This window comes from Pagrus pagrus, assembly GCF_965226575.1.
Source record: "Pagrus pagrus genome assembly, chromosome: 8".
NCBI lineage: Eukaryota > Metazoa > Chordata > Actinopteri > Spariformes > Sparidae > Pagrus > Pagrus pagrus.
In genome coordinates this window covers 32,448,162-32,520,250 of record NC_140192.1, presented here as the reverse complement: position 1 = coordinate 32,520,250, position 72,089 = coordinate 32,448,162, and the positions used below count along the sequence as shown (strand labels likewise).

Here is a 72,089-nt window from a genome sequence, read left to right as displayed (position 1 = left end):
CTCCTACTTAAATTTCCTCAAATAAGTAAATTAACTTCTTATCCCCACCTCAACGTTGTTTTTGAAGTTTATAAAGTACTTTTGCTCAAGAATCAACGATAAAATGAACCAGTCTAGCCTGAAACACAATGTATCCCCTCATAAATGAAAGAACGAACACGACTATGCTCAGGTGGACCTCATGGAGACTGTTAGCTCCAGTGACAAGAGAAACTCAGATGAAATGAGCCAGTCAGTCCCATCAACACCATCAAAGGGAGCTCACATCCGAAAGGTAACAAAAGCAAATGAAGATAAAGTGTCAAACTCTACTATTCTAGCTGCTATAAACACACTGGCAGCGAGATTTGACTCTCAAGACCAGGGGCCAGTTGTTCAAAGGTAATCTGATCAGATTTTGGTTATCGGATTTGATCAAATCTTGAAAATGGGTTGTTCAAAAAGGAAAGAAGGATTCTGAGATCAGATTAGATCACAGAATCCAATCCTAGTTGTAATCTAGATCAAACCTTCAGTTTGTGTTGTTCAAAACGTTTCAGTAGGATTTCCTGATCCCAACAGGGGGTAGGATTTCAAGGTGGATTTCAGGAAGAAAATGTAGTAAAACTTAAAAATTGGTCAAATAATACATTTGTATCATTTAGTGTATATACACTTTTGTTTATATTTTGCACTTGACTTGTTTAACCGTTACAGTGATAAAGTAGATAAAGTAGACATAGGCTACCATTTAAGCCTTTCAGTATAGTAAAGTAAAATAAAATAAAAATGGAAATGATCTTGTCCCCATGAAACAATCCCCCAACAGATTTCAATAACAAACAAAAATAATATATTACATTTATCTGTCTTTCTGTGGTATCTGTGCAACAACACATTCAGAGTGATGATTTAACGGTGACATGTTGCTCCTGTTTTTGGGGGCCTAAGGAAGGCAGCTGAGGTTGAGGTGATTTGTGAGAAGACACAGAGTTGTTAATCAGTTCTGTTTGTGTGCTGAAGGTTATCTTGAGGGTAAGGTACTCAACCAAGTTTAATTCTTATTCCAGATGTGTGGAGCTGCCTCAACGTAAACATGTCCATATAGGGAAAGTCCGGCCAGCTTAAGGTTGTAAGGTCAAGAAGTGACATCAGTGGAGTTAGGTAACTTATAGAAGATGAGACAGCCCAAAGGGGCCAGAGGCAGATCAACACATCTTTCGCCTATTGGATAGATGGACCATCAATCCACCAAAGTGACCAATTAGAAGAAGTAGGTAGGTGCAGGCGAAAGGGATCTAAAAAGGCCCGCACAGACAGAGAAGGTTGGGTGAATTTGGTTGATCTCCTAAGACTGAGGGTCCGAGAGGAGTTCTGATAGAGCAGAGGGCAAAGCATTTTTGGGCATCACTTTGCTGAGATTTGAGAATACCAGGGAGTGCACACTCTGGTTCGGACGCTGGCTTGAGATCTGTTTCAATAAAGATTGCTCTATCAATTCCACCCAGCCTGCCTCCGCAGAATTTTTTATCAACCTACTACACGCCGACACCTTTGGAGGACGACAGCCCATATTCATCACTGTATATTCAATTCATCACTGTATATTAATTTCAAGGAAACAATCATCAGAGATGATCAAAAGTAATTTCTAAGAACTGCATCCCTTACTACACGTCCAGTCAGTCCCTCATTCTAGCAGATCGCCAGAGGTTGGTCTGGTTCTTCAACAGGCTCAGGTGCATCATAAACATCATCACAGAGAGGGACATTGCACCTGGTAACGATGTTCATGTTGTTCATGTTGTTCATGTTGGCTCTTCTACCTGTTGTTCTTTACATAGCTGGTAGCCCACATTGTGATATGTTGTCCCATTCAGAGCACTTGTAATCCGGATTTGGTAATCTTGAAAACTGTGTATCTGGATCAGGGTGATCCAGTCCAATGTTGCTTTGAAAAACCGTTATAAGAGTAAGACGGATTACCTGATCCTGAATAGCAAAAAATGGGAATTCCAAATCCGGATAATTTTTATCCAGATTAAATGTTTTGAACAACTGGCCCCTGAAACTAAAAGAACTTGGCATGCAGATGAAACAAAACTGTGCTGTAATAGCTAGCCTAACCAAAGCGTCCGAGTTTAATGCAGTGGAGATGAAAGACTGTAAAGCAGTGTCGGTGGTGGTGGAGAAAGAGCTGGAGCGCCTACGAGCAGAAAATATAGCTACGGGAAGAAGTTGAGAGAACAAGACTGATACAAATGGAGGTGGAATCTAAGAATCAAAGAAATGCCCAAAAAAATGAACGAGGATTCAAGAATTGAAGTGATCCATCTCCTCAGTAAGATAGCACCACACTGGGAGCAGAAAATGGATGATATTGTGGAAAGCATCAAGTTGGAAAGAGAGCTGAGAATGTGATAGTGTGAATTCATGTGTGAGTGATTGTGTGATTAAAATACAGAATAAATAGATGAATACTAATAAATATGTTAGTGAAATTAGATTAAAAAGGGTAAAACAGTTCATTACAATTATTTGAATTGTTAAAAGGATGTGTTTAAGAGTTAAAAACCACTACAATTCATTTGAGGTGATAAAAACGTGTGTAAAGTGACAAAAGGTCATCACAGTGCACTTTGGATGTGTTTTCGATGATCGATTAGTTTTGCCTACAGGCCTGAAGGGGGAGCCCTGGCCGCTCGATGATTCACCTGTAATGAAGCTGGCATTCGATGATCGATTAGTTTTGCCTACAGGCCTGAAGGGGGAGCCCTTGCCGCTCGATGCTTCACTTATAATGAAGCTGGCAAAAGGTTTAACACCGTGTCTGTGTCTTCATTAACATTTCCCTCTTCAGGTACGAGAAACACGGTTAATGCATAATGGCATCGTACTGTATTTTTGTTTACATTGCATACATGCCCTGACGTGAAGTAGAGTCACGGGGAAAATGCTGTTTTATTGTTCATTCCTGGTGTAGCACTTCGTACGGTTTTAGCTTGTTAGCTAGCCACCTGTGACTCACGGAGTAGACGGTTTAGGTCTGAGAGAACACTGTGTGTGCGTGTGAAGAGAACGATGTTCGGTCATGTAGCTACAGTATACTCACCGGTATCATTCATTAATGTGGAGTATGAGTATTTGTGTGCATTATGAATACAGTGTTTTGTATTTAGTATTGTGTATTAATGAAAACGTGGATACATGTGAATGTAAATTGTAATAATAATGTTTTCTTTTTTGACTTATAATGAAGTTGGCAAAAGGTTTAACACCGTGTCTGTGTCTTCATTAACATTTCCCTCTTCAGGGACATTACATTTGGAGGCACCGCTGGGATTGAAAGTGACCAGGGCGAGTTTCCCAGACGGTGACTACCCTCTCACTATTCATCCCTACCCACATCAACGACGACGCAGAGTGTACAGTGGTTCAGCGGCAACGGTTGCAGCGTGCACGGTTCGGCGGCAGCTGTGTGTAGCGGTCCAGTGGCAGCGGTTCGGCGGTGGTTCAGAGACGACGGTGTGCGGCGGTTTGGCAGCGTCCAGCAGTGTTCCAGCGGCAGCAGCGGAGGCCTGGTAGCGGTGAGCAGTAGACCACCAACAGCAGGCAGTGCTCCGAGCAGCGTGGAGACAACAGCAGCGACGTCTGGCAACCAACGACAGTGCGAGGAACTCTGACACCGGCCCATGGACATTCAGCATCAGCCTACAGGGGACCAGCTACAGCAAGAGGACGTCAAAAAGCGTTGAAAAGGAAAAAAAAAAAGCAATAATCCAGGAGATAAGTGGTACATACACAGAAACAACAATCGACAAAAATGGATTCGTCAGCAATAGAGGACTTGAAATGTGAAGTTGTAGGAACACTGTATACGTTGACAAAAGAAGCTCTCTTAGAAATTTGCTGTGCCCTTGACATAAAGGAGTTGAGACAGCTAGATTTATCTAAGAAAACACGTTCCTTTTTCATTACACATATTGGACAGTACTTTAACAGCGATGAGTTGCAGGAATTAGAAGACGAGGGCATGGCCGAGCTGTTAATGCTGAGAGACAGAATAAAAGAAGGCAGATAACACAGCAACGGTCAGCAACTGTTCATGCAACTCAGTCAGATGATCCAATCCTGGAGAGGAAAAACAAAGAACCAAACAGAGACAATCCAGGCAAGACACAACCAGATGTATTGAATGAACTTAAAGCAATGCGCTCAGATATGGCATTATTAAAAACACTGAGTGCTGAAGTGGCACAGATTAAAGAGTCAATCCGACAGCCCTCTCCCATGCCAGTGCAAGCTCCATCTCCACCAGTCATGCAAGAGTATACCCCTGCCCCTCAGTTCCAGCAGCCATCTTCAAACCGCTGGCCTCCCCCAGGGCCAGGAGTGAGAGATCACACGGCACAATACCAACAAGGGTTTGCAAGACAGCGTTACTATCACCCATCGCCACGTGTACGACAGAGAAAATGTGTTGGCTGTCAACAAAACAGTGTAGAGTAATGTACTCACTGTTACAGATGTGGCAGTGAAGAACACTACCTTGCTGGGTGTAGAGTCAGGGAGACAAGGCCAGAGCGACATTTAAACGTCCCCACGGGACAGGGAGTAACCAGGAGTGCTAAAGGGTCCCAACAGAACTGTTTGCGCTGTGGTGTCTCTGCAACATGTCAAGAACTGAGAGTATGCTCATCCTGTAAGAAGGGTACCTACTGCTCAAAGATTTGTCAAGCACAACATTGGTCTAAACATAAGAAACATTGTAGATCTGAGGACCATCCTGAAGCACACATTAGTCACACAGTAAGAAAAGACAGGCAGCCTCAGCTAGTTGATCTTGTAGGAAAGCGCTGTGTCATTGACTGCTACATTCAAGGTTCCAAGACTCGAGCATTGTGGGACACTGGATCCCAAGTTTCTATTGTAAATGAGAAATGGAAAAACACATACTTACCTACTGAAAAACTGAGAAATGTGTCTGAATTAATTGATGGGCCTGATGATTTAAGAATAGCAGCCGCTAATGGACAGGATATGCCTTACATAGGCTGGATAGAGACCACTTTTGAACTAGCTGCAGGTGGTGCTGTTGCAGAGGAAGTTGTTGTTCCTATGCTAGTTATGAAGGGTCAACATCTTTCCCAGCCCATAATAGGCTATAATGTTATCGAAAGAATAGTGACAACAGCTATAAACCACCCAGATGAGACAAGCAGAGAACAGTTACACATGCTTCTTAAAGCTACATTCCCTAGCTTAGGAGAGACAGGTGTCCCAGTTTTCATAGATTTAGTGAGTGCTGAAACATCTTGTGACTATGTTGTAAAGACAACAAAAGAAAGAGTCAACATCCCAAAGCACACCTCAGTTCAGATTGAATGTAAAGTAACGACACAGCCTCTAAAAAGAGATGTCACACTTCTTTTTGAGCCAGATGTGAACCCTCAGTGGGGTGAAGGACTTGAATTTTGTGAGACACTGGTGACTCTAAGGAGCGGAGCCCCACCTTACATTGTACTTGATGTTCAAAACCCCACAGATCATGATATCACATTGTCAGGAAAGACCGTGGTGGGCACTTTAAATCAAGTGCAAGCCCTATATCCAGCAAGTGTTTTTGAAAAAAACATTCCACCTCCTACAGCGTCAGTGAATGAGGTCGAGACTGGCAATGAAAGACTGAATGACAGTGTGTGGGACCCACCTGTTGACGTAAGTCACCTCAGTCCAACAGAGAGAGTAGAGGTGCAGAAGATGCTGCATGAGGAGTGTGCTTCATTCGCAAAATCTGATGATGACATTGGAAATATCCCAACACTGAAAATGAGCATTTCCCTAAAAGATATGGACCCAGTAGCACGCACTTACCTGTCTGTCCCAAAGCCGCTATACAAAGAGATAAAAGACTACCTCCACAACCTCATCGCACAGGGGTGGGTTCAAAAATCAGACTCATCCTATGCCTCGCCAGTAGTGTGTGTTAGAAAAAAGGATGGTAGCCTTCGTCTTTGTATAGATTACAGAGAATTAAATAGGAAGACTCACCCTGACCGACAACCAATCCCGAGAGTGCAGGACATTCTTGATGGCCTCGGGGGCAACAGCTGGTTTTCAGTATTAGACCAGGGGAAGGCATACCATCAAGGTTTTATGGACGAGGCTAGCAGACCCCTGACTGCATTCGTGACTCCGTGGGGCCTTTATGAATGGATAAGAATCCCGTTTGGACTGATGAACGCCCCAGTGGCGTTTCAACGCTGCATGGAAGAATGTTTGGGGGATCTGCGGGACAATATTTGTGTGCCATACCTGGATGACACATTGGTATACAGCCAATCATTTGAGAGCCATGTGAGTCATGGGAGACAGGTGCTGCAAAGACTGAGAGATCACGGGATAAAACTGAAGCCAAGTAAATGTGAGCTATTCAGGCGTGAGGTTCGTTATCTAGGGAGAATCGTCTCAGCTGAGGGTAGTAAAATCGACCCAGCTGATACAGAAGCTGTGAGGTCATTAAAAGATAAGAGACCAAGTACAGTGGGGCAGCTAAGAGCAATAATGGGTTTATTAAGTTATTACAGACAGTACATAAAAGATTTCTCTAGGATTGCAGGGCCACTTTGCAACCTGTTAAAAAGAACACCAGACAGTGACAAGGAGACAAAGAACAGGGCAAACACAAGACATGCAAAAAGTAAAGACAAAGGTGTGCCCTCACATACACCAATTGCATGGACTGACAGACATCAAGCTATACTTGAACAGTTAATAGACTGTCTGGTTGAGCCGCCAGTGTTAGGGTTCCCAGATTTCTCAAAACCATTTATTTTGCATACTGACGCTTCAAACCAGGGCCTTGGGGCCATACTGTATCAACATCAAGAGGGAAAACTTCGTGTGATAGCTTATGGGTCAAGGACACTGACTACAGCAGAACAGAACTACCATTTACATTCGGGTAAATTAGAGTTCTTGGCATTAAAATGGGCAGTCACAGAAAAATTTAGGGATTATTTGTACTATGCCCCCACATTTACTGTATTTAGTGACAATGACCCCTTGACATATGTGCTCTCCAGTGCCAAGCTCAACGCCACCGGACACAGGTGGGTGGCGGAACTCGCAGACTTTCATTTCACCATTCGCTACCGTCCAGGCAGAGAGAATGTGGACGCGGACAGCTTGTCCAGAATGCCTGTGGACATAGAAACAATGATGAGTCAATGTACGGAGGAGCTCTCATCTGAATGTGTGGCAGCAACAACTCAAGCCATTCAGACCCAAGACTTTTCACCCTGGGCCTGCACAACGATCACGTCACCCTTGTTGTGCACCACTGGCTGTGAAGACAGTTTAAAATCACTCTCAACAGCTGATATCCGGCAAGCGCAGCGGAGTGACCAGCACATTAGCCCAGTGATTGAGTTCAAACTTACAGACACAAAACCATCAGCACGTGAACTAAGAGCCCTGAGTGATCAGAGTAAGTGTCTTGTACGTAGCTGGGAGAAACTGCATTTAGACGAGGATGGCGTCCTCTATCGTAAGACAGCAAATCGCACTCAGCTGGTTTTACCTGAGCAATATATGGCCACAGTTATGAAGCAGTTGCATGATGAGATGGGCCATCAGGGCACCGATCGAACAACCTCACTAATCAGAGAGAGATTCTTCTGGCCATATATGCAAAAAGAAATTGAACACTATGTCACCAGAACATGCACCTGCTTGAAACAAAAGACACCCCCCAGAGGAACAAGAGCCCCACTGGTGAATATTGTCACTACACAGCCTTTTGAACTAGTGTCAATTGATTTTCTTCACCTAGATAAATGTCCAGGCGGGCAGCAGTACATATTGGTCATTGTTGATCATTTTACCTACTTCGCCCAAGCTTATCCCACCAGCTCGAAATCTGCAAAAACTGTAGCGGACAAGATTTTTAATGACTGTGCTAAAGTTTGGACTCCCAGCCCGGATTCACCATGATCAAGGTGGTGAGTTTGAAAACCAACTTTTTGCACAGTTAAAGAGGAACTGCAGTGTTTTAGGCTCAAGGACGACACCATACCACCCCCAAGGAAATGGGCAGGTGGAACGTTTCAATCGCACAATCCTGCAGATGCTCAAAACACTCACTGAAAAGGAGAAGATAAACTGGAAAGGTTCACTCAACAAAACAAAACAATGCATACAACTGTACCAGATCAGAAGTGACAGGTTTCTCGCCTTTCTACTTACTGTTTGGGAGGTCACCACGGTTACCAGTTGACATCATGTTTGGTCTTGACTCTGAAAGTGGGAACATAGATGACAAAACATATGTGGAGAAATGGAGACAGGACATGCAACAGGCTTATGACATAGTAAGAGAGAACGTGAGAAAAGCGACAGAGAGAAACAAGCGGAACTATGATGGCAAAGTGCGAAGTTCTCTCCTGTGCCCAGGTGACCGTGTTCTGGTCAGGAATCTGACTCCCAGAGGCGGCACCGGGAAGCTTCGCAACCACTGGGAGGATAGTGTTCATGTAGTGCTTCGTCAAATGGGCGAAGGAATCCCAGTGTATGAGGTGAAGCCAGAACAGGGAAGAGGAAGATCAAGAGTACTACATCGAAATCTATTGTTACCATGTGACCACTTACCATTGGAAACAGATCTCCAGACAAAGCCTAAAAGAAAGAAAAACACATCAGTTACTCCTGCCACAGGTCCAGACTTGGAGGAAGAGGATGAGGAAGAGGAAGATGGATTCTTCTTTGAGCCTTCTGTACATCCTAACATGAGACCAACCTGTGCACCAGAAGGAGGGAGAGACATCATCCATGCTGACCTACCAGAGAACTATGAACTGGAAAAACAGGTGACCAACACAGAGTTGGAACTTGAGGAGGCACATGAGATGGATGAGCACCAAGAGCAGGAAAATATTGGAACACAAAGTAATGAGTCACACAGTGAGGGACAACCAGATGAGGTGATGGAGGAAGAGGAAGTGCCATCCTCCCCTCATCCAACAAACAGTGAGACTCTTGACGAGGAAGAACCAAGAGATCAGCGGTCAAGGAGAGAAAGGAGAGCTCCAAAAATGTTCACTTATGACCGACTTGGGACTCCAGCTTGTTACAGTACAGTACAAACAGATCAGATGTTTAACCAGTACCAGCCCAGATCATACACATACGCTCAACCAATGACAATGTGGGCAAACCCATTCCAGTTTTACCAGCCTGTATTTATGCAGGGATATTAGACATAAACTGTTGAACTGTTTAGCACAAAGAGACACTATTGGGTTAAAGAGAGAGAGAATCACTAGGCTTAGTGAAATTATGCTTGGGTAATACATCCAGACTTATTGTTATGTCGAAATAGTTATTGTATTATTATGTTCCAGAAACAGTGAAGGAATCTGTGCCAACTTTTGAGTCTTCGGTTCGAGAATATTGTGATGTTGTGACGACATCTAATTTTGCAGGGGAGTGTGTGATAGTGTGAATTCATGTGTGAGTGATTGTGTGATTAAAATACAGAATAAATAGATGAATACTAATAAATATGTTAGTGAAATTAGATTAAAAAGGGTAAAACAGTTCATTACAATTATTTGAAGTGTTAAAAGGATGTGTTTAAGAGTTAAAAACCATTACAATTCATTTGAGGTGATAAAAACGTGTGTAAAGTGACAAAAGGTCATCACAGTGCACTTTGGATGTGTTTTCGATGATCGATTAGTTTTGCCTACAGGCCTGAAGGGGGAGCCCTGGCCGCTCGATGATTCACCTGTAATGAAGCTGGCATTCGATGATCGATTAGTTTTGCCTACAGGCCTGAAGGGGGAGCCCTGGCCGCTCGATGATTCACCTGTAATGAAGCTGGCATTCGATGATCGATTAGTTTTGCCTACAGGCCTGAAGGGGGAGCCCTGGCCGCTCGATGATTCACCTGTAATGAAGCTGGCATTCGATGATCGATTAGTTTTGCCTACAGGCCTGAAGGGGGAGCCCTTGCCGCTCGATGCTTCACTTATAATGAAGCTGGCAAAAGGTTTAACACCGTGTCTGTGTCTTCATTAACATTTCCCTCTTCAGGTACGAGAAACACGGTTAATGCATAATGGCATTGTACTGTATTTTTGTTTACATTGCATACATGCCCTGACGTGAAGTAGAGTCACGGGGAAAATGCTGTTTTATTGTTCATTCCTGGTGTAGCACTTCGTACGGTTTTAGCTTGTTAGCTAGCCACCTGTGACTCACGGAGTAGACGGTTTAGGTCTGAGAGAACACTGTGTGTGCGTGTGAAGAGAACAAGAGATAGAGAGGCTGAGTAACGATATGTTCATAATGGTTATGTTCGGTCATGTAGCTACAGTATACTCACCGGTATCATTCATTAATGTGGAGTATGAGTATTTGTGTGCATTATGAATACAGTGTTTTGTATTTAGTATTGTGTATTAATGAAAACGTGGATACATGTGAATGTAAATTGTAATAATAATGTTTTCTTTTTTGACTTATAATGAAGCTGGCAAAAGGTTTAACACCGTGTCTGTGTCTTCATTAACATTTCCCTCTTCAGGGACATTACAAGAACAGAACACACTACATCATTATCCAGTTCACCAGAAGCCAGCATAGAGATGCGTTTTGGAAGCTGACAAAGGACTCGAGAGTCTGCCAAGAAGCTGGAGTGAAGTTTGTGGAGGATCTCACCAAGGAGGACAGATTAGCAAGAGCAGCGCTGTGGCCACGGATCAGCCAGGCAAAGAAGGCGGGGGAGAAGGCTTACTTTCGAGGTCCATTTGGCTTCATCAACGGATGTCGCATCCAGGATTGAGTTAACATTTTGAGTGATGTATCACCAGACACATAAATAACTGAAGAGGTATGTGGGGGAAAGTTTAAAGAGGAAATCCCTACCTGTGCGGCTGTAGCCCAGGGGCCGGCTGTAGCTCAGTGGGTAGAGCAGCAGGCTGGCGACCAGAAGGTCACTGGTTCAAAACTCCCACTCCCCTAGGCAGAACTGAGCTACAAGCCAAAGTATCCTTGAGCAAGATATTGAACCCCAACATTGCTGGCATGCAGCTGGCACCCTGTGGGGCAGCCTCTGACACCAGAAGGGCCCTGTGATGAGCCAGCAACCATCCAGGGATATACCCTAGCCTCCGCCCATTAGAAAACTGGGATAGGCTCCAGCAACCCACAATATAGCAGCAACATCTCCCGCAACTCACATCAGGATAAGCGGCAAAAGATAATGAAATGAGATGAGATCTTTACCTGTTTTCAACCTAAGAAGACTACTTTATTTTTTCTATATAACTGTTGTTGGTTCGCAGCGAGAATGTGCTGTATTGCAGCCATGGTTTCTCACACGCGCGGACTTTGGCAACGCATTTATATAGAGTAGCAGGTGAAGCCTCTCTGGATGAGGTTCAGCTGAGTTCAATTAAATCTGTTCCCTTGATATCTGTGAAATGCCACAGGGTTGTTGTTTTTTATGTGTAGTACTATAAACTCATATATGCAGATGTGTGAGGAAAACTTAAACGTGTAATTCAACAAAAAGGTTTTTTTTTCATCTACTAGTAGCCTATGTTTCTTGCGCCAGTGGTCCGCAGCTATGAGCACATTTCAACACTGAGCATTGTTTTATTATTTCGAAAAGTGGAGGATATAAATTTCCCTGACGCGGCTTGATCACTGAGCATTCGGTCGCTAAGAAGGCTGTTAAGAGTGGGTCAGCTCGATCTTACATTTCCTTCTTAGTGAAAGATCTTCTTAAGCTAAGAGCGACTCTGGGAAACACATCCTTCTTTCGCAGCGTTCTTAAGAGCGCTCCTAAGAAGATCTTAGCACTTAAGAGCTTCTTAACGAATCTGGGAAACGCGGCCATTTATGGTTATAATAACATCAACTAGAATAAGCTTATGTTACCAGAAATTTCTGATGTTGTCATTGAATACAGAATTGTTTACAACAAAAAACCTGATCTTGTTAGAAGACTTGAACATGGCACCTGATGATTGGCTTGATAGGTGCCCATCTAAATTCAACAATAACCATTATAATACAACTTTACTCGATTTCTGTAACACTCATTCACTTATTGACATCTGGAGGAGTAGGAATATGAATATTAGTCAACTTTCATGGATTAAACCCAATGAAAATGCCAGATCCCAAATTGACCTATGGTTATCAACACCTGAATTAGCAGATTTTGTATCTGAGGTATCAATGTCAAGTACACCCTTAACTGATCATTGCCTCTTATCTCTTGTGCTACAACCTTCACTAAATGATAACAAAAAGAATACACACTGGAAATTCAATGCTGACCTACTGAAGTGCGATGAGTACTGCAGTTTAATAAAAAATTTGATGCTAGAAATCAAATTTGATTCGACAATAGGTAGCTACTGTAACAGATGGGATTTCTTTTAGTTCAAGGTTATACAAATCTCAATTAAATTTGGGGAAAAAAGGAGAAAACAAATAAAAGAACAGGAACTTCAATTAGTACAAAATATTGATGAATGCTGTAAGAAGACACCTATATGTCAGAGTCAGACAGAAATATATTCATGAATCTTGACGGAAGAGGGGGAGAGAAACACTGCTTACTTCTGTGGCTTAGAAAAAAGGAAGACAAGAGAGAAATGCAATTAATGTGCTTATGATAAATTATGTTGAATGTACAGACCCTATACAACTGTCCGATGAAGTCCACAGATTTTATAAAGGTCTCTACTCGGTATATCCTATTCTAAAGAGAAATCTGCTGCCCTTTTTCAAAGTATTAAACATCAGATCCCAACAATAAGTACTAGCTTTAAGAATCTATGTGACTCTAAAATTGAAATGTATGAACTTTATAATGCAGTCAAAAAACTTTCTTTGGGGACAGCTCCAGGTCAAGATGGGTTATCCTCAAACTTCTATAAATTCTTTTGGGAAGAAATTAAAGAACTGTTATTTTATGCTATACGTGAATGTTTCACAAACAAAACTCTAATGCCTACGATGAAGCAAGGGTTAATAACTCTTATCCCCAAACCTGGTAAGGATAAAAAATATTTGGAGAATCTGAGACCTATTACACTACTTAATGTCGACTATAAATTATTTGCCCATACAGTTGAAACCAGAAGTTTACATACACTGTATAAAAAGACACTTCTCACTGTCTGACATTAAATCAGACTAAACTTTTCCTGTTTTAGGTCAGTTAGGATTACCAAAATTATTTATATTTGCTAAATGCCAGAATAATGAGAGATAGAATTTTTAAGAGAATTTTTTATTACTTTCTTCAAAGTCAGAAGTTTACATACACCAAGATTACTATGCCTTTAAACAATTTGGGAAAGCCCAGATGATGATGTCATGGCTTTGGAAGCTTCTGATAGGTTAATTGACAACATTTAAGTTAAGTACAGGCACACCTGTGGATGTATTTTAAGACACACCTCAAACACACTGCTTCCTTGTGTGACATCATGGGAAAATCAAAAGAAATCATCCAAGATATCAGGAAGAGAATTGTGGACTTCCACAATTAAAACATACAACTCAGCATGGGAGGCGGGTGAGGGTCTTTTGCCGTTTGGGTTCAAAACTTCCATCTCTGAGGAGGAAAGGCTGGAGGGAGGGAGGGGGAGAGAGAGAGAGAGTGCTGCAATACAGCACATTCTGAGAGTGTCACGGCAACCGGAGTGTTGGCAGCAAAAAACAATGCTCTCTTGATTTAACTTTAATATGTAGTGTTTTTCACGATGAAGTCGATGACAATACAAAGTAACCAAAGATAACAATGAAGATGAATTGTCCAAGATACATTTGAGCGAAAGAACGAAGAATTTCCATCAACTCCAAGCAAAGAAAAAGGACCAAGATACAACTGCATCCGTCAGCTAAGTGCCAGTTAGCTAGCAACTAGCAACCAACAATAACTGCCACGGAACACTGTCTGATCAGCCTGAGAGGACCAGTCCAAGTAAGCTAACCTACTAACTGAAGATAACTGAAGTTAATAACCAAGAAAAACAAGGAAAGCAGCACCAAGAAGAAGATTTTTTCTTCTTTTTTTTCGTTTTTTACCTCAGCCAGGGCCAAGAATACAGTCAGCCAGACACAATGATACAAGGCTATGAGATACTGTATCCAAGCCACATCACAACTGTTAAGGCCAAAAAGACCTTCAATTCTTCACACACAACCCAAAAGCATGGCATTCAACTTTCACCGAAGCCTTCATGCATATAAAGAAGAATGGTATCAGGAAAGGAAGACAGATTACAGTTTATGAAGATGAAGACAAAACCTGCCCAATGTTTACCATTAATATCTACAACAATGGTACAGTCATGGTCCAAGGATCTGAAAACTGTTTGGACAACTTTCAAAATAATTTCCAGAAAATGAAAGAGGAGACTGAAAAGGAAGCAAGGGAAAGCTCAACATATTCAGTGGCAGACAGCACAAACAAGACAGAGAGCTTAATCATATCCAGCAACCCTCCAGTTACTCTCTCTCCTGAGTCCACTCCTAGATTCACCAACAATATAAAAACTGTCAAAGAAGGACTCTCAGTGTTGGAGAGGGAATCCATGGAGTTCAGAGAGAAAACTATGGCCAGCCTGAATCAGAAAATCTTCAATAATCAACCAAACAATGAGACCCACACTCTGATTCTTCAGCAACGAGACCAAATCAGAGAACTACAACAGGCCATCAGAGAGCTGGAGGAGGATAACCAATCACTGAGAATGATGCTTCGGACAACAAGAGAGGACATCACCAACATCAAACAAAGCAGCACCAGACCAGCACTAGAAGAAGAGGTCCACCACCAACCCATAACCTCTACTGCTCCTCCTACATCCTGCTATTCAGATGCCATCTCCCCTCCATCTGAAATCTATCCTCCGAAAGCTCCCAAACCCCCAGCCTCCTCAATACCCCCTACCCCTCACTCTCCCAGCCCACTTACCTCTCCAAAGTCCCCAGACCTCTCTGCTGATCACAAGCCTAACAGCAGACCCAGCAAAGCTACACACAAAGAAGTATTGTTCCTTTGTGACTCCAATGGGAAACACATCAATATGGCACGTCTATTCCCAGAGAAGAAATCTGTGAAACTTTGGAGCCCCACCACAGAGAAGGCCATGGAACACCTGACCAGTGGAGAGTTTACAGGTGTAGAACATATCCTCATCCACACCGGCTCAAACAATCTTACCAGAAGAAACGGTGATATTCCCACAGCACTATGGCAGCTGACAAAAAGAGCCATCGAGAACTTCCCAACTTCAAAAGTAACTATATCCACATTACTTCCTCGCTCAGACATTCCCCAAATCATTATTGACACTATTAACTCAGAGATCACCAGGAGCTGTACTCATCTCCCTAATGTGAGTATAGCACAACACAGCAGAATAAGTTACCAACATCTGCATGATCACACCCATCTCAACAACGAAGGAGTAAAACTTTTTGCCAAAAAGATTAAAGAGACAGCTCTGAACAGAAAACGCTACCCCCAGAACCACCAACAGCACCACGGGTACCCTCAAAGTCACCAGCAGCACCAGAGAGACCTCCATCAACTCCAGGAGCACCAGAGAGAGAGGCAACCCCCCCAAGGAACAGCAGAGGTACCCTCACACCCACCAGTAGCACCAGAGAGACTTTCACCCTCTCCAGGAGCAGCAGAGGTACCCTCACATCCACCAGCAGCACCAGAGAGACTTTCACCCTCTCCAGGAGCAGCTGCTCTAGTACAGTACAAATTTTAATTCATTTAGATTTGGTTACATATTGAATACTTTGTTGTGAATCACTACATTTTTTAAATGAGAGAATAGCATCTTTTTCACTTAGCAGTTGGAATATTCAGGGATTGTACTCTTCAACCTTTGGATTGAAGACTTCAAATCCTGAATTTATAGATAGTATAAATAACATTGATTTGATTATCTTACATGAAACATGATAACACTCCTTCAATCAGTAAAAGGAGCCCAAGTAACTATAACGAACTGAGTCTGCCCTCCTTAAAATATCCCCACATAAAAAATGGACGACACTCTGGGGGAATAATTATTTGGTATAAACAGGAACATCACAATTATATATTACCAGTCAAAAAAGGAAAAACACATATCTGACTGAAAATCAGCAGAAGACTTCTTGAAATCTCTAAAGATGTTTATCTGTGTGCTATTTATTTACCACCTTCAAGCTCACCATATTACTCAGAAGGATATCTCCATGAAATTCAGAAAGAAATTCTTTACTTCCAATCACTCGGCTCCACATTGTTATACGGAGACTTCAATGCAAGAACTGGCAGAGAAATAGATTTCATTAATATAGATGGCAATAATCATTTTGATGTATCCCCTCTATACCACCCCTTCGTTACAACACATAGACATAGTTATGATAGTATAGTGAACAAGAGTGGAAAAGAAGTTTTACAAATGTGCAAAGCCCTGGGATTGTACATAGTTAATGGTAGAACAGGAGGAGACTCCCTGGGCAGGTTTACCTACTGCTCTGTATTGGGAAATAGTATCATGGATTATGCAATCACAGATATCTGTCCAGAAAGTATAAGTGCATTCACAGTTTTACCACAACGCCCCATATCAGACCACAATCAGATCACACTCTATCTGAAAAAAGCAGAGACCCATACCCAGAAACATGCCCCCGCTGACAACCTGTTACCTCTCCCAAAACATTACGAGTGGACAGAGAAAAGTCTCACTGATTACACCAATTCATTTAACAACACTAATATACAAACTATGCTAGATAATTTCCTATGTAACCAATACCTGCTAAACAAAGATAGCATAAATTTAGCCACTACAGATTTAAATCAGATATTTATGAAACTAGCAAAAGAGTCTAAAATGATAAGACCAAATGCAAAATCAAACAAAAAGCAAGCAAAAGAACAATGGTTTGACAATGAATGCTCCCTTTTTAGAAAGCATCTCAGAAACCTGTCAAACAAGAAACATAACAATCCTGAAAACCAAGACCTACGCCATGAATACCACACAGCCCTTAAACAATATAAGAAAATTGTCAACCAAAAAAAGACCAAATATACTGAAGATGAATTTATCAAAATTGAAAAGGCAATAGACCAAAACTCTTTTTGGAACCTGTGGAAAAAAATTAATTCAACCAAAAATGAAGATAGCATTAAATTCAAAGATGGCAATGTTTGGAAAAACTATTTCTCAAATTTATATCTTAACCCAGAAAACGATGGTTTAAACACACAGCAGATGTCCATAATTGACCAATTCAAATCATTAGAAAATGCAATAAAGACAACCAAAATGCTTTGGATGGTCTAATTACAATTGAGGAGCTACAAGAAAAACTTGCTCATCTTAAAAATGGAAAAGCTTGTGGCATCGATGGTATCAGGACAGAAATGCTGAAATACAGTAGTAATAAACTTAAACTGGCTATACTAAAATTATTTAACTTGGTGTTAAAAAGTGGAATTTACCCTACAATTTGGAACAAAGGATTGATTACTCCTATCTTTAAAAGTGGAGACAATCTAAATCCTAATAATTATAGAGGCATTTGTGTGAATTCTAATTTAGGGAAACTATTTTGTAGCATACTAAATTCAAGAATACTGTCCTACCTCACTGATAGTAATGTATTAAGTAAATCACAAATTGGCTTTATACCCAAACATAGAACAACAGATCACATATTTACTCTCCATACTCTAATCCAAAAACATGTACATCAAAAAAATAAAGGGAAAATATATGCTTGCTTTGTTGATTTCAGGAAAGCATTTGATTCAATTTGGCACAATGGTCTTTTCTATCAGTTACTCAGAAATGGTATTGGAGGCAAAGTTTATGATCTAATTAAATGGAAATACTCAGAAAATGAGTGTGCTATAAAAATTGGAAAGAAAAGAACTGATTTCTTCAAACAGTGTCGCGGGGTCCATCAAGGTTGTAATATGTCCCCAACACTTTTTAATATATATATTGACCAATTAGCAAAACTACTTGAAAACTCACCAGCCCCAGGACTTGACTTGGAGGGGAAAGAAGTCAAGTGTCTGTTTTATGCAGATGACCTCCTACTGTTATCAGAAACAGAACAAGGAATGCAAGAATATCTGGACATACTCCATAATTATTGTGTAAATTGGGCAATCAGAGTAAACCTAGATAAAACTAAAATTATAATATTTCAAAAGAAAGCAAGATCACAATCTAGAAAGAATCAGTTTACTTTGGGAGAGACAACACTGAGCCACACAATGGAGTACACTTACCTTGGCCTAACTATCACTGCTTCGGGTAGTTTTGTTAAAGCTGTGAGTTCACTAGCAGATAAAGCCCGCAGAGCATATTACAGCATACGAAAAGTTCTATTCAAATTAAACCCCCCAATTATGATCTGGCTTAAAATTTTCCAAAATGTTATTGAACCAATCCTCCTATATGGAAGTGAAGTTTGGGGCCCCTTAATTAAACAAGAGCACTGGGACTCAAACCCTGTTGAAAAAGTGCATCTTGAATTCTGCAAAAACATACTCAGAGTCCACAGAAACTGCCCAAACCACGGCTGCAGAGCAGAGCTGGGCCAGTTCCCCCTCTTAATCAAAATCAAAAAGAGAACTATTAAATTTTGGAAGCACTTGATGGAGTCTGATGTCGACTCATACCAGCACAGAGCATACTTGGAGCAGCAGGGCTGTCTGAACCCAGATAATAATACCTGGAATGGGACAAATGAGGAAATCAGATTGACAAGTCAAAATGACACTACAAAAATAATTCCATACTCACAAATAAAACAAATCGACAAAGATAATAAACAAAAATATTGCCAACAATGGAAAACAAACTCAAACAATCAATAAATTAGAATGTTATAATTTACTGGACAGAGAATTCAAATTGGCCCAATATTTAACCCAAATAAAAAAATCCCAAAAAAGACAAACCCTTACGAAATATAGACTCAGTGACCATAAACTTGCCATTGAAACTGGTTGCCATAAAAGAGAATGGCTGGAAAGATCAAAAAGAACCTGTATCCACTGTGACACTGGAGAAGTAGAGACAGAGACTCACTTTCTCACAAGTTGTCCCAAATATAAAGAAATTAGAGAAGAATTATTTCCCAAATTTAAAGAAAAAATCCCTGACTTCCTCACCCTCCAACAAGACAAGTTAATCCCAATCCTTCTGGGAGAAGTCAGCTCTGCTGTAGAACCAGCAGGAGAATATGTTACTGCATGTCACACATTAAGAAATGTTTCAATGTAAAGACTGTTAGACTAATTCATTTCTGTTTATTGATACTATCCTTATTGTCATTATCACTTATTTTATTATTACTTTACACACACAGAAACATGCACACAAACACACAATTATTTTTCTTATTTTTTCTTGAATTTTACTCTATTTATATATGTATATATTGATTTATGAAGTGTATTTTTGTCCTGTTTAATTGACACTTTATGCTTTAGCAACATCGTCTATGTGACATTCATGCAAATAAAGCAAACTGGATTGAAAAAATTGGGGAGAGAGAGAGAGAGATGTCAAATATGAATTGGTAATATATATATATATATATATATTACCAATTCATATTTGACAGAGGAGTTGAAAAACTTGCGGAGGGGTGGGATTGGGGGGGAAGGGGGATAAAACATGCACAGTATTGTCTGCCACCAACATTGGCGAGGGCCCTTTGCTTTCAGTAAAAGGTTTTCCCTCAGAGCTGAATTTCACCAGCTCTATCAAGGTGCCACAACTTCAGCCAGGCTTTAGTTTTTCATTTGTCTGTTTCCCGTTTTGCCACACTAACTCTCATGTCATTTCAGACTCTACCACTCCCTCCTGCTCTGCATTACCTGCTGGTTTGATTCACCTGGCCTGCCCCACCCCCATACTCACCTGCTCCTCATCAGCTAATCAGCCCCTCAGTTCTTTGCCAGATTGCCTAGTGTGTTCGCCTAGCTCTCCAGCAGTCTGATCCTGCCTGTTCGAGTTTTGACCTGCCCTTTTGGACTTTCCCTTTTGCCTGCTCCTTTTGGATTTGTTCGCTACACTGATTGATCACCTGGTTTGACCTTCTGCTTCGTATTAAACCCTGTTTCTGCACCTGAACTGTTTTCTGTGTCGTGCCATTGGGTTCTTGCCTGCCACTTTGTGAAACCTGACACAAGGTCATGTTTCAGACCTGGTGTGTGGAGGCCTCAAAAGTTAAAATCGCAGTGTTCATAGTTCACTGTTCTTTTTGTTCGTCACAGTTCTTTGTTAAAGTGGAGGAATGGTCAAAAGTCTCAGGACACAATACAAAACTGAAAAGGGAAACATGCAGAATATGCAAGGGATAAAGGTTACCTTATTTAAAGGATAACTACCGTTTTTTTACAACCTGGACCTTATTTCTAGCAAAAAATCATTTACTCACCCAGATAACTTTGGTGTCATTTGAAGTCGTTCAGACGAAATTAGATCCAGTGGAGCGCGGTATATCCATATAATGCGAGTGATGGGGCACTGAAGCGCAGCCTCTATATAAACGCATTATCTGCCACGAAACTAGTTCATTTCACCAATATTTTGTTACGATACGCTTGTGCTATTCCCCTCTGAGTTCGGGCTCGTCTGTTGTCAACATCCGGGGTCAAACTAGCAGTAGCAGCTACAGGTAAACAAGCCGGGCTGTCGTGGGTGCACGCGCAGCTCAGAGACGACATCTTCCAGGTCAGAGGTAGTAGGTCAACCTACAGACCCCGGATGTTGATAACAGACAAGCCCGGACTCAGAGGGGAATTGCACTAGCGTATCGTAACAAAATATTGGTGAAATGAACTAGTTTTGTGGCAGATAATGCTCAGAGGCTGCGCTTCGGTGCCCTGATCACTCTCATTATATGGATATAGCGGCACTCCACTGGATCTAATTTCGTCCGAACGACTCCAAATGACACCAAAGTTATCTGGGTGAGTAAAGCATCGTATATAATGCTAGAAATACGGTCCAGGTTGTAAAAAAAAAAAAAAAATGGTAGTTATCCTTTAATGTAAACGGAGTGCATAATCCAATTAAAAGGAAAGTAAGAAAAAACACATTGCTTTCTTACAAGAAACCCATTTGAATGAAACTGAACATATAAAACTAGGGAGATTAGGATTTAAATATGTGTACTCGTCATCTCATAAATCTGGTAACAAAAGAGGTGTAGCAATTAAATAGTAGTCTCGCTTACAAACTGTTACAACTGAACAAGGACTTGAACCCAAATGCACGACTCAGGAGGCAAAGTTAAAAAATAAACAAATCTTTTATTATTTAAAGTACAACAGAAAATCACTCACAAGGAGGAAAAAGTCACTATTAAAGTACAACAGAAAATCACTCACAAGGAGGAAAAAAGTCACTAAGACAGCTAGTAAACAGGAAATCTACTAACAAAACCAAAGGCTTGACAAAGTAGCAAATAAAAGTACAAAACCTGACAAGACGGGCTTGGAACAAAGGCTGAAAGTTCTTGACGCAATGATGGTATGGAGCTGGTTCACTGGCACACAGACAAGACGAACTGGCAACAGACAAAGGGAGACGCAGACCATATATACACAGGGTAATGGGGAACAGGTGGAAACAATCAGGGCAGGGAAGACAATCAGACTGGTGGGAAAAACACAAGGGGAAGGGCAAGTTACCTGAAACGAGAGGAGAGTAGAATTTCAAAATAAAACAGGAAACCATAAGACAACATAGACACAAGACATTTAAACACCGCCAGCTTTCTTGGCCATGACACGAACATATAATGGAGAAGAAAAACAAGTAGAAAGAACCAGGTATGTGCTGGTTAAAGGCAAACTGGAAGGCACTATGATTACCTTGCTAAATGTATATGCTCCCCCAAACAGTGAATGGGAATTCTATAAGCAAGTATTTGACATCATGGCCTCAGAGGCAGAGGGGACCCTAATTTGTGGTGGCGATTTTAATGTCCGGCTACATGAAAAACTCGACTCATCGAGACCGAGTACCAGACAAATAAAGATAAATAAGAAAATCAACACTGTTATGAGATGGGAATCACTGACGTTCGGAGGGACTTTTACCCGTCAGGCCGGGATTTTACTCATTTTTCTCACCCCCACTAAATACAGCAGTGTCTCGTATCGTTCTACCAAAATTTGTACTCTCAATAATTAGACTATGACTTACAATTTTTTAAAATCGCTCCACCTACCAGAAGTTACAGAAACTCAAAATGACATTCTTTAGGCTGAAGTGACATCTGAAGAAATTAATTTGGCTTTTACAAGACTGAGGGTAGGTAGCTCACCTGGAGCGGACGGCTTCACCTCTGAATGGTATAAGGGGCTGAGAGATAAGCTGGCAACTATATTAGTAAGGGTTTACAATTGGGTACGTAAGAAACGAGAAATGCCCCCCTCATGGAGAGAGGCAATTATTTCTCTTATCCCTAAAGAGGGTAAAGACAGACGAGAATGTGATAATTTGAGACCCATAAGCGTTCTGAACGTGGACTATAGAGTGTTTACATCCATTATTGCAAGGAGACTTAAAGGATGCCTACCAGATCTTATCCACCTCGACCAGACTGGTTTTATTAAGCAGAGATGGACGCAAGATAATATTAGGAGAACATTACATAAAATCTGACGGGTTACACAGAATAAGATGCTCAAAAAGCATTTGATGCAGTTAGATGGACATTTTTAAACAAAGTTTTGGGTAAATTTGGCTTCCATGAAGATTTCATAGAAATTATTCAAACGTGTGACAAACCAACAGCCAGAATTAAACGGAATGGGGACCTTACAGCCCCTCTTACTCTACAGCGAGGGTGCAGACAAGGATGTGACGTCTCCCCTCTTCTATTTGCCATATTTATTGAGCCCCTAAATCAATGGATTCGGCTGAATCAGAACATAAAGGGGATCTCGACTGTCAGGGGGACAAAATTTGGCACCATTTGCAGATGATATTTTGATATATTTGGAACAACCCGCTCAATCTCTGCCCGAATTGATGTCTTGTCTCGAGGAATATGGTTCAATGTCTGGATATAAACTTAATGAATCAAAGACACAAGCCCTTGCTTTTAATTATGAACCTACTAGAGATATTATTGAAAAATACCGGCTGAAATGGAACGCTGAGTCTATAAAATATTTGGGTGTATATCTACCAAAATACTTGCCAGATCTATCCATCGTCAATTTTGGCCCTCTAAACTCCAAAGTAAAGGCGGATATAAGATGGAATCTTGTTCCATTTCTAACTTTGGGCTCAAGAGTAGAATCAGTCAAAATGAATATTCTGCCACGATTGCCATCTCTTTTTTCCAAACTTTACCCGTGGAAGTGTGTGACGAAGAGCACATCATCACCTGGCTTTGCACACATGGCACCACACACTTTGGACCGAGTGTGATTACATATGCACGTTAATAATTGCACAGACACTTTAAAGGAGCAACAGCACTTTATTTGAGATTTGCACAATACATTTAACACATTGCTTTTTTGCACATTTGTATGGATATGTTTACTCTATTTATTGAACGTTTGTCGCCATGTTTATTGTCCTTTGTCAGGTCTTGGGTTTGCTGGTGGGTGCTGTGTAGGCCACACAGCTCCACCTAGAGCAGAGGGACATAGGGTTAAATGTGCATATTAAATGTGTTAATTGCTTAAACAAGGAGCTAAGCTAAGAATGTGTATTGTGTTGCTCAATAAGTGTATGCATTGAATAGGTCAAGTGTATTGTGTACTCACCAGTCTTTGTCTTCAGGGTGTGCAGGCAAAAGGCTTCCCCAGGAAGCAGACACCGCTTTTATAGTTCCGGGGGCAACCAAGTGTAAATTGGTGTGGGGGTGGTGGATGTATGTATTGTATTTTAGTAAATGTAATATGAAGTGGACATGTGTATTTTCTTTGTTAGTGGAGGCAAATGAGGGTGTGTATTTAGGTTACTGATTATGTGGTGTAAATACAGGAATAAAAATGGTGGGTTAAACATGTTGGTAAGCAGTGGATCCCGGTGGATGGAATCTTCCAGGGTCATTAGCTGTGACACCCTATAAATAGGGGCCACTTTGACAACCTGGGTGACAGGCTTAACAGAAAGTTATAGACCTATTGCTTTAACATCGCAAATAGGGAAAACTATGGAAAAAATGATAGATGAAAGATTAAGGTACTATCTAGAAACAAAGGAATTATTGAAGAACTACCAGAGTGGATTCAGAAAGGGAAGAAGCACAATAGATCCAGCATCATGTTTAGAAAATGAGATTAGAAAAGCACAGATTAATAAAGAAAGTGTAATCGCTGTATTTTTTGATGGTGAGAAGGCTTATGACATGTTGTGGAAACAAGGGCTAATGATCAAATTATATCAGATGGGAATAAAAGGAAAAATGTATAGTTGGATTAAAAACTTTTTAACGGACAGGTGGATAACAGTAAGAATAGGGAAAGAATATAGTAACAAGTATGTAGTGGAAAATGGAACTCCTCAAGGGAGTATAGTTAGTCCAGTACTGTTTTCAGTTATGATTAATGAAGTGTTTAGCAGTGTAGATAGGTCTATTGGAGTTGCATTATTTGCAGATGACGGAGTCATGTGGAAAAGGGGAAGGAATGTAGAGTATATGGTTAGGAAAATGCAAGAGGCAATAGGAAATATAGAGTGTTGGGCACGGGAGGCGGGCTTTAGATTTTCAGTAGCAAAGACAAAAGTAGTATGTTTCAAAAAAAGGAAAATTCAAGATCAGATTCAGCTTAAAATGTATGGAGAAAATTTAGAGAGGGTAGAATGTTTTAAATATCTGGGTATTTGGTTCGACAAAAATCTTACTTGGAAAGTTCATATAGGAAAAATTATTGAAAAATGTAAAAAAGTACTGAATGTTGTTAGATGTCTGAGGGGTAAAGAGTGGGGAGCAAATAGAGTGTCACTGAAAACTGTTTACATTGGGCTTACATACTGGGCAAACTTAAAGGGCCATAAGGACAGTCACCCCACTCAGGAGGTTTTACAAAAGTGCCAAGAGAAGGAAAGGAGACAGCTGAAGAGCTTTGGTTGGACGGTGGGGGATGCGGTAAAAGAAATAGGGATAGGGGAACTAGAGATAAGCCCCACTGTACTTTTTTCCACTGTCCCACCTTGGCTAGTAGGGGAGATAGAAGTAGATATACATCTGTTAGAGAAGAAGAAAGGAAAAAGTATAAATAGGGATCAGGTAGATGGATATATAGAGGAACAATACTCATCATTTACTAAAATATACACAGATGCTTCAAAGACAATTAGTAACAGAGTAGGAGTAGCATTCACCATACCAGAGTTAAATATTATGTCAAGTAAAAGAATAAATGACAATCTATCAATATTTACGGGAGAAATGATAGCTATTCTTTTAGCACTTGAGTGGGTAGAAAGAAATAGACCAAACAAAGTAATAATAGGATCAGATTCAAGCAGTGCATTAATCAGTCTCAAAAATATGAAGATAGATAGAAGATATTCTGGTAGAAATAGCTCAAAGTGTATATAGAATTTCCAAAGCAGGAGTAAAAGTGAAGTTCACTTGGATTCCAGCCCATATAGGTGTAGATGGAAATGAAATGGCAGACAAATATGCAAAAGACGCAACAAAAAAAGTAGAAGTAAATATGACAGTTAAATATAGTAAGGCAGAGGTTAAAAGCATAATCAAAGTAGAAATGAAAAAGAAGTGGCAGGAGTATTGGAACAAGGAAAACAAAGGTAGAGTGTTCTACAGTATCCAAAGGGAAGTGGGAAAGATGAGAGAAAATAGTAGAAATAAAAAAGAAGAAGATATAATATCAAGAATGAGATTTGGGCACACTGGACTTAATAATACGATGAAATTAATAGGGAAACATGAAACTGGTTTGTGTGAACACTGTAATCATACAGAAACAGTTGAACATGTAATTATATATTGTCCTAAGTACCAGTGTCAAAGGAGGTTTCTAAAAGACAGACTAAGTAGGGAGCAAATTAAATTTAGTATTAAAGAAATATTACAACTGAACTCAGGGCATGTAGGATATAAAGCAATATTTATGTATTTAGAAAAGACAGGACTTATTAAAAGAATATAAGTATTAAGGTATTAATAGTATGGTATATATTATTTATTTTAATTTGGTTTGATTTATTTGTTTATTTATTTATATTTTCATGGTACAGACCAAAAGTTTGGACACACCTTCTCATTCAAAGAGTTTTCTTTATTTTCATGACTATGAAAATTGTAGATTCACACCGAAGGCATCAAAACTATGAATTAACACATGTGGAATTATATACTTAACAAAAAAGTGTGAAACAACTGAAAATATGTCTTATATTCTAGGTTCTTCAAAGTAGCCACCTTTTGCTTTGATTACTGCTTCGCACACTCTTGGCATTCTCTTGATGAGCTTCAAGAGGTAGTCACCTGAAATGGTCTTCCAACAGTCTTGAAGGAGTTCCCAGAGATGCTTAGCACTTGTTGGCCCTTTTGCCTTCACTCTCAGTCCAGCTCACCCCAAACCATCTCGATTGGGTTCAGGTCCGGTGACTGTGGAGGCCAGGTCATCTGGCGCAGCACCCCATCACTCTCCTTCTTGGTCAAATAGCCCTTACACAGCCTGGAGGTGTGTTTGGGGTCATTGTCCTGTTGAAAAATAAATGATGGTCCAACTAAACGCAAACCGGATGGAATAGCATGCCGCTGCAAGATGCTGTGGTAGCCATGCTGGTTCAGTTTGCCTTCAATTTTGAATAAATCCCCAACAGTGTCACCAGCAAAGCACCCCCACACCATCACACCTCCTCCTCCATGCTTCACGGTGGGAACCAGGCATGTAGATTCCATCCGTTCACCTTTTCTGCGTCGCACAAAGACACGGTGGTTGGAACCAAAGATCTCAAATTTGGACTCATCAGACCAAAGCACAGATTTCCACTGGTCTAATGTCCATTCCTTGTGTTCTTTAGCCCAAACAAGTCTCTTCTGCTTGTTGCCTGTCCTTAGCAGTGGTTTCCTAGCAGCTATTCTACCATGAAGACCTGATTCACACAGTCTCCTCTTAACAGTTGTTCTTGAGATGTGTCTGCTGCTAGAACTCTGTGTGGCATTGACCTGGTCTCTAATCTGAGCTGCTGTTAACCTGCGATTTCTGAGGCTGGTGACTCGGATGAACTTATCCTCCGCAGCAGAGGTGACTCTTGGTCTTCCTTTCCTGGGGCGGTCCTCATGTGAGCCAGTTTCTTTGTAGCGCTTGATGGTTTTTGCGACTGCACTTGGGGACACTTTCAAAGTTTTCCCAATTTTTCGGACTGACTGACCTTCATTTCTTAAAGTAATGATGGCCACTCGTTTTTCTTTACTTAGTTCCTTTTTTCTTGCCATAATACAAATTCTAACAGTCTATTCAGTAGGACTATCAGCTGTGTATCCACCTGACTTCTGCACAACACAACTGATGGTCCCAACCCCATTTATAAGGCAAGAAATCCCACTTATTAAACCTGACAGGGCACACCTGTGAAGTGAAAACCATTTCAGGTGACTACCTCTTGAAGCTCATCAAGAGAATGCAGAGTGTGTGCAAAGCAGTAATCAGAGCAAAAGGTGGCTACTTTGAAGAAACTAGAATATAAGGCGTATTTTCAGTTGTTTTACACTTTTTTGTTAAGTACATATTTCCACGTGTTAATTCATAGTTTTGATGCCTTCAGTGTGAATCTACAATGTCAATAGTCATGAAAAGAAAGGAAACTCATTGAATGAGAAGGTGTGTCCAAACTTTTGGTCTGTACTGTATATATATATATTTTTTTTTTTTTTTTGTTGTTGTTGTTTGTTTGTTTTGTTTTTTGTTTTTTCTCATCTACCGATAATCGTCAAATTCCATTCTGATCCACACTCCAGTTCAGAAGTTGGCGGAAATGCACAAAAAGTTGTTTGCCAACCGCCATTAAAAAAAAGAAGAAGAAGAAGAAGAACCTGGGTGACAGGCCTCTGCCCGGTCCTGTGAAGAGGTAACTGTCGGGGAGGAGGAGTCTACGGAGAGCGGTGTATGCGTTTGAGATCAGCAAATAGAAAAGTTTGCATTGTTTTGTACAACTTAAAGTCGCTATAACATTTTTTGGGAGTGTTAGAGATTGGATAGATTAAGTGGAGAGAGTATTTTGCGGGAGTATCGATCGACGACCTGTATAGGTCCGGTATACGATACACTTGCACATATTCTCTACCATGGCAGACTATCAGGAAGATAGTTGGTGCAGTATGGATGATTTGGAACAAGACGATGGGAACTGGCAGACAAGGACGATAAATAAAGAAAAGCGGTCTAGGGAAGTGAAAGAGAGTGAGGAGAAATGGAATGTCGTGGTGAGGTTTGAAGAGCCAGGAGTGAAGAATTTGGATCCAATAAAATTGACGAAAATAATTAAGAATCAGGTTGGTGAGGTTAAATATGCTAGAATTCTTAATGACGGCAATTTATTAATAGGATCTAACTCTGAAGAGCAGATTGGAAGAGCTCTTAAACTGCAAGCTATTGGGAAAGCAGTGGTAGTAAAGGTGGTAAAAGTGGGTGAACAAGGAAGTAAAGGAGTGATTTATGGGATTCCTTTAACAATTGAGATGAAGGAGCTGGTTAAAAACTTAAAAGTAAAGTGTGATGCTGTTCAGAGTGCAAAGCGCTTAACCAAGGGAGTTGAGAGAAAAGAAACCGAATCAGTTTTGATACAGTTCAGCATAAAAGAGTTGCCCACAGAGCTATACTTTGGATTCATGAGATACAGAGTAAGAGAGTTCACTCATAAGCCAATAAGATGCTACAAGTGTCAGAAGTTTGGTCATGTAGCTAAACTGTGTAAAGGGACAAAAAGATGTGCAAAGTGTGGTGGGGAACATGACTATGGAGAATGTGGAGAGGGGGTAAGACCTAAATGCTGTAATTGTGGAGGGGGACACAGTGCAGCCTACTGGGGGTGCGAAGTAATGAGAAGAGAGACTGAGATTCAGAGTGTGAAAAGGAAGGATAGAGTTCCTTATGCAGAAGTAATTAAAAGAGTGGAACAAACAAAGAAGGATAATGAAGGAAATGTTAGAGGGGAATTACCGACAGGAAATGTGTGGACACAGAGACAAGAACAACTCAGAGAGAAGGAGAAAAAGGAGTGGGAGGAAAAGAGGGACTTGGTTATCTTTATTGCAGGGGTAATCAATGCAACAGCTGAGGTTAAATCTAAAACTGAAAGGATTCAAATTATTACAAAGGCAGCAATTCAACATCTGGGCATGGTAGACCTAAAATGGGAAGAAATAAGGGACTGTCTTGCTGTGCACTCAAGCCAGGAAGCAGGGAAAGGATGATTGTATGGATTATGCTCATTTTACAATGGAATGCAAGGAGTCTGTTGGCAAATGGTCAAGATTTTAAAAAGTTTATAGATAGCAGGAGTATAAAACCAGATGTAATGTGTGTTCAAGAAACATGGTTAAAACCTAGATTTGATTTTGTTTTATCTGACTATATTGGCATGAGACGAGACAGAGAGCAAGGAAGTGGTGGGGGATGTGCTACCTTTGTAAGGAAGGGTGTTCCCTATAGGATGTTGGGTACAGGGAAGGAACAAGAATATGTGGTGGTGGAAATATGGGCAGATAAAAAGAAAATAGTAGTGATAAATTATTATAATCCTTGTAAACAGCTAGTATTAAATGAACTAGAGGAAATAGAAGGCCAGGATAGAGATAATGTTGTATGGTGTGGAGATTTTAATGCCCATAATACACTGTGGGGAGGTGGAAAGACAGACAGCAATGGGCAGGTGATTGAAGAATTAATGAATGACAGGAATTTAGTTTGTTTGAATGATGGTAGAAGGACTAGGATTGATACTAGAACTGGTAAAGAGTTTGTATTAGACCTCACAATTCTGTCCAGTAGAATGGCTGAGTGGGAAGTGCATGGAGAAGGCACTATTGGAAGTGATCACTACCCAATTATAGGTAAACTGGATGTTGATGTAAGGTTGAGCTCAGAAGATAGTCATGGAAGGTGGATTTTCAAAAAAGCAGAGTGGAAGAGATTCAAGGAAACAAGCGATTTGTACATTAGATCAATCCAAGAAACAAATGATGTTGAAAGAAATGAAAGTGAGTTGCGACACAGTATTTATATGGCGGCAATGGCCACAATACCAAAAAGTTCAGGAAAAATAGTAAGAAAAGCAGTTTCATGGTGGAATGCTAAATGTGAAGAGGCAGTTCGGGAAAGGGACAGAGCATTCAGAAGATTAAAAAGAACTCATAACTTTCAACATCTGATAGAATATAAACAAGCACAGGCAGCAGTGCGAAGGTCTATAAGGCAAAGGAAAAGAACATACTGGAGAGATTATTGTAGCTAAATTGGAAGTACTATTAATATAAATGATGTATGGGGAATGATCAAGAAAATGGAAGGTAATACAAGAGAGTGGAATTATCCAATCTTGTCAGATGGAGAACAGTTGGCTATATCAAATCTAGAGAAAGCAGAAATGATGGTGAACACAATGAGTAAGGTACACAGCTCAAGTAATTTATCAGAAGAAAGAAGGGGAAGAGAAGAAACAAGGAGTCTATATGCTGAGGTTATTCAAAAGAAAGACAAAATAGAGGATAAATATAATGTTCCATTCACATTGAGAGAGTTAAAAAATGTTTTGGATAAGTGTAACAGTGCGTTCAGACCAAACGCGATGGACGCGATGCCATCGCCCGTAACGCGAGCATCGCGTCGCTTGACACATTTGTCACATTTTTCACCATCGCTTCATCGCGCAATGACGCAATCCACCTCCCGCTATTTCCTTCACTTCCCGCTGTTCTCGTCAACCATGGCTGAGTTAACTACCATAGCTGCGCTTTATCTGTTGTGGACGTATTTGGATCCGAAACCCAAACGCCGCCGCGTCTGGGTTCATGAGATCCTCCGCAGACGCTCACAGCTGGGTGAATACCATCACCTCCTCCAGGAGCTGCGTCTGGATGACGGCCGTTTCCAGCGGCACTTTAGGTTGACGGTGGCCCAGTTTGAGGACCTCTTGGCTCGGGTCGGTGCGAGGATCTCCCGCATTGACACCAACTACAGGCGCTCACTACATCGGTGACGTGGTTTGGATATCAACGCTGATTGGATGTCGCAGCAAAGCGTCACGCGATGTCGCTTGAAAAGTTCAAATTTTTCAACTTCAAGCGATGGACGCGATGAAGCGATGGCCGCGTCATCGCGTCGCTTGTATCGCCCGAAACGCGTCGCCCGACGCGCCATCGCGTGTCATCGCGTCATTTACATTGACTTTGTATGGAAAGTTGTGGCGTTCATCGCGTCCATCGCGTTTGGTCTGAACGCACCGTAAGAATTCAGCTCCTGGTAAAGATGAAATCTGTTATAGCATGTTAAGACATTTAAGTGAAACTGGAATTCAAAAGATTTTAAATGTATTTAATAAAGTATGGGAAGAAGGAAAGATTCCTGCAGGATGGACGGAGGCAGTTATTGTTCCAATAAGAAAACCAGGAAAAGATGCTAGTAATCCAGCTAATTATAGGCCAATAGCTCTAACTTCTCACTTAGGTAAATGAATCGAAAGGTTGGTGAATAGAAGGATAATGCACTTTATTGAAGAAAGGGGGGTGATGACTAGTTGTCAGAATGGCTTTAGAAAAGGGAGAAGTACTATTGATTCAGTTATATGTCTTGAGGATGAAAATAAGAAAAGCACAGGTAAAGAAAGAGACTGTTGTGGCAGCATTTTTAGATGTGGAAAAAGCATATGACATGTTATGGGTAGAGGGCCTTTTAATCAAAATGCATATGTTAGGAATTGGGGGAAATATGTTTTACTGGGTGATGGACTTTTTAAATAATAGAAGTATTCAGGTGAAAATAGGGAAAGAAACATCTAGAAGGTGCTTGGTAGAAAATGGGACACCACAAGGAAGTGTGATTAGTCCATTACTGTTCAACATCATGATTAATGATGTTTTTGCTAATGTCCAGCCAGGAATTGGAAGATCACTATTTGCAGACGATGGTAGCTTATGGAAAAGGGGGAAACATTTAAAGTACACCCCGAAGAAGGTGCAGGAAGCTCTAACTCTAGTGGAGGACTGGGGAAGGAAATGGGGTTTTAGATTCTCTATTAAGAAGACTAATGTCATGTTTTTTACTTGAAAGAAAATAGATGAAAGTATAAAACTAGAGCTGTATGGTAGGAATTTGGAGAGGGTTAAAAGAAAAAAAATTTCTTGGTGTGTTTTTTGATACAAGACTTACATGGAGGGATCATGTATCAAAAGCAGTAGATAAATGTAAAAAAAGTAATGAGATGTCTTGCTGGAACAATATGGGGAGCAGATGTAGCTTCTTTGAAGCAAATTTATGTATATTTAATCAGAGCAAGAATTGAATATGGGTGTTTGGTATATGGATCTGCATCCAAATCAGTTTTAGCTGGATTAGATAAAGTCCAAGCTATGGCACTTAGAATATGTACAGGAGCTGTGCGATCCTCTCCAGTATGTTCTCTGCAGGTAGAAACAGGAGAAATGCCACTCTGTCTAAGAAGAAAGCAGCTTCAAGCTAATTATTGGGTCAGCTTGATGGGTCAAAGGGGTGATCACCCAGTTAAAATAACAATACAGGCAAGCTGGGAGAGAGAGGTGGCAAGACTTCCAAGTTTTGGATGGACCGGGAAGGCAGTGGCACAGGAAATGTCAATATATGATAAGAACTTTTGTCCAGGAGTGCTGTGGCCATCAGTTCCTTTATGGCAATTGGAGGTCCCAAAGATTGATTTAGAGGTACTTGAGATTAAATCAGATAATCCTGAATCAAATTTGGTGCATCAATTCCAGTGTCATGTAATAGAACGATATCAGGATCATATATTAAGTTTTACTGATGGTTCAAAGGATCCAAAAACAGGAGTTACAGGAGCAGCTTTCGTTGTTCAGGGATGGAATGCCCAAGCTTTAAAGAGAACCTCAAATTTCCTAAGTGTGTTCACAGTGGAATTATATGCAATCCTGATGGCAGTGCAATGGCCTGAACAGATCCAGAACCGTAAAGTTTTGATATGTAGTGATTCTGTGTCAGCTATCAAAAGTGTTGGGAAAGGATCATCAAAGAGTCGACAAGATCTTGTATATGAAATCCTCCTGGCAATTAGAGATGTGAAAAGGAGAGGGGTAGAAATATCATTTCTTTGGGTCCCAGCTCATGTAGGTATTGCAACAAATGAAAAGGTTGATAAGTTGGCCAAGGAAGCTGCTCTAAAGGAAACTGTAGATGTCAACATAAGTCTATCAAAGGCAGAGGGTAAAAGTATAGTGTGGCAGGAAACCATTCTGAAATGGCAACATCTCTGGGAGCAAGAAAACAAAGGAAGGCACCTATTTTCAATAGTTAGTAGGGTAACTGACTCAGTCAACGTTGGTAAAAGAGGAGGGAGTAGACGTAAGGAAGAGAATTGAGAATTGGTCACACATTTCTGAACAGCACTTTGTTTATTTTAGGGAAACATCAGAGTGGTTTGTGTTCCTGCCAACAACCTGAGACAGTACAACATGTTTTGATGTCTTGCAGAAAATACGACCGCCAAAGACAAGAACTTTTCAGAGAATTGCGAGAAATTGGATTAAAAGAAGTATCACTGAAAAGTATTTTGGAAGTGGGGTCAAGTAGGAGGGGAAAAAACTGTTTTTTCAGATTCTTAAAAGACACTGGGCTGTATAATAGGGTTTAGAGCACTAAGGGGCTAGTCCCATAGGTGGCAGCAATGCACCTTTTGGATGCCGGCTGCCGTAAAACCACAAAGAAGAAGAAGAAGAACCTGGGTGACGTGGTACTGATGTGTCTATGCTGTTTGCTGAGATGGATGAATAAGGAACCTTCTCTGTGACCCACCTTAAACCTGCCTGTGGATCATTCTTTGCTGTACCATCCAGCCGTAATTGTGGTCGTTCTCACAAAGTGACAACCCAACAGTTTGTGGAGTGGGACAGACTCATATCCAGATATATATGGAATGGCAGGAAGCCAAGAATTAAATATAAAACTCTGCAACTCAAGAAAGAATACGGAGGTATGGGGCTCCTATGCTTGTTGAAGTATTATTATGCAGCACAGCTGAGGCCTCTCGTATGCTGGTGTGACCCTAGCTACTCTGCTAGGTGGAAGAAACTAGAGCTGGCAATGACTGATAAGATCCCACTCCAAGTCATTATTTCTGATGAAACATTATCAGTATCTGGGTTAAGAAAGGTATCACAACTTACTGCACTCTGACACAAAAGGGGGCATTAAAGAGCTGTTTTATTTTGATATTATGCCCTCTTGTGTCACTTTTTGCTTTTCAGTTCCTCCTGTGTGTTTTTTCCCTCCCAGTGTTTTTCCACTCATTTCCTCACCTGTTCCTCTTCCCTCCTCACTCCACCTGTTCCTGATCCCCTCGTTAGTGTTTGTGTATATAGTCTTTGTTCTCCCTTATGTGTTTGTCAGTTTGTTCGTTCCTCTGTGATGTTCCCTGTTATCTCCTGTTACTCCGTCATTCCTCCGTGTTCCGTGTCCTGTGTAAGTCTGTGAGTTCCGTGTTGTTTAATGTTGCTCTGTCTTGGTCCGTCTTCCCCTGTGTTGCCTCCCAGCATTTCTTCCTAGTGTTTCCTCCAGTGTTTCCTTGTGCCTTCCATTTTGGTTTCTGAGTTTGGTTTCTTGTTTCTTGTTTGATTTGAACTTTGCTTTTCTGTTCCACTTTGTTTGAGCTTTTTAGTTGCTACTTTGTTTTGGTCCTTGTGATCCTTAATTGGTTTTTCTAGATTTCTTGTGTTTTTGTACTTTTAGCTTTTTTAAAATATAAATCATTTTTGGTTCCCCTATTTCATGCCTCCTGTGTGTTATCTGCGTTTAGGTCCTCTCCTCTTGTGACAAAGCGCAACAAATCTGGAGCAACAAGATTTTTACAAATTCCTCCAAATGCGACATTATTCAGGAACAATCATGAAAAATGTGAATTTCTTAAACTTGGAGGATGGAATAATGAGAATTTTTAAATCTGCCTATGACTCTGACTGCAATACTAAAATTATTTCTAGGATATACAACTGTTTCGCAAATAGAGGGTCAGAAGGGGCTCTATTAAAGAGAAAAGGGACGGGGAGACTAATAGGGTTCTCTCTGGGGAGGAGTGGCGTGGGATCTGTCAGATAGAGTGGAAAACCACAAGTTCCCTCATTTGGAGGGAATTCTTTTGGAGTCTGGTCCGATTCTTTGCCACTCCTCGGCAGGAACGACACAGAACCTCTAATTCAGGTTGCTGGAGGCAATGTCAGGCCAACAATTCAAATCATTATCATATATTTTGGTCTTGTCCGGTTCTGGACGCTTTCTGGAAGAATATTCATCAAACTTTAAAGGAAGTATTTAAGTACACTGTTCCCTTTTAGATTGGATGTCTTGTATCTATGTAATATCCCACAAGGGATAAACTTGAAGGACAGGACCCTTATGATAACTCTGCAGGTAAAAAAGCTATAACCCGCAAGTGGGTGAAGCCCCAGTCTCCCTCAAATGAGGACTGGATAGGCATAGTTCGTCAAATATACGCCATGGAAAAAATGACATATTGCCTCAGGGCACAAGATAAATTTACCAATATATGGTCAAGTGAATCAAGTGAACTGACTTTATTAGACTTCAAAGACAAGATTTTACATGAGACGTATGTTTAATGTGGCTTGAGTACAACCTTTTCTCCCAGTTGATGTTGTTGTATTGTTTATTAATTTTTTAAATTTTGTTTTATTTCATATTTTTATTTCGGTGTCCATAGTTTGGTACCAGTAATAATGCCTGTGAATTGTGACCAATGTGGAAGGATTATTACTATTTTACTTTTATAATGGTGGAATATGTTTGTTAATGACTCAATGGGTCAGAGTGCAACTTTGAGTTTGATTGTCACTAATGCATATGTTGAAGATGAACCTATGGAATTTCATTTGATCTCATTGGTCTTTTGGGTTATTATGTACACGCTTCTTCCTTCAGAGACTAGGAACAGGCATAAATGTATAAGTGTTGCTGTCTGTTGTATACTATGGCTGCCAATAAAAAGCATAATTTTAAAAAAAAGAATTGTATGCCAACTTCTGACTTTAAAGAAAGTAGTAAAAAATTGTCTCTCTCATTATTCTGGCATTTAGCAAATATAAATAATTTTGGTAATCCTAACTGACCTAAAACAGGAAACGTTTAGTCGGATTTAATGTCAGACAGTGAGAAAAAAAAAGCTTATGCGTCTTTTTATACAGTGTATATAAACTTCTGCTTTCAACTGTATAATTGCTAACAGACTAAAAGAAGAAATGAGACAGATTATCAGTGAAACACAATCTGGCTTCCTTAAAGGTCACTCCATCCATAACAACATCAGGTTAGTGTTGGATTTACTTGATTATAGTAACAGAATTGAGGATGATGGTTTTATTTTATTCCTAGATTTCTGTAAGGAGTTGATGGAGTCGAACACCCTTTTATTTTGCACACTCTGCACCGTTTTGGTGAATGCTTTAGAGAGATCATCAACATGTTCTATAATCACAATAGCTCAGTGTCGTTGCCGTTTGGCACTTGTAGTAGATTTGAGGAGGAGTGAGGAGGGGTATCCGTCAGGGCTGTCCGGCCTCTCCACTACTCTTTATTATGGCTGTTGAGATTTTAGCTATTATGTTTAAAAAAATGTGAGTATGTCCAGCAGCTAAATCCTATGGGACGTTCATAAGTTGTGAGCCAACTAGCGGACGATACAACTTTATTCCTAAAAAATGAGGCTCATATACCACAGGCTCTAAAAGTTATTTCCCTTTTCTCAGAGGCTTAAGGACTTTATTTAAATTTAAGAAAATGTGAATTGATAGCGATCCATGACCACCCTTTAACTTGTATTGAAGGCATATCAATTCAAAATGAAGTCAAATTCTTAGGAATTACTATTTCCAAGGATTTGAGGAATAGAGAGAGAGCTAACTTTGAGGATATTTTGAAAAAGAACAAAACCATTTTGAATATATGGTTACAAATATGGAAGAATTTTTCTTTCAAAAATGGAATGTCTATCGAGAGTGATTTACCCAGCATACTCTGGATATACCTGATAACATAATCAAACTTATTAATACAAATAACTTTAATTTTATTTGGAAAAACAGACACCACTATATTAGAAAGAATGATGCCATTAAATCTATGGAAGAAGGAGGTTTGAATGCAATTCATTATGATCCCATGAATGGTTCCCTAAAACTGAAGTGGCTGCAGAGTTTTATCAAACAGTATGAACATTTTTGGTTTAATCTTCCTACTAAATTTTTTGGGGATTTGGGGGGTGTAGAACTTTTACTAAAATGTGATTTTGAAATTGGTAAACTACCAGTCAAATAATCTAAATTCCACCAACAGGTCCTCCATTACTGGAAATTAATCTTTAAACATAATTTCTCTCCCCACAATACACCAATTTGGAACAATAGATTTATATTAATAAAAAAGAAATCTTTTTATTTTAAAGAATGGTCAGACCAAGGGATTTGGTCTATTCAACATTTAATGGATGACAGAGGCAAAATATTTGATTTTACAGAATTCAGAAATAAATACAACTTAAATTGCACCCGAAAAGAATATAATGATGTAGTTAATGCAATACCACAAGCTCTTATAGCTACAATCAAAGGATATTTACTTTATGAATCGACAGTACCTCGACTGAACCCTTTATTTATTCAAGACTGTCTTTTCTCAGATGATAAATGTAGCAAAAACAAGCTTCTAAGATCCTCACTCTCTAAATAATGTTTCCCTTCCCCCTTAATAGGAGAATTTACGTTAATTTAAAGATATTCTACTGATGCTTCTACCTCTACCTCTTCTACCTCTAAGAATTAGATGTAACTATATGAAATTCTCTATTCCACCTAAAGCTAAAGAAGTGCACTTTAAAACAATGAATGAGATCTAAGTGTAAATTCATGAATGTTACCCCACATTTACTGATTTTTTTTTTTTTTAAAGAGCTTTCTATATTTTTTGACTCCTTAAAAGGTATCAAATCTAAAAAGACAGTGTCTGTATGAGCAATGAGCATTTGTCAGGTTTTTTCTGTTAATCAGACCCCAGAAAATTATAATTGATTGGGTTTTTTTCCCCCTTCCTATGGCTTTCCAGTTTTTAGTTTTTCTCTTTTTAGATTGTACTTAATTTGTATATAATATACCCGCCATATATATATATATATATATATATATATATATATATATATATATATATATATATGTAATAAATAAAAAAGGAATGAACTGGGCTCCGCCTCGAGGGCTGTGTCCACTAGTTATAGGCATTGTTATAGGTCCACGGGGCAGTCCTTACAGATCCATGGCCAACACACTCAATGCGGCGAATATATGTCTATGCTTTGACCAATCACCAAGGATCATGGCCAATCACGTGTCAACATTTAGTTCCGTATTTTAGGACTTGTCAAGCTGTGATTGGTTGAAAGCAGCATTAACGTTTGAAAACGACTGAATGTGCTGTCCACCCTCTCAGCGTCTAAGAGCAGAGACACAAAGATGGATATAATTTACACTGTCCATGTTTTTGTCAAATCGCTGCTGTTCCTGCTGCTGTGGTCATACTGTGAAGGAAAAGAGTCGGAGCTCGACTACGTGACCTGCGGCTCTCTGGTCAAACTGCTCAACACCAGACACAACGTCCGCCTTCATTCCCACGATGTCAAATACGGCTCAGGTAACTTCACTCAAATAGCCTGTGTATGCATGCTTTTACATTCAGACACGTTTTTAAAATTTAAACCGAGGACAATGAAGAAGGTGAACGGTTTGTGTTTGCCACCCAACTGCAGCGTAATGTGATATTAGATGACGTTATGTTAAATTTCATTCAGTAATCGAACAATTTAAAGTTGCCTTGCTCATCCGCACACATTCACAAACCACAACACATGTCAAACGCAAAAACCCTCATGTTTTGTCTCTGGTAGATTAGGCATGACGAAGATTTAGCAAGAAGTGCTCCATTTCTTAAAATGTCAAGCTGTATATATGACACCTGCTCACGAGCACACAGAAACCCAATGCCATCTATTGAGATAGCACAACTGAGAGAGCAGAATGAATACTACAACTTGAAATTAAATCGAAACAAAGATTCTTATATACGACGAACTTAAGTAAAGCTGCTAATTTTTTATTTGTATTTTTCTTAATGTGTTAAGACATTATTTAAAATACATTTCGGGTTTTATGTTTTTCCTTTACACCGGCGTTAATAGTGTCCAAAATGTAAACCACCAACTAGTATTCCAGTCACACCTTTCAAAGTAAAGTCCAATATGAAATCAACACTGAACCTTGTTGAAAATAATATATTCGATTGAAATACAATTAACATCTTGCAGATGTCATCAGATCACAATGATGTGTACTGTATAAAGACACCATGCACTGTATTTATTGGAATGTAAAGACAATTTCAGGAACACTGGCTTTAAATCTGTATAAAACATTATACATTGTTGGATAATTTGCTAATCCCTTTCGATAATCACATAATTGAGACATTCTATTTAATGTTTTTGAGAAAGTTGTGGAATGGTCCAAAAACACCCAACCTGTTTACTTATGGAATGTTCCACAATGTCCTTCAATCTTCTCCTGTTATCATTTACTGCTGTAGCTGCTTATTTCCCAACAAGAATCATTGGTCTACTTGGTTTATTGTCTTTTTGAGAGGGAAAGTTTCCTGTATTAATTCTAGCTTTGTGCAAACTTTACATTTGGGAGGTTCTACTGTTATCAGTGTATTATACGTTTGTACGATCCAACCAGCAAGGCTGTAGACACGCATCCATAGAGTATGTTCACACACAGGAATCATTTTCAAAGTTGCTAACCCCTACCAGATTTGGTGAAAAGTAACATATGCATTTATTCAAAGAGGGCTTGAAAGTGACACAGGAACTGTCTGAGGGCAAATCGGCCTCCACTGTAGCCCTTTTCACACAGAGACTCTGCATTATCTCCGCAGCTGAGGTTCGCCAATTCTCCGCCTTTGTTTTTTCACACTGAACCGAGCAGCTCTGGCATTAAGACGCACCAGTAGGGCTGGGTACCGAACTTCGGCTCTTTATGGCACCGACCGAAATGCTTCTGTAGTACCGAGTATCAAAATATGCCTCGTCTTTCGGTGCCAAGTTTCGGTTCCCAGAGGTTAATCACGGGATCAAGATATGATAATGCTGCCGATGATTGGCTGTAACGTTACACGTGATTGCGGCATGCAGGAAGTGTTTGACTGCAAGACGAGCGGACCGACCATCCTCCTCTCAGCACTTAAGTCGGCCTGTGCAGGGCTCTATACTGCGAGTATTTCACTCGCATTTTCCCCTTAAAAAATGTACGTGCGAACCGGGAAAATGATTTCGGGGTACAGTGTGCGAGCAAAGGTCACAAGTTACCATCACAACCACAAGTTACCAGCCCTTTTCACACAGACGCCGCATTATCGCCGCAGCAGCGGTTCGCCAATTCTCCGCCGTTGGTTGTTCACACAGAGCCGGGCAGCTCCGGCGTAAAAGACAAACCAGAGTATAATTCACACAGAAAGCCGGCGCCTCGGTCAGGAGGGTTGACAAACAGTTGGTAAGTTTAAGTTTTTTGACGGGGACAGACGCTGTTTTTCGGCCAGAAATGTGACGAAGAGTCGGTCGGACAGACAGGAGGACAGAGGCTTCTCCTCATATAAGTTGCCAAAGACAGGACCAGTTACTACCTTACAGTTGTATGGTCATGTGACCTTGCTTTGTGGGACATTTGTCTATATTGTGTTAAGTGATGGACCTGTTCAGTTATCAGACAGTGAACACCAAAATCATTGTTTTACAAATACTGCAGGGGCCAGAAGCTGAAAAACACTGTAAATCTGTTGAAAAACAGCTGAAAAATAAAACTCAAGATTTGTACTGTAATGTGTTATGTAATATTCTTTGTGTTAGAATTAATATTATAAAATTGGTATCGAAAAAAGTATCGTTCAGGAACCGGTATCGAAGTGACGGTTTCGGTATTGGTACCGGTATTGAACATTTTTGATTGATACCCAGCCCTACGCACCAGTGTGTCAATTCATACAGCACGCCGGCGCTGCAAATTCAAAGGATGTGTGACGGTACACATGATATTGACATCTTTGGAGGGCTGACCGTCGCTGTGATTTTTGTCAAGACAGTAACTACAACAACACAATAGTGGAAGGAGACAAAGGGTTAAAGTTTTTTGCCTGGGACAGATGCTGTTTTTCGGGCAGAGTCGGTAGCACAGACAGGAGGACAGACACTTCTCTGCGTGTAACTGCAGTATTTTTTTCCTCATAAGTTTCCAAAGACGTTACCAGTTGCTACGTTACTGTTGTTTGGTCATGTAACATTGCTTTGTGGGACATTTCTCTTTATTTTGTTGAGTGAAGGATCCTAGAACACTACTGATATAGGGGTATAAGCCTTCGGGCATCGACATACTCCATCCATCATACTGATCCAGAGGCATATGTCCCAACCGGGATTTCAATGTTGATTGAAGATGCAGCTACAACATTAATGTGTCACAAAACACAATTCAATTTGTGAACTAATTTTGATCATTTGTTTAGGCTGAGAGAAGATATTGATTAGTGGCTGCGTGCAAGGCAGAAATATATATGATGCTTTCCACCTTTTGTGGTAAGTAAGATTGTGATGGTGCAGTAAGCGCAGCGGCTATGCAGTCAGGAGTTCTGTGGAACGAGTTTGAACAGATCATGTGAATTGTATTTATCTATTCTTCTTTTCTGCTATGAAGACACATTTCATCCTCTACAATGTGCCAATTAGAGCATGTTGTCATTTTTGAGCTTGTCTAAGAAACCACGTTGAAATTTCTCTAAATGGTCTAAATGTGACCGTTAAATAAAACTCTTCTAATTCTGAATAAAAAATTTTCACTTCTGAACCAGTTGATCATCTGGTTGTCAGTGATTTCTGTGTAAAAATTAATTCTTGATGATTGGCATAGACGTCAGGGTATTTTCTCATGATCTTAGGATAGTCTGAAATGAGAATGTGTTAATGTATTGACTACAGCTGAAATAGTTTACTGCTATCAGTGTACAGACGCAGGTTCCGATATCTGCCAGGAGGCAGCACTGAAGACATTTAATTACTTGTCTTATTTCAAGGCATTAAAAGACACTAAACACAAAGCTGTTTCCACATTATTGTATCAAGCAACTGGAAAATGTGTGTATTTGCGTATTTTTTATGATCTATCTTCTGATGGACTGAAATCCATCCATATATGTATTGATTACACTGGATATGGTTTTATTGTAAATTCAAACATTCGCTTGAGATTAAAGGTATAGTTGCACAGACATAGGCAGTGTTTCCTTTACTTTATTTTAGGCTAACTGATACTTGACAGGGCTGAAAAACACAACATACATTAGAGGGTGTAAATACTCTCCATGACTCATAAAACAGAAAAGTCAAAGTCTGGGAAAAAAAACAAAATAACAAAGATGAACAAGCCTTTTGTTCCACATGAGCAGTCTCTGGCAGTAAGTGTCAGTGTTTACTAGGGATGCACCGATACCGATACTGCCAGGGTCCGAAAAATAACACCCGCCAAGCGCCAATGGCTGGTAAATTTTCTGTTTGGCGAGTAAATCGCGGAGGTTATCCGCCACTCTGGCGGGTAAATGTTTGTACCACAATAGTCCGTAAAACTAAGAGTCTACTGCGTTTTGGGACGCACAAACACACACAAAAACTGTGTGAAAGTCTCAGATGCTGCAAGGGATGAAATATCCCTCTGCCTCTGATGCGCCTCCAGAGGTGGTATCAGAGGCGCATTATTGGCGAACTGAACCAGTATGAACGGATAAGCCGGCGGCGCAGAGCGAGGGTGTGTCGGTCTGATGGTGTTCACTGTCTGATAACTAAACAGGTCAATCACTCAGCAAAATATAGAGAATTGTCCCACAAAGCAACGTTACAGGACCAAACAACCGTAACGTAGCTAGTAACTGGTCGTGTCTTTGGCAACTTATATGAGGAAAAAATACCGCAGTTATTAGTGGAGAAGTGTCTGTCCTACTTACTCTTCACACAGCGTCTGTCCCCGGCAAACCTTTAACTCACCAACTATTTGTCGCGGTGACGGTCAGCCCTCCCGATCGAGACTTCAGTGAACTTTCCCCCATAAACAGCCTCCCTCCCCGCGAGTGAGAGAGTCAGACAGCGTCCTGTTCATTGATGGCGATTATATAGTTATGTAATTTAGAGCGAAAAGCGTAACTTTGTCACTTTCCAGGATGTTTGGTGGGTCAGGATCTCAATCACTACACATTATAACAGCATCCATATGGAGCCGCAGCGCCGGCTTGCTGTGTGAATTACACTCTGGTTCACATTTTACTTTGGAGCTGCTTGGCTCTGTGTGGACAACCAGCGGCGGAGAATTGGTGAACCGCCACTGCGGCGATAACTCTGACTCTGTGTGAAAAGGCCTCGGCTCTGGTGATGAGCTGTTCGGTGTGTCGCCAGTATACATATAAAGAAACCGAGACATAGAACAATTGATAGATAGATTTTCTTGCTTTAACTCCTGTTGATAGCAAATACATTCATCAATATATTAAAAAGAATTATGCTTCAACTTTGCTCTGGCCTCTTCTTTAAGTTTTTATTCAACATAATACTTTATCTCAATGAAATGTATGGAAATTAATGTTTATGTAACACAAAAAGGCAATTTATTATTTTGGCCAGTAAAAAATATGCTTGGTCGGTGGATTTTTTCATCTACCAGTCCACTTGGCTGGTGAGTCAAAAAGTTAATTTCGGACCCTGGATACTGCGCATAAAAATTCACCAATACCACGCACCACTTTATTGCATTAGGCCTTACATTGCATGAAACTGAAGGCCGCGATCAGAGGGCGGCTGTCGGTGTCTAGGGGAAGATGTTGTGCTAACCGGAGTCAGCGTGGTTAGGAGAAAGTTGAACTGGCGACATAGGAAAGCAAGCGTCATGTCAGCAGTGTGGACCTATTCCAAGATAAGGGACGACGACAGAAGCAAGGCAGACTTCAAGCTATGTGCTGCTAAGGTGTCGAGGGGAGGAAAGGAGAATACTTCTTTTAATACCAGTAATTTGATAAAACATCTGAAGACGCATCATAAAGCTCAGTATACGGAGTTCGCTAACGAATATGGACTCTGTGATACTCTCATGGCTCACCAGTGGACACTGCTGGAGAAGACGCTAACTGTTCTGTTTCCGTTCGAGGAGTTAACACGAAAAGTTACTGCACAGATTTCTACAAAGGAGACTGATGAGGACCATGGGATCAAAACCATGAAGGAAACCTTAGCTGCAGCCGCCAGGAAGCAATTTTCTGATGTGGAGGAAAACCCACTCTACAGCATCGCAATGCTACTCGATCCTGTGTGTTTGTGTGTGACTGTGTGTTTGTGTGTGACTGTGTGTGTGTGTGTGACTGTGTGTGACTAATTAAATTTATGTTTAGTTTGATTCAAATGTGTAGTTTAATTGAGATATTAAGTTGCCTGTGTTAACTGTGTAATAAGTTTCACTGTTTGTCAAATTTCATTGATATTTTGTCAAGTTTCACTTTGTCAAATGTGAAGACAGTGCCAATGTGGAGGCTTTTTGTTGACACAGGAAATGATGATTATTTATTTTTATTCAATTTATTATCATTTGTTGTAACAAGCAGAGAAGAAAAAAAAAATTCTGTCTTCCAATTCAGTGCATCTGTATCCTAATAGTTATTTTTGTGGTAGAAGTATCGGTACTCGGTATCAGCAAGTACACAAATGAAAATACCTTTACTTGGTTTGAAAAAAATGGTATCGGTGCATCCCTAGTGTTTACAGTGTTTGCGCATGTGCTTTACAGCAGTAAGTACAATGTGTTGTTTTACATTAATGTACAGTAGGTACTACTTCGTTGTGGCCGAGTTCACGCGTGATTCTCGCACCTTTTTAGTGGAGGATCAATTGTGTTTTCATGAGAAGCGGCAATGTGCCCAAACAACCACCAGGTGGCATCTGTGAGCAGGAGGACGACAACATGCAGCAGCAGGGAGCAGTGACCATGAACGGGAATGGACAGAGTTGCCTGATTTATGTTTCTGTTCGTTGTTGCTTAAATACAGGAATGTAGCTAATAATACCTCACCCACTCCACACCTCATTCCAACTCCTTCCTTCAGCCTGTCGCTACAGGGTCCCTCTAGCAAGGACAAACTTAGTGAAAAAAATCATTCATCTCATCCGCCATCAACATCATCAACAACTCATTATGAAGCCTTTTAAATGTCTTTTAAGGTCTTATTCTTTGTATTTTGTATTTATCGGTGATATTCCCATTTTATGTTTATCTGTTTTCGTTTTGCTTTTATGTTTAACTGTGGTCTTTTTTTGTGCACACGTCAAAGACCCTAAAGACATCTGAGGTTGTGATTTCGCTCGCTCGCTCGCTGCAGCCACGGCTAATAAGCGGAGGCAGAAACAATTACGCACAGCCAACAGAAGTTTCAACGTCCATATAAGCATTTAAGAAATGATTCTTATCAGTTCCATAATTCAGAGAGGATTTTTACTCAACGAAAAAATTTATAAAGATCAGCTTTTAGGTTGAAGACACGACAGCAGCACGTATGTCCAGACGCTGATGTGAATACTGATGTATAGCTCCCCTGGTAGAGCAGCTCCCTCAGTAAGCAGAATCTTCTGCTAGTATGAGTTCGAATCTCAGTATAGGCAGTGCCTTTAGTTAATGTGTTCTCTTTTCTCATCATCATTATGATCACATATAGCTCCAAGTTTGAGCAAATAAATGAGCAAATGAGCATTAATTCTCCGCCGGGCCGTGGCACCAGCTTTCCTGCTTGTGTACATAAAATACATTAAATTCTGACACCACAACTGTAGCGTACCGAATATCAGTAGATGATAACCAGAAAAAAAACAAAACGTTCTATTGATCTGATTCACCGGCTTTCTTTCTTTCAGTTATGGTGTCAGAATTTAACACAAATATTTGTGCTTTCTATTCCTTATATTTTCTACAACAGGCTTATAGAAAGAAGAACGACGCCACGTCATGTCAGACAGTTTTCTCTAGCTTTATTAAAATACATAATCAGCAGCTTCACAGTAGTCGGATATACAGAAGGTTATTTAAAGCGGAGTGAGTCCCTGAAGCAGTCTCCCTGCAGGAGGAGATCCCTTGGCCAAGTGATCAATGTATTTGTTGCAGACCTCTTTGCTGTCCTCAACGCGCGGGGGTGGGGGCGCTGGCGTAGCAAGCTTTTCAAAAGTGTGGGGGATGGATGTGGTCTTTCCAGTTAAGCGAACGTGTTCCAGATGCCTTAACATTTGCATTCCCCCATACTGAGGAATGTGTGTAGGGGACGAGAAGTAAGCACCATCCAGGATGTGTCCATCCTGCATTCGGAGGTGGAGAAGCTCATTAAGCTGTGTCTGGCCCTGCCGCGTTTCCCAGATTCGTTAAGAAGCTCTTAAGTGCTAAGATCTTCTTAGGAGCGCTCTTAAGAACGCTGTGAAAGAAGGATGTGTTTCCCAGAGTCACTCTTAGCTTAAGAAGATCTTTCACTAAGAAGGAAATGTAAGATCGAGCTGACCCACTCTTAACAGCCTTCTTAGCGACCAAATGCTCAGTGATCAAGCCGCGTCAGGGAAACCACGGGGCACTGTGTGTGACTTATGCGCTGATAAAGAGGTGGGTGATCGATTTGCCTGGCATCGCTTGATTCAGTTTCAGCAGCACCATGGTGGACAGCTCCCACTAAGAGCTTCTTAAGAAGCTTCTTTGGCTTGATCTTATGGTTCTCCTAAGAAGGCAGTTAAGAACGCGTCTGGGAAACACCCGTATCTTAGCGCTCCTTCTTAGCCGAACCCTTCTTAAGAGCCTTCTTAAGTCCTTAAGAACGATCGAATCTGGGAAACGCCGCCAATGCTGTTATGTTCCTTAAATGGCTTGATTTAGTGATCAAAGTTTCATTTTCTTAACAATAAAGATGCCGTGTTCATCCATCTAGTTCTGCTATTATAAAATAACTTCAAATCAAATCCTTAATCATTGATAAAACTGCGTGCTTCCCCCGCCCCCCCTCTCAGAAAATAGTTCCGACGTCCATGAAGCCGGTGAATCAGATCAATAGAATGTTTTTTTTCAGGTTATCATCTATTGATATTCGGTACGCTACAGTTGTGGTGTCAGAATTTAATGTATTTTATGTACACAAGCAGGAAAGCAGGTGCCGCGGCCGGCAGAGAATTAATGCTCATTTGCTCATTTATTTGCTCAAACTTGGAGCCATATGTGATCATAATGATGATGAGAAAAGAAAACACATTAACTAAAGGTACTGCCTATACTGAGATTCGAACTCATACTAGCAGAAGATTCTGCTTACTGAGGGAGCTGCTCTACCAGGGGAGCTATACGTCAGTCATAACACACATCAGCGTCTGGACATACGTGCTGCTGTCGTGTCTTCAACCTAAAAACTGATCTTTATACATTTTTTCGTTGAGTAAAAATCCTCTCTGAATTATGGAACTGATAAGAATCATTTCTTAAATGCTTGTATGGACGTAGAAACTTCTGCAGGCTGTGCGTAATTGTTTCTGCCTCCGCTTATTAGCCGTGGCTGCAGCGAGCGAGCAAGCGAAATTACAACCTCAGATGTCTTTAGGGTATCAGATATTATTATAGGCTATTCTTATATTTAAGCAACATCCAGTCAGGCCGTGATATAGGCTCACGGGGGCGGACTGGGACAATAATTCAGGTCGGCAATTTTACCAGTAAACAAATGTTCCTTAAAAAACAACTAATGTCCATATTTTAGCTCTACTGTAAAACAAAGAAAGCACAAGTGATTATCCAAGGTCACCCAGATAATTGAGGTGTCCCACCGCTGTGAAACAATCAGTCTGAATCAATCTGATACGGTTTAGCAGTCCCCCTCTCCATTCACTCTACCTGTAGCCTAAAACAGCGCCACTCTCCATTGCAGCTACATTGTGGTCAAATGTGGAATTGTCCCAAAATCGTTTGAGCTGTTTATTCCAACGTAGGGGTTTTGGGAGGTTGGGGGTAGTCAAATGTTGACAGGTATACAAAGTCCATGTTTTCATCCCCTATAACGAACACAACTGAAACTTACTAAAGTTCTTCTGTGTGTGTGTGTGTGTGTGTGTGTGTGTGTGTGTGTGTGTGTGTGTGTGTGTGTGTGTGTGTGTGTGTGTGTGTGTGTGTGTGTGTAGGCAGTGGACAGCAGTCCGTAACTGGAGTGGAGAATGCAGATGATGCCAACAGTTACTGGCAGATTCGAGGGAAGCCCACCGTTCCGTGTCAACGCGGGGCTGCCATTAAGTGTGGTCAGGCCATCCGCATCACACACATGAAGACTGGACGAAACCTCCACACACACCACTTCAGCTCACCTCTGTCTAATAACCAGGTCAGACAGTAGCACACACACCATCTTTTATACTTGTACATGTGTTTTTATCACCACCTTGCAAATGTTTTTTCCTTTTCCTCCACGTGTCTGTGTCGTTTGCAGGAGGTCAGTGCTTTCGGAGAGAACGGCGAGGGCGACGACCTGGACCTGTGGGCAGTGCAGTGCGACGGCACCTACTGGGAGCGCGATGAGGCCGTGCGCTTCAAACACGTGGGCACAGACGTCTTTCTGAGTGTGACAGGCGAGCAATACGGCCACCCCATCCGTGGCCAGCGCGAGGTGCATGGCATGAGCTCTCCCAACCAGCACAACTGGTGGCGTTCCATGGAGGGTGTGTTCATCCAGCCCAACATGGAGCCACTACACCATGATGAGCTCTGATCATCAAGTGGAGACACAAAGCATGTGGATTCCTGTTTTATAGCTCACCTGGACCAAATGTGTGAATGATGTAGAATACTTGACTGATGACTCATCTCTGTACATGCGAAGCAGTGTTCTGAGACAAGGAAGATAAGGCTAACAGCTTGACTAAGGTTAGAGATACTGTACAGTTGTGGTCAAAAGTTTACATACACTTGTAAAAACATGTATATCATGGCAGCCTTGAGTTCAAATGATTTCTACAGCTCTTATTTTTCTGTGATGGAATGAGCAGAACACATACTATTTTGTCACAAAAACATTCATGAAGTTTGCTTCAAATATGAATTTATTATAGGTCTTCTGAAAATGAAACCAAATTTACTGGATCAAAAATATACATACAGTAATTATAATATTTGATTAAATTTCCCATGGCCATTTTCACCTCCTTAGGCGCTTTTGAGCTCCTTGGAATTTCCCATTTTATGGGCCCAGAACAGTCACCAGCCGTTATCAATCATAACCACGTTAAGAAGTTAAGAGGCCATGCTACAAAGCAAATATGTATGACACAACTTCCTACATCACCAAAGTTTGTCATTCAACTTGTTGTACAGTATGTATATTTTTAACCCAGCAGATTTGGTCACACTTTTGAAAAGTTGAAATTTCATTATTGAACCAAACTTCATGAATGTTTTTGTGATAAAGTAGTATGTGTTCCACTCGTTTCAAACCAGAAAAATGAGAGTTGTAGAAATCATTTGAACTCAAGACTGCCATGATGTAAATGTTCTTTACAACTTTAAGTAAACTTTTGACCACAACTGTATGTAGTGTGGTCAAATTGTCATATAAAGGAGAAAATACTTTTTTTGTAAAAAAAATCAAGGCTGGATTACCAACTTGGTATAGCAATTACGATGGGGCCCCCAGGGGCTCATAAAGCGCAAATTCAGTGAAATGTAATTTAACTGATTTTATAGAAATATATAAACGCGAAAGAGCAATATCAGTTGAAATATTGACGGGCCCTGTGTCAAATAAAAAACATTTTTTAAAGTTGATATTACCCCCAGAAAATGTTCTGCAAAACATTGTGTTGTCAGCCTGTCCACTGGTAGGATTTGTTGCTTTTCTCAGTTTTCTATCACAGTCAACAAAATCTCATTGGGGTTTGGAGTGATGGTCAAACGAAAGAAGACATTGGATGAAGTCAGTGTGGAGTCTTGGACTTACAGTACATAGACACTTTTCACTATTGCCTGACAATTTATAAACTGAACAATTCATCAAGACAATTGAGCAGATTCATCACCCTGATTACAGCCCTAGAAAAGATGATCAATAGTTTAAGTGGTAATGACAGTGATTGTTAGTTGCACCCTTAGTTTCCAATGATAATTGAATCTTGAAAGACTATAAAATGAGGAAGTCTTTTTCTCCGTCGCTAGTGGCATAGCAGAGCAAAGTTAACTTGGCAGTTAATCATGATGTTTAATTAAAGCAGCTACAAGGAACTTTGATTCTGTATTGATTCTGGTGGCCCCTGTAGGCGAAAGCCGTGAGAGCACCCCTGACTCCTGTCAAAGATACTGATTTGGCTTCACATATATTTGCTTTAGAAGTTAGGGAAACAGGCAGCATATTTTTAATTCTAACTGTTTGTAGGATGCAGAGTGATGAGGTAATTTATCTATTTGTGGCTATATAAAATTAATAACTGTAATATGAAGATGGTGAAACAAAGTAAACTTTGCTTTAGTGCCATACCAACAGACTAAGGCTGTAAGACTCAAGTCATCCTCAGCACTCCGCCATAACAAATAGTTTTAATTTAATCCAACCCACATAAGTCGATCTGGTGACAGGCATTAAGAATAACTATAATAACTATATAGAAATAGCCAAACGTCACACTGATGGCCTTTTGTCTCTTATATGGAGACATTGGTATTTAATTGAAACTGTATCACAACCACTTAAAAGTCCATTGTTGTACATTAAAATCGTATTTGATTGAAATCAAAGCCAAGCCAGATGTGGAATTTTTAATTCCTTCCCGAGCAATAAACAGCTGTGAAGCTAGTTTCATCCTTTTGGGAGTTCTTTATACCAGGAGCAGACCAGTCAGAGATTGGTAGCTCTCATGTGTAAAAGGCTCAGATTCATCATCCTAACAGCCCCCAGAACAACAATCCCGTCCATTATGATAACGTGATAGATTCTACTAGTTTTTCATCTCTCTATATTACCCCTTGTGTGACAATAATACTTTTATTTATGTTATGTTGAATATGTGAAAGGAAGAGATGTACATGCTTTTTAAAATTAGTGCCTTTTAGTGTTTGTTTTTCATTTTTGCATGTTGGGTCCTTTTTTAAAATTGTGGTTGGTGAACTTTAACAAGTTTGTTAAAAGTTGTACATACATTCACTGCCACTTGAGTGAATGGCAGGATAAGTCTGGGTGGGTAAAGTGAACTTGCCCCTCCCAAATTAGGTGCCCTTAAGCAAGGACCAGTGGGGCCTTTAACCCCCACTGCTCTAGTGGAAATGCTGTACAGCCGGCAGACTGCGGTTATACTGAGCAACTTCCAGGTGTGAATGTGTAACTGTGAATTTGATCAGGATATTCCTGAAAAAGAGACTATTGATTCCTAAACAAAATAATTTTAAACGATTAATAAAAAAAATAGAGCATCACACCAAATTAAATGTGCACATTGGTCACACCTCTCCCCTGACCAGAAACAGTCGTTATATTGCTCTTCTCAAAGCTACTGGACTCCAATTAAAAACATGTCATTTTACCTCGCAAATCATCATAAAACACAGGAATTGTTTCTTCGATCTGCTGGGCTGACCTAAATTCATGTGATGTGATGTAATTAACTTGCTAGCTATCCTGCAAACCATGTACCCAGACCATCAACTAAAATATGCTTTTAGTAGCTAAATTCTGATGGTGTCAGTTGGATACGAATACCTTCAGCTGAACACTAACACACCGACCCTCAGCCAATGTCGGACTGTCAGAGAGCATCTGTGGCCATAGTTTTTTTGTGGTGTGCCCTGCATTGGTGGCAGTAGTCAGCCGACAGAGCCTGTCAGTGGGGAAGGGGTAGCCCCTCTAGCCTGTTGCTGTAGTATCCATGATTTTAAAAATTCAAAAGACCACAGGCTGATAATGCCAGTGCCATTTGCAACTTTATGTCTGACATCTTCTCAATTAGAAGTGGTTATAGTAGTGAGAGTGGTGTGAGGATGCTTTAAAAACAACAGTTTGTATATCTGCAACTATATCTTTACATAGCAAGTAGTTGTTTGCTGCTTTATTAATGATTAAAATCTCATATGGAACCTTTACTAGATGTAAGAAACCACCTTGCTAATGTCACAACAATCTTTGATTTCAGGCAACTTGTGTTAAAAAAAAAGGAAAAAAATATTAGGAAATAGTAAATGGGTGTTGAATTCAGTAATGGAATTAAGAAGATGATTCCTGATTTTGCAAAAAAAATTACTAAATCTAACTAATGTTGGCTTGTGAGCTCTCATTGATTCTCATTCAAGGTTTAAAATAACTTGGATGGAGAGGAGGCTCCGTGTCATAGCATGTGCATAACATGCACTAGATCCAGGGCTTGAAGACCTCCGGCACGGTGCCGGAAATCCAGCGTAGGAATATTTTGGTGAAGTTTTTTTTTTTTTAAATAAAAAAAACAAACTGTAACCAGTCGTTTAAAGTGATAGTTCCAACTACAAATGGTACTCAAGGTAACCAAGGAGTTATAGCCAATCAGAGGCATAGTAGGGCGGGCCTTAAGTTTTCAGACACAACATTAGAGCGGTGAGGAGCTGGTTTACTGTATACTGCTAGCATGGATGCCAGGTATATTAAACCAGGCGAAGAAACCTCGAGACGGGAAGCGGGAGTGAAAAATAAGTGGCGCTGGGGTTGGATAGAGCAGGCCGGAGTAGATGCAGACCTGCAAACTAGTCACCTTTCATTTACGTGAATCGTGCAGAACCGGGGGGGGAATGATGGATGCCGCGTTCCAGTTACATGGGAGACCACTCGCTACACGACAAGTCGGAAGAACATGGACGCCATCAGGGCAGTAGCAAGCTAGTCATTGTTTTGTTATTGTTAGCTACATTAGCCTATTTAGCAAACCAGCTCGAAAACAAAACTTTACATTGTATTGCAGGCACAGCAAGACCGTGCAATGCATAAATTGGTGGATTAAAGCAGCAATGTAATCAAGTGTGTAAGAGCATTTAAAATCGACATTAAAACGACCAACGTGGTAAAAATACAAAGAAAATACATCAATTATGGGCGCAGCCATCTTTGTTTGTCACGTCGTTTGTCTATCCTCGCTCAACTCGGTGTACTCTCATGAGGACCGAGTCGGACAGTGGATATTCCGACCAAAAGGGGGCGTGCCTCGGTGAAATGTCGCGAGACAGCTGCGAGATTTCCCACTTTCCAACTCGGGCGAGTGGTCTCCCATGTAACTGTAACGCAGCAAGAGTCTGGCCTCACTGGAATGACTGTTTGATGTTGTTCAGGCTGGAATAAACCTTATTGGACAATATGTAGTAATAACTCAGCGGCGACAGCACGACACCTACAGGAAAACAACCCACAGAGAAGCACCCGTCCCATTGTTTCCCATTAATTACCGAGACCATGGCGGCCCGCCACAGTCTCATAACGAACCGAAAATATTTTTATGCTGCTCACAATAACATAACGTTGTGTTTTGCGCAGTTGATTCAGCAAAGTATCTCTAACTCCGGTCAGCCGGTACTGTAACGTTTCCAGTGCAGGCGTGATGCTGCGGATGTGTCGGGTTCGTCTGCAGGCGAGTTAGTGTGAAAAGATTCAGGCGTGTTTTCACTCCGCTGTCAACACCGGAGCCGCTGCAGCTGCATGCTTGTTAAATACGGTTAGCGTTAGCTTAGCTTTAGCTACTAGCCGCTAACGTTACTCCCTATAGGCGTCCACGTAAACCGGAGCTGCGACTTCAGTTTGTCATATTTCACCGATAAGGAGAGAAATCATTGAAAGATAGAGCAACAAGTCCTGAGTGCTGCTGTATTTCATGGACAGGACTTTAAAAAATAAAATCTTAATGTCTGAGAGCAAAACCAGCGGAAACAAACTGTTTTTGTGCTCCGGTGCTGAGTGCAGTGAAGTCGGCTGGACTCATTTTGACCCAGACTGCGGTGCTGAAAGTCTCAGGAAATGTAAAATTAAATCAAGCAGTCCTTTTTTAAATCTTAGCTCAGCTGATATGTCTGAGCACGGTGGCACAAAACATTAAACCTGATGTGAAACAAGTAATAAACACAACACAATTTCAGAAAATAGTTATAATAGTTGGTTATAATTTCTTAGAGTACATGGTGATGTCTTCAAATGTCATATTTTGTCTGATCAACGGTCCAAAATCCAAATATATTCAGTTTACTATCACATATGGTATGACACAAAAAAGCTTAAAACCATCTGATTTGAGAAGCTACAACAAATACATGTTGGCATTTTTCCTTATTTGGTTATCAAAATAGTTGCTGATTGATTTTCTGTCGGTCACGTGCATGCGAAATTCTTGTACAGGCGAAGAGACTTAAAAAATAAAAAGATATAAGAAAGAAAGTGAGGTGTTCTTATTCTCTCAAAGCCGTCTTTTATGAGAGATTTGTTCTCTCTTTAACTGGGAATCTGGATATGTCTGGGATTGTAATTGGGATGGATGGATATACTATGTGCCTAGCAAGAGCCATGTATCTACTTGCACACAGAAATTCTAGTGTCAAAACACTCCAAAAAGCGTAATTCGCATATTAAAATCACTAAAATTTTCTCCCAGGGGAGGATGCCCCCGGACCCCCCTTCCTTGGTTTGGTTTCGGACCTTGTCACCTTTTTCACTCTCAGGAGTTTGCAGGTCTGCAGTTATGGAGCAAATCATTGTTAAAAATGCTGCAAATTAACTACAATTTCATAGTAAATGATGATCAAATTTTCTTTTTTTTTTGTGCACTGCTCATATTATTAAAAACCTTGAAATTGTCATTCCAACTTCTTGATGCGATACGTGATTGATACTCTCAAAGTGCACCAGATTAATTCATTTAGATTGCAAACGCCCCCCCCCACCCCCGGCATAAAAAATTTTCAGGCACAGGATTTTTTCCTGCTTCAAGCCCTGACTAGATCAATTAATTTGTCATGGTTTTCAAAAATGTATTTATTCTACCCCTTCAGACCCAACATGAACTCAGCTAATGAAAATGTGCTATTTGAAAATTTGACATCTGAGGACTTCCAGTTTGGACATGGAGTGATAGGATGCGTGGCATCAGAGCTCCCGATAGTCAAGGTTAAAAACTCCCTGATACCTCGAATTACTAGAGCTAGACCGGGAAAAAGTTTGAATGGGAAGGAAAATCTGACTCACTAAGACTAAAAACACGGCGACAGACGAAACGGAGGAACCGCCACCTCGCTGGAAGTGAGGCTGAAATGGGCTCAGATCTAGAAATTATTAGCAAGGAGATACAGGATTTAAAAACAGAAATAAAAGATGCCCTTCGTTCATTTGGAGAAACATTGAGGAGCGACGTGAAAAAAGACTTGGATGATTTCAAACAATAGACAATAAACCAATATTGTGAGATTTCATGGCGGCAGCAAGTGCAGGTGGCTCTGTGTGCCCCCGCACCAAACCTGAGATTTACTCAACTAGCGATGGGAAAACCATAGTTGAAGACGAACTTTTGAATTTTATTGTGATCAAAATGAGGACTCTAAGCCATGACGAGATAATTCACCTGGTGAGCATAAACTTTTCGCCCAAATGGATCGAGGAGTCTATGCGGCTTCTGTTTGAGGTCTGCCCAAAAACGTCGCAACGCTGTGTTATACACAAAGGTGCGCATAAAGACGCTAATAACATCAAGGCCTGTCTTAAGTTGCTAAATGAAGTCGGGGAGAATACTCCCAGGTTTGTTTCACACTACCTGGACCAGCTGCCTCCCGTGGGGTTTGGCCACATGGATGCTTCCGCGTTGCTTAGCCGACTGGAGCAGCTGAATCAAGAAGTAGAAAGCCTGAGAAAAACCATGGAGACTCAGGTTGGTGTGAGCGAGGGTCTGGGGGCTGCGTCCGCGGACATGGACCGTCGAGTCTCCGCCATCGAGGACCATGTCCCGGGCCTGAACGATGGGCCTGCCGCACAAGGTACAGGCTGAGATGTCCGCCCCTGCTTGCCAGGAGAAGACGGTCCTTCTGGATATTCCAACAACGAGTGCTTTGCCGCGGACTCAGCAATGGACTAGCGTTGTGAAGAAAGACGGCACCCCAGAACGCAGCTGTGCAGCCCCGCTTCAGGCAAGCTCATCCCAAGAGAGAGTCGAGGCATGTGGGAATAACTGGCACTGACACAGAGGGCAAGATTCAAGTGATTACAACTAAGCTGGTGAGTGTGTTTGCTACGAGGTTCGCTCCTAGTCTGGAGGCTGACACGCTATGTAACTATTTGATTGAAAAATTGGGCAATGAAACTGTGACTTGTCGCAAGATTGAGTCGGCCCATAGCAGGTTCGGCTCATTTCACATCACCTCTGAATGTGCTAATATTGACGTTATGTATAACCCGCAAATATATATATATATTATATTTTGAAGCTCGTGGCCACAAAGCCACAGGTGGAGAGACACTAGGATGTGAACTGAAATTCCCCGATGGTAATGCCAATGCCCTGGCTGAGTGCCAGACTGCGTAGCCAGGAGGCTATGAACCTTTATCTTTTTAATGAAACTGTGTTGTGTCATAATGCACGGGCTGCTTGTTGGTCATAGTGAAGCAGACAAGTCACGCCGTATTGTAGTGGACGAGCTACTTGAGAGCTGTGACATATTGTGTGTACAAGAGACGTTTCTGTCTAAACAAGATCTTGGAGGTCTCAGCTCCATACATAAAGACTTCCATGGGGCTGGGGAATCAACCACTGATCTCAGCACCAAAATCACACGGGGGAGGATTCCAGGTGGGGTTGCGACTCTATGGAACAAAAAATATGACCAGCTGGTTAATGTTGTAAGACTGGATGTAGACTGGGCTATTGGTCTAGAGTTCAGCTGTAATGATAAAAGGTTTATAATTTTGAATGTCTATACACCTTTTGAGTGCTATCAAAATGAGGCTGAGTACTTAAACAGACTGGGATGTATTATGTCATTTATCCAGGACAATCCATCGACCTGTATATATGTTGTAGGTGATATGAATGCTGACGTGACTGATACCAACTCGTTATTCGGTAATCACCTACTGCAATTCTGCTCTGATAGTGGGCTGATATTGTCTAGTAAGGTCCTCATGCCAGAGAATAGCTTCACTTATATAAGCGAAGCCTGGCACTCCACTTCCTGGCTAGACCACTGTTTATGCACAGTCGACGCACATGATTCTATTGATTCTATAAAGATTAACTATGATATGGCCACTTCTGACCACATACCATTCTCTATAATGTTGAATCCAGGCAATTTACCATTGTTAATGTCTGATGATGACAGCATTAGGACAGCGAAGATAGACTGGCCTAAGCTATCAAAGGTTGATCTTGATGAATATGTCTATCGTTCTGATGTCTTGCTGAGTAATATTAGCTTGCCAAAAGAAGCTATTTTGTGTAGGGATTTGAATTGCAAGAATATGCAACATTGTAAAGCATTGTGTTCCTTGTATGTTTGCACTGTGGAATCTCTCACTATCTCTAGCAAGCCTCTTTATAAACAGAGGTCAAAAATGGGTAATGTGAAGCCAGGTTGGAATGACCATGTAGAAGAACTCTATGCAGAGGCCAGAAATGCCTTTAAGTTATGGGCTGAGGCAGGTAAAAGCAAGCATGGCCCATTATTTGAACGTAAGAAACATACTAATGCTCAGCTTAAATATGCTCTACGGTATATAAAGAGAAATGAGAACACCTTGAGATCTGATTCACTGGCGAGGAAGTTGCAAAACAACAATATAAATGATTTTTGGAAAGAAATCAGAGGAATTAATAACAGTAAGACACCCTTACCCTGTAATATAGATGGTGTGAGTGGCTCTGATGAGATCTCCCGGCTATGGCAGAAGAAATATCAGGAGCTTCTTAACTGCGTTAAAAGTAACCCTCTTGATGTTGGCACTATAGGGTATGATGAGGGGGTGATTATCACTCCCTCTGAAGTTCATGATGCAATCATGAAGCTTGGTGACAACAAGGCATGTGGCACGGATAATATTACGGCCGAACACATGAAAAATGCAAGTAAGAAACTCTGTCCCCTGCTTAGTCTTTGTTTTACTGGATGCTTAGTCCATGGCACCTTACCTGATTCTATTATGGCTGTCCTGCTTGTGCCGGTCATAAAAGATAAGGTTGGCAAGCTTAACAGCTCTGTAAATTACAGACCCAATTGCATTAGCCAGCATACTGTCTAAAGTATTGGAGATAATTTTGATGTCTAGATTGGAGAGGTACATCCACACTGCTGACAACCAATTTGGGTTTAAACATAAACATAGCACTGATATGTGTATTTTTGCTCTGAAGGAGATCCTAGATAATTACAATAGACAGAATACATCAATGCTCCTGTGTTTTATAGATGCCTCTAAGGCATTCGATCGTGTCAATCATGAAAAAATGCTCAAGAAATTATGTGAAAGAGGGGTTCCTAGATATCTTGTTAGAATATTGGCATTCTGGTATGCTCAACAGACCATGAGGGTAAAGTGGGGAAAATCTACATCTGCCCCATTCCATGTAAACAATGGTGTTCGCCAAGGTGGAATTTTGTCACCTTTATTGTTTAATATTTATATGGACGATCTCTCCAAGAGTCTCAATGCATGTCGTACTGGCTGCATGGTCGGTGATTGTTTAATTAATCATCTTATGTACGCAGATGATTTGGTTATCTTCAGCCCGTGCACTGCTGGGCTACAGCAGCTGCTAAATCTGTGCACCCAATATGGGATGGAGTATGATATTACATATAATGCTAAAAAGAGCAATATCTTGATTGTGCGCAGTAGAGATGATCACCAGTCGAGGTTTCCAGCTTTTTATTTATCTGGCTCTGCCCTCAGTGAATGTAATGAGGTTAAATACCTTGGACACTTTATCACTAATGATCTTTCTGATGATAAAGACATGTATAGACAGTGTCGTAAATTGACACTGTCAAGCGAACATGCTGTGCCGTAAATTTAGTATGTGCTCTGTTCCTGTTAAAGTCGCTTTATTCAAAACATTCTGTACTCCTCTCTATACTGCACACCTCTGGTCCAGATATAGAGTGAGTAGCCTGAGACGACTCACTGTGGCCTATAATGACAGCATGAGGCTGCTGCTTAGAGTACCTAGATGCTCTAGTGCTAGTCAAATGTTTGTTAATATTGGTGTTCCCACCTGCTCTCCCTGCGTAATTTAATGTACAAAATGATATGCAGAATTGATGCTTCTGAAAATGATATAATATCTGTTATTGTCAACCCAGGACGCAGTTCTGTAAAGTATTTCTCGAGAATGTGGCGCCACTGGCGCTTGAGTCTATATTAGGCTTTTAAAAAAAACTGTCTTGTCTGTTTGTCTTTTGTTTCTTGTTGTATGTGTCGTTTGTATTATGGACCTCCCAGTGGGTGAGTCTGGAATAAAGCTTTCATTCATTCATTCAAACAAGATATAAACCAACAACTTGCAAAAGTCGCCACAGAACAGCAGCTACAGAGCGGCAAGATCAATGCGGCTGAGTCGCGGATTGAAAAGCTGGAACATTAGGCACAGGAGGCTAACAACGCTCTTATTGTCTCACTAAGAGAACAAAAAGCTCTTCAGGATAAGTTAACCGACTTGGAGTCCAGATCAAGTAGAAATAACCTCTGTATCTACGGAGTTACAGAGGGAGAAGAGGGTGAGTCTGCGGCCAAGTTTGTTCAAGACCTGCTCAGACGTGAACTCAACCTGCCGGGTGGTTTTAATTTCCAAATTCAAAGAGCGCATCGGTCACTTGCACAGAAGCCTGTAGACCGAGCCCAGCCGAGACCCATCATCGTGAACTTTCTGGAATTCACTACCAAAGAGAGAGTCCTGAGAGGTATGGAGAAAGAAAATACAACTGGGAAACATTCATTCGATCATGACTACGCGACAGAGGTTGTTCAAAAAAGAAAGGAATATAACGCTGCTAAAAGAATCTTGAAGGAGAAAGGCGTCCGATTTCAGACGCCTCACCAGGATGAGGATCCATTGGGAGACGGGAACTCGAACCTACAACAGCGCTGAGGAAGTGAAGGAGGAATTGGTGAAACGCGAACTCGCAGAGAGGACACCGACGCCGACAACCGTGGCGTCTGACGGGCTGGAGCCACTGCTCCGCACAGCAATGGAGTGGCAGCGCAAGGAGGGATCCCGGAGGAGCTACGCAACAGCAGCGGCACGAGCCAAGGAAAAGCTGCAAGAGCTCCGAAGATTCTTTGATTAAGAACAGAGAATATATAAAGAAGCAAAACCAGTAGGAATGTTCTGATATAGCCTGTGTTTTTAGTTGTCAGAAAAATGGTTAACCTGCTATTCCTATGCTAAAAGAAAAGCGACTATCAGAGGTCTGGGTTACTTAATTTTCTTTTTCAAAGTTCTAACGTTGGACTCATTTAGAATGACTAAAACCCTCACTGTAGGTCCTGCCATTACTAAGTTAGGCCCCTCTTTATTTAAGAGGGTTTTCCCTAGATCCACCAAATCAAATCAAATCAAATCAAATTTTATTTGTATAACCCAAATTCATGTAATGGTATGGGCAGTCATATTTCTGCCTCCAAATTAAATCTGCGTGGGTTGGCCTATGAGGTAGGGGGGTGAGGCTATATAGGGAGGCTCTAGCCCTCCCTCTCTTCCTCTTGCTCCCTGGCATTGAGCCCCACCCACTTCCTGGTTGCAGTTCTCCGCTTTCCACACAGGTGAGGTGCATGGCTGCAGTGCTGCTGCTTGTGTTCTGGCTCTCGTTCGATGGCGTTAATTTATTTTATTTCTGTTGTTAGCGGGTAGTTGTGGCCGCGGTCATTATCCCCATTCCAGTACGCACAAGTGACTGGAGGAGTAAGGTGCGTACTCGCAACATCTCTTGTGTTTTGAGTCTTTAGTGTCATCAGCTGACTGCACTCCTGGCAACCTGTTGATTTTCCTTGTAGTTCCCGGACTCTCCATCGGCGGACCAGAGACGCTCCATCTCCCACGGAGTAATACCTTCTCCCTCCTCGGTTGGTCACAAGGACACCTGTGAAATCGGGACGTACTACTGCTTGGGCACAGTAAAGATAAGTAGCCTGTGGGATCACTGCTGCTTCGCCGGGCCCTGAGTCGAGCCGCGACTCGGTATAGACTTTAGACTGTCTGACTTTCTAATTGTCGGCGGAGCTCACCGCCGCTCCACGTTGCGCCTCGGCGCATTCTCTGCGCGCTGCTGCGTGCAGCGCATAGACTCCGACACCTGTCGCCCGAAAACGCTCCCTCCGCCCCGTCCTTTGTGGCCAGTTACGGGCAGAGCGGCCGCACCACGAGGGATCGTGGCTGTTTGGTGTCTGTGTTGTGTGTGTTGGGTGCGTGTGTGTGAAACGTGTTGACAAATGTGAGTGTGTGTGAATCAAGGGGTTATGATGGGGCCCAGGTGAACAATCAGATTTACATTTTCTGTTGATTGTTTTCTTTATTTTCCCTGGTTTAGTAATTGTTTCATGATTAATTAATTAAGAAGTCATTTATCTCTGGCCAGAGGTTACTTTCTTTGGTTCTTTTTTGGTTTCTTTATTTCTTTTGGTTTTGGTTCAGAACCAATAATTTATTGGGTTAATGTGTGTTCTCCTCTTAGCCTGGTTAACCTTGGATTAAGATACGTTGTTTTCTATTTTTGTTTTTCTTGGAAACTGTTATATTATTTGCTTATTTGATTGTGTTTATTGTTTATGGCGGTTCCCTTATTAATTGTCCCTTTTCTTGTTTCCTGTTTCTAGTAGCTGAGAGCCAGCGGTGGAGGTGGTGCCCTGGGTGATGGTTTCCCTCTGCGTGCTGTGGGACACTTTTCGGTTTGTTTTCTCTACACATTATAATTTGAGTTGTTTCACGTGTGAGTGGGGTGCTCTTTAATTTGAAGGATTTCCTTCCCCTCCTACCCCTCCCTGCTGTGTCTTCTCCTCTGTACAGGAACCATTTATTCCCCTATTCCCTTCTTAGATTTTTAAATTTGCAATATTTGTTAGAAAAATAAAATTGGTTGTCATAATTTACTGAACCACGTCTCCTGCCGTTTTGAGTTGCGTACCTGTGTGTCCTTTTTGTTTTGCTGATTATTGTTACCCTCACTTATACGTATTTACTTTAAAGGTCCTGGGGTGAAACCCCCCAGGTGGCGTTGTCGGTTTATGTTGCAGAAATCATCGATTTAAGTAAATTTCCTTTCTTAATTTAAATTACTTTTGGGGGCCCAACCCTCATACTGCCAAATTCACAAACCACAGTTTGCCAGTTTGTAATGCAGTACAATAATAGTAGTGGAACGTATGTAACAGAGATATGACTAATATTAGCAACAGTAGTGGTGGGTGTCAGGCAGGGCCATGGCAGTAGGCGCATCCACGATCCACGACCCGGTTGTAGCCAGGATCCATGAGAGCCTGTAGGACTAGAAAGCACAAGGACTCCGGAGAAGAAGTGAAGTCAGTGACATGCAGAGATGAGGCATGTATACAGGCATAATGTATACACCAACAGGATCAGATTGTTGGAGGATGGAAAGATCCTCAATGGTTTGGAAGTTCATCTGTTATATTTGCTCTGTTTGTTCCACGCCACCGTTTTGGCAATGTTAGCGGGGCTACTGATGTTTCCTTTTGTCTTTATCCTTATAAGTAATGCAGTGTAATAATGTGAGAATAGCGTCCTTAAATGTGAATGGCTTAAACAATCCAATTAAAAGAGGAAAAGTAATAGCAAAAATGAGGAAAGAAAAAATTCAAGGGACATATTTACAAGAAACGCATCTACCTCAGCAAGAACACGATAAACTGAGGAAATTTGGGTTTAAAAATGCCTTTTCTAGCTCATTTAAGAAAGGTCCAAACAGAGGAGTCGCCATTTTATTTTCCAACTCTGTCAGTTTTGAAGTCATTAAAGAAATATCCGACAAAGAAGGGAGATATGTAATAGTAAAAGGGAAATTGGATAATAATCTGGTTACTTTGGTCAATGTCTATGTGCCACCTAACTCTGATCGAACATTTTTGAAATTATTGTTTGAGATCATAGCCCTGGAAAGTGAAGGAACTCTAATATGTGCAAGGGACTTGATTTTGAATGCTAAACTGGACACAACTAATAGCAAGAGAAGTAAGACTCATCTGTCAGCACCTCTCTAGCTGAATTGGGGATGTTTGATGTTTGGAGAGAACTCCATCCGTTAGAGAGGGACTACACATTATTCTGCTCCACACTCAGTGTACTCCAGAATAGATTATTTTTTTATGAACACAATAGAGAGATATAGAGTAGAGGAATATAAAATAGGGGTAACTGATTTGTCTGATCACAGTATTACTTACCTCATTGTCCGTCTAATTCGGAGAAATAAAAATACACTATGGAGATTAAATGTGGGTATGCTGAATAACCGGAAAATACAGGAGGAGGTTAAGAAAGAGATTAAACGCTGCATAGAGGACAACTTGGACAGCCCAGTGGATTCTACCATACTATGGGACACAGTTAAAGCCGTAATGAGAGGGAGGTTAATAGCGATGGCAGCTTACCAAAAAAAGACTAGAGAGGAAGACTATAAGAAATTGGTTAAACAATTAACAACACTGAAACAGCAACATAAAAATAATAAAGATGAACCAGCTTTACAACAAATAATCAGTGTGAGACGGGAGATAGATGACATCCTAAGTCAAGAGGTTGAGAAAAAATTAAGATTCATTAAACAGGGACTAGCTCCCGATCAATACTCGATAAAACCCCCCCAAATTCGATTAATGTGATAGAAATAGATACATCTGAAGCAGAGATGGAAAGGGGAGGAAAATCAAGAAGACAAACAAACCAAAAGAACCCGAAAAAACAACCCGAATTGACCAACGAAGACGGAGGCGATATAGCAGACAACATGGAGGGTGAGGACGAACACATGGAGGCCGATGCGGCTGTGGTGATTCGTGCGGGACTGAAAGATATCGTTAAAGAAATCCAGGACTTCAAAAATGAAATTGAAAATGGAGTTCACCACATTCAAAGAATAAATAAAAAAGGAAATTAAAGAAGAACTCGAGGATTTCAGGAAGGACATTAACCAGCGGCTCACAGAAACAACAACGGAGCTAGCCACCCAAACTACGAGAATCGAAGAGCTAGAAAACTGGAACATAGAGGCAAAAGAAGCTCTACTTCAATCTATAAAACAACAGAGAATACTACAAGATACGCTGACAGACCAAGAGGGAAGAAACCGAGGGAATAACATCTGCATCTTTGGTCTAAAAGAGGGTGCAGAGGGGAGCTCTGTAACACAATTCATTGAACAACTTATAGAAAATTAGCTGCCTCTGCTGACAAACATGGATCTACAAATACAGCGGGCACACCGAGCTTTACTGCCGAAACCAGACGCTGATAAACCCTCGAGATCTATCGTGGTGAACTTCCTTCAATACACGGTGAAAGAGACGGTGCTGAGGGAACCCTGGAAGAAAAAAATCCACTACCAAGACCGAGCGCTCTTTTTTGACCATGACTACGCCACCGAAGTCATCCGGAAAAGAAAAGAATACAATGATATTAAAAAAGCCCTGAAGGAGAAAGGAATACGCTTCCAGACGCCCCTGATGAAAATCAGGATCCACTGGGAAGCTGGCCCGCGGACATACGAGAGCGCACAGGAGGCTGCGAAAGAGCTGAACCGGAGGGGAATCACGGCAGAGGTACCTGGGAGAGGTGCAGCCAGGACCGGGATGGAAGAGCGACTCCAGCGGTCATTACCGTGGCAACGAGTCGGTAACTCAGAAGATACTGCTGAGCGAGCCAAGCAGAAACTTCAGGAATTTCAAAGGAAATAATGGGCAAAGAGGTATGTGAGTGCATTCAAAAGACTAAATAAGGACACGGACGAACATTTTAATATTGACTGCACTCCTTGAATTGGTCATAATATTGATCGATTGTCTTCCCTTGCTATATTTGATCGGTAGCTACGAGCACACTTTTTGCTAGGAGGTTAATGCAGAGGCATTATTGGACAATCAGACCAAACCTAACTAGAGAGGGGCCCCCATATGCTGTGGGATATTCCCCTCACCCCACAAAGGTAACGTGGGAGGCACACACATGGACACGTGCCTACCTTTGGAAGTTAAACTGTTCCCTGTTCTATTTCAAACTGTTCTATGTCCGTACGAAGTTGTTGTTGGTTGTCATGGTTACGATACAGATCCAAGGAAAGTACAAGATTTTACAAAAACAATATGAGTAGTATTTCACTAGTGTCATTAAATGTAAATGGGCTGAACAACCCAATTAAGAGAAGTAAGGTAATTTTGAAAATGAGGAAACTTAAAGCACATGTCATCTTCATCCAGGAAACACATTTTTCATTTATCTCAAGAGCATGAAAAGCTAAAGAAATTTGGCTATAGAAACACTTTTTATAGCACATGCAAGCGGAGCTGTAAAAGAGGGGTTGCGATAATGATACAAAACACAATTAATTTTGAATGCTTGAAAGAAATAAATGATGAAGAGGGACGATTTGTGATGGTTAAAGGAAAATTTGAGAACAAGACAGTCACATTCATCAATGTATATGCCCCACCAGAAAGTGCTAAACATTTTTTTAAAACTCTATTTACAATTATAGCATCAGAATCGGAGGGTATTATGATGTGTGCTGGGGATTTTAATGTAATTCTGGATCATAGGATAGACACGACAACCACAAAAAGAAGTAAGACTCACCTATCTAAATTCATGAATATGTCATTGAAGGAACAGGGTATGGCAGATGTATGAAGAGAACTCCACCCAACAGAGAAAGACTATACACACTATTCCAACACTCACAACACCCATTCTAGAATAGACTATGTATTTATGAATAACTGGGACATGCACAAGGTGAAAGAATGTAAAATTGGAGTGGCTGATATTTCAGACCACAACACGGTACATTTAACTGTGCATATTAATAATAGACATAAAAACACAACCTGGAGACTGAACAGTGGCATAATGAACAATAAGATAATAATTGAGCAAATTAGAAAGGAAATAAAAAGATGCATCGAAGAAAATGCTACAGACGAAATAAACCCGACTATCCTATGGGACACTTTAAAGGCCGTAATTAGAGGAAAATTAATAGCTATAACATCAAATCAAAAGAAACTAAAACAAGCAGCTTATCTTGATCTGACAGGAAAATTAAAAAAACTGGAAATAAAATATCAAAACACCCAAAATATTCAACTCCAACAGGAAATGAAGACCATAAAAGGGGAAATAGACAAAATTCTGAGTGGCGAGATAGAGAAAAAACTGGCCCCAAAGCTAGTAGATTACTGGCAAGGCGTATTAGAAAACAACAGGCACTAAATACAATACACAAAATCAGGGATCCTCAATCAGACCAATTAAAATACAATGTTGCAGAAATAGAAAAAATATTTAAAGATTACTACAAAAACTTAGATACACAACTACCCTCATCCAGTGAGGAGGAAAAAAGACAGTTTCTCAACTCACTCGATTTGCCAGCTATTGGAGAACTACAAAACAACGACCTCACAGCTCCTATAACACCTGAGGAAATATCCAAGGCTATATCCAAGCTTAAAGCAAATAAAACCCCTGGAGGAGATGGATGTTCATCGGAGTGGTACAAAACTTTTAAGGAGAAACTGATACCTCTCCTCGCAGCTTCCTTTAATTGCACTCTCAAAGAAGGCCACTTGCCCCCATTGTGGAAAGAGGCAATAATCTCAATAATTCCCAAAGAAGGAAAAGACACAGAATATTGTAACAACTTTAGGCCAATATCAGTTCTTAATGTGGACTACAAGATGTATACATCTATCATAGCACAAAGGTATGGAAAATGTATAAATGACCTAATTGACGAAGACCAAACCGGCTTTATCGCAGGGCGCCAAACACAAGATAGCATCAGGAGGACCATCCAGATAGATTAACACAATACAAACTAATAAAAATAGTGCTGTTTTACTAAGTCTCGACGCTGAATAAGCCTTTGATAGTGTAAATTGGGACTTCCTATATTTAGTACTAGAACAATTCGGATTTAATAAAAACTCAATTAATTGTATTAAAACTATCTATCAAAATCCTACAGCCAGAATAAAAGTTAATGGGAGCCTAACAGAAAGAATAATGTTAGGAAGAGGTACGCGACCGGGATGCTGTTTATCCCCGCTCCTCTTTGCTATATATATTGAGCCATCAGCCCAGGCGATCAGACAGAGTAAGGAAATAAAAGGGACTAATATTAATGGACAGGAACATAAAATAAGTCTATTTGCGGACGATATTATGATATACCTGGACAGCCCCAATACGACTTTTACTCAGCTGATGCATCTTATAAATGAATTCAGCGAACACTCAGGACACAAAATAAATGTAAATAAAACACAGATCTTGACCTTTAATTATACCCATCCCCACAAATCAAGAGAACTTGCCAATTAAAATGGCAATCAAAAACTATTAAATATCTCGGTGTGACTCTAACAAAACAGCTTGCTCACCTTTATAAAGCAAATTATGACCAGATCCATCTTCAAATTAATAGACATAGAAACCTGGTCGACCCTGCCATTAGATTTCAACTCAAGAATTCAAGTAATTAAAATGAACATTTTGCCTAGACTACTATATTTTTTTCAATGTCTACCTATTGGGATTCCACAAGAAAAGTTTAAAATCTGGGATAAAATGATCTCCAGATTTGTATGGAACGGCAAAAAAACGCAGATAAAATATTGTACACTACAATTGGAAAAAGATAAAGGAGGTATGTGTAGCACCTGTGTCACACTAATTTAACGCTAAGGCTCATGTACACAGTATTAATGGGCTACTTAGCGTTGTAAGGTAATGTGTAACAGTAAAATACAACAATAGACTAGTGATCAGAAGGCTGAAGTACGACCAAAGGAGGGAGCAGACAGAGACTGAGTTTTGCTGGTAGATGATACCATGTATTTTTAGCAAAATAGTGAAATGACAACCCACAACAATAAAAGTGCAATTATATACAGTAAAGCGACAGATCTGGCTAAGGACAGACAATTAAGGTAAGTTAACTTTCTTTCAACCATTTGCATATGCACAATCAGATCATCGAGATTCATAATCAGATTCATAAACAGATATATGTGAGTCAGCGATGCAAAACCCAGTTTAGGATGTCATCCCAAATGCTTGGTTCGCTGTGAACTCAAAAGATGATCCCAGCTGCCCACCCACAGTTCATGTGAACCCACGTCTGGGTTGGGGAATTGAGTCCAGGGGGAATGAGTGGGAAAGTGTGTAGGGGAAGGTGTGTGTGTGTGTGTGGTGGGCAGTGGCTGAGCGAGTGGGGTGAGAGTTCTGTTCCGGGCTACAAGGAGCCCCCTACCGGCCTGGCAGGAGGGATGCGACTCATTCAACAATCTGTCAGTCCGTGGGCTCCTTTAGCTCCCCATCTATAAGACCCGGCTGTCCGCTGCGTACTACACATACATTCGGCCGTCGCGGTCTCGGCACGGCAGTTGCGACACGGTAAGGGCTCCTGTAGCTCGTCTCTCATGCAGCTCCCCCACTGCTCTCTCTCTAAGACTGAACCACAGCGGCTCAATACTAAAACGCGGTTGGTCGCGCCGACCCACATGACCCCGTGACATCACCGCCAATGTCAACGATGATTGGCCCAGGTGAACCAGATGACCATACCGCGAGATTTGGGCATAATACCGCGAGAGTTGAGAAGTAGATACCCCGTGAGTGAGGGATTTTATCACCCCGGTTACATATGGCACTCCCCAAAATGAAAGACTATTACTGTGCAGCACAACTTAGACCAGTGGTCAAGTGGTGTGACGAAGGCTATACTGCAAAGTGGAAAGACATTGAGAGGGTGGTGGCGGGTATTCCAACCCAGTCCTTGATTGGTAATGCAAACTTAATGAAGTCACTGCAAGACATGACCGATCCAATAACTTTGCACACATTGAATATCTGGTTTGATTTTATCAAACAACACAAATTAGAGAGAGATGTAAAATTGCTAAGTTGGTTTGCATATGACGACAGATTTAAACCAAGCTTAAGTGACCACAGCTTCAGGGACTGGGGTGGGAAAGGGCTCACGGCCATGTGTACATTAACAAAGAATGGGAATCTAATGAACTTCCAGGAGTTAAAAATGAGTTATGGATTAGAAAACAAGGACACTTTTAGATACTTACAGTTAAGGGACTATTTTACAAAGGAAATACAAACTGTGAAAACTTTAAATGGTGTACTTGATGTAATGACCAGGACATACAGTGGAACTAAACTCAAGGCAGTCTCAGTACTGTACCAAAGTCTAAGAGACTCAGAAGTTGCTTCTACTCTATACATTAAAGAGAAGTGGGAGAGGGAGCTGAACGTAAACATTACGCTGGAAGAATGGCATGATATGTGTGAAACACAACACACAACTACAAATTCAAGAACATGGAGGGAATTTGGATGGAAAAACCTGACCCGTTACTTCATTACACCTAAACTGAAGAGTAAGCAAACTGGTTTCCAACATACATGTTGGCGCTTATGTGGAGAGAGAGAAGCAAACCACACACACATCTTCTGGGAGTGTCATGAACTTAACCCGTTCTGGGAAAGTGTGCATAATGTGATGAAAGACATTTTGGGATATGTAATACCCAGAGAATGTAAAGTCATGTATCTTGGTAGTTTGAATAACTATGTTCCAGAAAAAGATAGATATTTAACCAAGATGTTATTGGTCACATGTAAAAAAGCAATAACAAGGAACTGGTGCAAGGCTGAACCACCCACTACAATGCAGTGGCTAGAGATCATAAGAGATGTTTGATCATAATGTATGTACTTTATTTTGGATAATAGATACAGGTAACCATGACTGTTATTCTTCTGTCTTTTGGTTTTTTTTCTTACCACATATGTCCTAATTTTCTACCTAATTCTACAATGGAATACATATTGAAAATATGTATCTTTTTGTTTAAATTTAAAAAACTTCAATAAAAAATTGCCAATGACAAAAAAAAAAAGATTCATTAAACAGACCTACTATGAATCAGGCTCTAAAGCAACTAAATATTTGGCAAGAAGACTTAAGGTCCAGCAAGCTTCTCACACAATTCATAAGATTAGAGACCCCTTACCGAAACAACTACTATTTGAACCTGAAGAAATAGAAAGGGTTTTTAAAGATTTCTATGAAAATTTATACACCCAACCCACAGCAAAAGGAGAGTGTGAAATGAAAGATTTCCCTGATTCATTGGACTTACTGGCTATTGGAGAAGAGCAAAGTAGAAAACTAATTTCCAGCATCACAAAAAAGGAACTAGATGCCGCAATTAGCGGATTAAAATCAAACAAAACGCCAGGTAGTGACAGATTCCCCAGCGAGTGGTATAAAACATTTAGGGAGGAATTAACTCCGCTACTTCTGAATTCTTTCATTCTGACTCTAACAGAGGGCAAACTGCCCCCCTCATGGAAAGAGGCCATAATTTCAGTTATTCCAAAGCAAGGAAAAAATAAAGAACTTTGTGAATCCTATAGACCCATTTCAATTCTAAATGTGGACTATAAGAGCTTTACTTCAATAATTTCCAAAAGATTTGAAGATTTTATGTCTGACTTGATGGATGAAGGTCAGTCAGGTTTTATTACAGGCAGGCAGACTCAGGATAACATTAGAAGTATCCTCCACATAATAGATCAGATCCAAAGACAGGGCCTGAGAGCAGTACTAGTGAGCCTTGATGCAGAGAAGGCCTTTGTCTGTGTCAATTGGACATTTCTATATCAGGTTTTGGGGAAACTAGGGACAGTTAATACAATGTATCAAAGGCCTCTACCAAGAACCTACAGCGAGGATAAAAATTAATGGACACCTAACTGATAGATTTGTCTTACACTTGGAACTCGTCAAGGATGTTGTCTTAGCCCTACCTTGTTTGCTATATTTATTGAACCGCTGGCACAAATGATCAGACACAGTAACAACTTAAAAGGAATTCATATAGGAAAGCAGGAGCATCGCATAGGGCTCTTTGCTGACGATGTTATTGTGGCTCTCCAAGACCCGGATAGGACCTTTCCTAATCTGATGTCGATATTAGAAGATTATGGTAGATATTCAGGCTATAAATTAAACATAGCAAAAACACAAATTCTTACACTGAATTATTCCCCAGGCCGAGAAATTAGAGAAAAATATAAAATCAAATGGAATTCCAAAGTGATTAAATATCTGGGTGTGGTATTGGCAATAGATCACATCAAAACATTTGAAACTTCGAGAAACACAAATTGAGGTAATAAAAATGAATGTGGTACCGAGACTGTTGTACCTTTTCCAATCCATCCCACAGATGATTCCAGAAACACAATTCAGACACTGGGACAAACTTATATCTAGATTTATCTGGACCAGAAAGAGACCAAGGGTCAGGTATAAGACACTTCAACTACAAAAAGAAGAGGGAGGGTTTTCCTTGCCTAATCTGAAACAATACTTTTATGCAGCTGAGGTAAAGTTCCTGGTTTGTATATGCTGCC

General features: G+C 40.8%; 2 protein-coding genes and 1 long non-coding RNA gene across 5 annotated transcripts; all 3 read left to right on the top strand.

The window, feature by feature from the left end:
- The first annotated feature begins 13,657 nt into the window (after positions 1 to 13,657).
- Positions 13,658 to 20,183, top strand: LOC311261751 (uncharacterized protein). 3 transcript variants are annotated; one of them, XM_084360656.1, is made up of 2 exons: positions 13,658 to 15,650; positions 19,898 to 20,183. In XM_084360656.1, exons 1-2 carry the CDS (start codon positions 14,247 to 14,249, stop codon positions 19,937 to 19,939), a joined length of 1,446 nt encoding a protein of 481 aa, XP_084216782.1. In that variant the 5' UTR covers positions 13,658 to 14,246; the 3' UTR covers positions 19,940 to 20,183. The 3 variants fall into 3 exon arrangements, with proteins under 3 accessions (XP_084216782.1, XP_084216781.1, XP_084216780.1); XM_084360655.1 differs by having other exon boundaries at positions 13,658 to 15,710; XM_084360654.1 differs by having other exon boundaries at positions 13,659 to 15,773.
- An 18,514-nt stretch (positions 20,184 to 38,697) lies between these two features.
- Positions 38,698 to 51,241, top strand: sdf2l1 (stromal cell-derived factor 2-like 1). Its single transcript, XM_084360186.1, has 3 exons — positions 38,698 to 38,956; positions 48,588 to 48,784; positions 48,890 to 51,241. The coding sequence occupies exons 1-3, from the start codon at positions 38,779 to 38,781 to the stop codon at positions 49,166 to 49,168; spliced, it is 654 nt and encodes a 217-aa protein (XP_084216312.1). The 5' UTR covers positions 38,698 to 38,778; the 3' UTR covers positions 49,169 to 51,241.
- Positions 51,242 to 61,114: 9,873 nt separating this feature from the next.
- On the top strand, positions 61,115 to 62,514 carry LOC311261130. Its single transcript, XR_014623095.1, has 3 exons — positions 61,115 to 61,186; positions 61,268 to 61,330; positions 61,418 to 62,514. It is a non-coding gene; the product is annotated as an uncharacterized lncRNA (long non-coding RNA).
- The last annotated feature ends 9,575 nt before the right edge of the window (positions 62,515 to 72,089 follow it).

Bases quoted from the DNA above. Each gene is read 5' to 3' on its own strand.
- LOC311261751 (XM_084360654.1), top strand. From the start codon at position 14,247: ATGCATATAAAGAAGAATGGTATCAGGAAAGGAAGACAGATTACAGTT. The intron at 15,774-19,897 runs GTACAGTACAAA...ATGTCATTTCAG, and splicing joins CTCCAGGAGCAGCTGCTCTA to ACTCTACCACTCCCTCCTGC.
- sdf2l1 (XM_084360186.1), top strand. From the start codon at position 38,779: ATGGATATAATTTACACTGTCCATGTTTTTGTCAAATCGCTGCTGTTC. The intron at 38,957-48,587 runs GTAACTTCACTC...GTGTGTGTGTAG, and splicing joins CGATGTCAAATACGGCTCAG to GCAGTGGACAGCAGTCCGTA. The intron at 48,785-48,889 runs GTCAGACAGTAG...TGTCGTTTGCAG, and splicing joins CACCTCTGTCTAATAACCAG to GAGGTCAGTGCTTTCGGAGA.